Below are 72089 nucleotides of genomic sequence, written 5' to 3' on the forward strand. Positions count from 1 at the left end.
ACTGGAGCCACTATTCTCAGAGAATATCTGACTTGCAATATGTATGACTTAATATAAGACCGTTCAATTTTATTTATACAGCACAAAAAAAAAAAAAAAAAAAAAAAAAAAAAAAAAATCACATCAACAGTCATCTCAAGGCGCTTTATATTGTAAGGTAGACCCTACAATAATACACACAGAGAAAAACCCAACAATCATGACCTCCTATGAGCAAGCACTTTGGTGACAGTGGGAAGGAAAAACTCCCTTTTAACAGGAAGAAACCTCCGGCAGAACCATTAGAGAAAAAATTACCCATAACCATCTCACAGATGTAACATTATCTACAGCTACTTTCAGTACCATTGATATTCATTTAGACTCTTTTTGGTGACAAAAAGAGTCACCAAAAAGAACTGAAGAAGCTTCTCGGATGAGAGGTGAAACGTCTTCAAGCAACTTAACCCTAGAACACTATCGCCGGGTGATTTACACCCGAGCAAATACATTTACATGATTTCTCTCTCCTGCAGCTGTTTGCGTGTCGAGGAGCCTGTGCCTTCACCAGGGAAGTCTCAAATTTCCCAGGAATGGGTGGACCAAAGACCAGCTTTCCAGAGTCATTATTTTGTTTTAGGAGGTTTTTTTTTTCCTTCATTTTGTTAGACATGGCACAGTTGAAAGTAAAAGACGACCACTCTAATTTGTCATATTTTGATATATTTGATTACTTTTTATTGGTTATATTATATCAGGTAAAAATCACCCGGCATTAGTGATTGTGTTACTATTTATAGCGATAGTGTTCTAGGGTTAAAGAATTCCAGACGGACTCCAGACCTTGGAGTCATTTTTGACCAGGACATGTCCTTCAATGCACATATTAAACAAATATGTAAGACTGCTTTCTTCCATTTGTGCAACATCTCTAAAATTAGAAATATCCTGTCTCAGAGTGACGCTGAAAAACTAGTTCATGCATTTATTACTTCCAGGCTGGACTACTGTAATTCATTATTATCAGGAAGTCCTAAAAACTCCCTGAAAAGCCTTCAGTTAATCCAAAATGCTGCAGCAAGAGTCCTGACAGGGACTAGAAAGAGAGAGCAGATTTCTCCTGTTTTGGCTTCCCTTCACTGGCTTCCTGTTAAATCCAGAATTCAAAATCCTGCTCCTCACATACAAGGTCTTAAATAATCAGGCCCCATCTTATCTTAATGACCTTGTAGTACCATATCACCCTATTAGAGCACTTCGCTCTCACACAGGCCTACTTGTTGTTCCTAGTGAACTGGCTACTACTAAGTAGGTATTAAACCCGATTCTTTGATCCCCATGATAGAACAGAGAAAACCCGACTCATAGTGGTCAAAACATTTTATATTTCAATCATCTTCCGGAAGAGAGCCCTGCACAGCCCCAAAAGCAAGTTGCAGAAACTCTAACATTAGAATCATAAACTGTGTCTCATATAGGTATTATTTTGGTACTTTACACGTCACAGTTTCGATACCAACATTCCTTATATGGTACAAGTTCCTCTTTTCTGTCTGGCTTCCTGTATTTATTAATATACTTGTATAGCTCTACACTAACTTCCTGTTTTTCAGTCTGGCCGAGCACTTAGTTTATAAGTCAAAAGTGGCCTTGCTTTACAAACCTTCATTATTAAAGTACATAAAACAATATAAGAATATAAGCACTAACGATATATTAATTACATGACATAGGGTAGCGGTGACACTGGAGACTGAGCTAGTGGCCGCTGAGCAGGGGACTCTGGACACTGGAGAGTGAGCTCGAGGTGAGAAAACAGGTGACACTGGAGACTGAACTGGGGGCAAGTGAGCAGCTGACTGTGCTGCAGGCTGGAGTGATGGTTGTGATAAAAGAGGGCCAGGAACGCTGATAGGCAGGGGGGCAGGCTCAACAACAACAGTTTGTGTGACACTGGTTTCAGGTATTGTACCAGCAAGTGAAAAACAGTTATCAGTCTTTAAACCAACCGTCCCAGTTATTATTACTCCCAGATCAGAAGCAGCAGAAGGAACACAGTCATTGTCGTTATCTGCTACACAAAACACAGCCCCGGAATAAACAGTCCCACAGTCCGAAACAGAAAAATTGCCATTTTCACTCACCACAGCCAGCTGCTCTGAAATCCTGGGGTCCCGACGGGCCAGACAGAACATCCTCCGGCGGGTCGGGCAGCAAAGCAGTAGTGGCTGGGAGAAGGTGTGGTGTGTTCTGGATGAAGTTCTGTACGATCGGGGTAAGCAATCCTAATAGCCACGGAAGATCGGAGAAGAGCCGCTGTGGGCGGCTTTCCACTGCACGACGAAGCTCCTCTGGGGGGTGTTCCAGCCACAGGTTGAGAAGAATCTCAACTGTGTGAACGATGTCATCTTGGAGCTCACTGGATTGATTGAATGCCGCGGGGTCCATGCTGGCTGGTTCGTGCTGTCACGGCTTGCGGGGTGAGCCTTGTAGAATTAAACAAAGGACCCAAGATGCGGATATTGCAGTGAAGTGAGAGGGCTTTATTGAGACTGAGTGATTAACAAACAAAAAGGTGAGAGTGGCGAGAAACAGAACTTAGAAATAATCTATACTGGGAAAACTAAAACCTAAACAACAAACCTGAACACCAGTGGAGACAACGAGCAGGGAGAATTCACAGGATGACGGAGGGAAAGAACACAGACGAACCAGCAACGCACACCAGAAAACACAGGGCGTATATATACACAGAGGCTGTGTCCCAATCCAGCGACCGCATGCTTCAGAGTACGCGCAGTTCGCGTACTAGGAAGTACGAGAAGTGCGGAAGTGAGAGGCTTGTGAAATGGGACGGTCCAGCCTCCGTCGCGCTGATTCAAGTTGCAGTTATTTATATTTTATATTTATATTTATAACTTGAAGGCCCTGAGTACTTTCTCCCACACTGAAAACACTGGGATGATAACATTATTTGAACATTACCTAATAAGACTGATTCAGGACAGACAATTAGTTATGTTAAACTTTCCTAGCAGTCCTTCACAAACAGGGAACAGTCTGTCTATTCTCTCCATCTGTCAGCTGCTGCTGGCTCTTCCTCCTCCTCTTCCTCACACACTGCTGAGTTTGTCCTGGTGGATCATCAGGGGTGCAAAGCCTCACAGATGATGTGCAGCAGTGGGTCCCTCAGTCTGTCCTCACTCTGGACACTTGCAGTTGTCACACATGGAAATCAAATGTGTGATAAGCTGCAGGATTCAAACACAAGTGTAACTTATAAATACATGTTCATACTTTTATTCCACAATCAGAGAGAAAGAAACAGAGAGAGAGTGCAGGACAGACAGACAGGTGACAGTCTCAGGTGTACACACTGCTACAAAACAGCACAAGAGAAGGAGGATTTAGTGTTTGTGTTATTACGAGTGCTAAACAAGAAGAGTTCCCAGATGGTCCAGTGGACACATGTGTGACTCCTGTGATTAAAGCATCTTTCTTTCAGCTTAACGAGTGAACCGTCAGCTCGTTCAAACACACGTTAAAGTCCGTTTGGCTCGACACCACCGAACAGAGGCAGCAATATAACATAGCTAACATTAACAGTGCAGTGAATCCTGCTTGTGCCGTCATATTCAGGACTGCAAACCGAGCAGCATCACTGACTTTCAGCTTGTTGTGTTTGTGGATATATGACTGACTTTAATTATCCATAAAATCATCACATTCTCTGTAGGATTAAGGTCGACTGTTGAACGGCGTATATTTTAAAACAAAGGCTTTAAAACCAAGTTAGTACAAACATCACTAATGTCACATAACTCTGCCGACATGTGTCCAATAGTAATGTTTTGATGTTCTTCATTATTAAATATTCACACATAAATAAGTGACATAATATTCAGTACTTACTTTTGAAAGTTCACTCTTTGGCCGCTCTGCTTCAGCCGTCTGCTCGTATTTTTTGGCAACATTATCCACACCCACCACCGCGCTATGAATTGTGGGACCACGAAGAGTCCACCGGACCACACTTCAAATTTGGGGAAATCGACGGCGCATTTGGAGCACACTTCGGATTGGGACAACTGTCGTCGCATCGCTGTGACTTAATAGGTCTCAAAATGCGTACTCCGGAGCGTGCGGTCACTGGATTGGGACACAGCCAAAGAGGCAATCAGGGAATGAGACACAGAAGGAGGGCACAGCTGGGAGTAATCAGACAAGACGAGACAGAGGAAACGTAAACTGAAGACACTGAGATCAGACACGGACCTTCAAAGTAAAACAGGAAACTCACACACGCAAAGACATAGACTCAGAGACGTGGGCTTTACATAGAGACCCAACTACACTAGAGGGGATACACAGAACCAAAACATAAGAATAAACAAAGAGACATCCAGAAATCAAAGATTAACAAGACAAAACAGAAAACCCTGGGTCACAGACCCAGGACCGTGACACCTAGAGTATTTAAAAGTAGAATGGGCCATGGGGATTCCCATGATGCACTGTTTCTCTTTTTCAGTACTATGTGTTTACACACCACTCTGCACTTAATCATTAGTTTTTAGTAATCTCTGTGTGTCTTCTTTTTGTCTTCATCTTACTCCAACCGGTCACAGCAGATGGCCCCGCCCCTCCCTGAGCCTGGTTCTGCCGGAGGTTTCTTCCTGTTAAAAGGGAGTTTTCTCTTCCCACTGTCGCCAAAGTGCTTGCTCAAAGGCGGTCATTTGATTGTTGGAGTTTTCTCTGTTTCTCTTTGTATTATTCTAGGGTCTTTACCTTACAATATAAAGCACCTTGAAGCAAATGTTGTTGTGATTTGATGCTATATAATTAAGATAAAATGGAATTAAATAGAACCAAAGTGAAAGCCTTTAGGTTCCATACCTCCTGTATTGTACAGTCTAGTTGCACCTCATCACACATACATGTTGTGTATGGAAACTGGAACCAGGTGAAGTAAATATAAGTAAGTTACCAACAACATCTTTTATTAGCAAAAGAATAATAAATTCTTCCCTGTAAGTTTTAGACCAAACAAAGTCCTTCTAGCCTCTACTTTATATAATGTTTTAAACATCAAGACGAAGGTAGACAAGCAAGTCAGAGAGAGAAAGGCCAAAACATCATCTGGTCAAGGTCACTTAATCATAGTTTGTGATTAAGTAAAAACAAACGTACAGAAAAAGCAGAACAAGTACAAGTTAAATATTTACAAACTGCTTGTTATACTAGCTGTGCTGCTAGCTGTATCTATTACATAATGCAGAAAACACAGCACAACACAGAATAAAACTGAACATCCATAGAGTGCACCCTTGTCACTGAATGAAGACTGCCCTGATACCGGATCCCACATGCCTAGTTTTACTTTTTGTGTTCTGCTTCAATTGAATTTGTTAAATTCATGTTTCAGACAGCCTCTGCAGATATTACCACGCTAGTATATGCTAAGTGGCATGACAATCACACTATAGTTTTTATCTTGTGATATTGAGATGATCACCAAATTATTCATGAATGCACAAATATAATCCAGTATATCCATCCAGTGAGACATCTGTGAACCTGATGTGTGCTGATAGATCAACCAGTCAGTCACTTTCATCTACATCAATCTTCTTTGGGAAACCATAAATAATTCTTGAGATAATGCATTCAGGTCAAAGTACTGGACCAGCAAACTGGACCAGCAAAACAGCCATCCTAGTCTAAGACTACTATGGAAAACAATTTGAACAACGTTTATTTGCAATAAATCTGGGAAAAGCTCCTTTTCCCTTAAAAGGTGCCACATTTGTAAGGAAAATGCATTTATGTTTTGAGCAGCAGCAGAGTTGAGTATGTAGGTTACACTCATGCAAAACTTACAAATCTTCCCTGTCAATCCCAAACAACCTATTCTGCTATTGAGCCTTGTTTTGAGCTGCTGGTATCCCAGGTGCTGACAGTCAAGTGGCTGATTGGTGCCTGCAGCATTCGAACATGAACCCTGCTAAAGTGGTCAGCTGGTGTCTGTCCGAGCATCCCATCTTTGACTGGATAGGGCCCTGCCATTGGGCAAGTTCAAGCTGGTGTTCCACAAAACCAAGTTGCAGCATTATTTGGAATGATCCCTAGAACCATCTCCAAAATGAAGGTCAACTTCCATATAATGGGGGATGTCAGAGACAGGCTGTGAAGCAGGTGTCCCAAGAAGACAACAACATAAGAATCCCATTTTCACACCTATCAGCACCATAGGCAGTCTTCAAATTGATAATCAAGGCTTGCGAGATGATGTGGCCGATGGCTCTCTACCCAGACAATCCTGAACAGACTGCACAGAGCCATTCTCCAGTGTCATAGGGCTGCTGGAGGCCTGCCGTGACTGCCCTTCACTGTCAGGGGCATTTGCACTGGAACCTGAACATATGGAGGAACATTATGTTCAATGATGAGTGTAGATTCTGCCGGGCAAGATAACTGGGCTAACACAGAGAAACAGTCACACTCACATGCACACCTATAGGCAAGTTAGATTCACCCATTAACCTAATGCCACTAATTGCATATCTTTGGACTGTGGGAGCCAAAACGCCTGGTCAGCACACATGGCGAGGAAACTCCAAAAAAAAGATCCCAGCCAGATAGTTTTGAACCCAGAACCTTATTGCTCTGAGGCCACAGTAGTTCCCATCAGCTTTGACATTTCACTCACTGGAAAAACAAGACCTGTCATCATTGGACGCAAACTCAATACAAAAAGATCGAGATGACAGTCTGGACCAGTGGCAATCCCATATCTCCATAGTTTGGAACCCAACTCCATTCTCTAAAATGACAGAGTGGGGTTTACCACAGATTACTTCCAGAATTTGAGAGTGGAGAAGATGGAATGGGCTGCCTACCTGACCCCACTGACCACTTTTGGGATCACTTGGGCGTGCTGTTCATGCCACAGTGAGCAACAAAACCACAATGGCTGACTTGCGACAAATGCTGGCTGAAGAATGGGAGGCCACCCCACAGCAGTGTGTGGCAAGTTGGTGACCAGCACGAGTAGGAGGTCCCTGGCTGTTATGGCTGAATGTGGTTCTTCTACATAGTACCGAGCTCCTTGTTTTATTAAATAAATAAAGTGTTAAACTGCCAGTGTGTCTTTTTTTCTTTTCAAACTTCAACCATCCAGTCCAATAAAAAAAGACCAAATAAGAGTCACCAGCAGAATAAGCTGTTTGGTATTGGCAGAGAAAACAGAGGTTTGGTGCTTATAAATGTTTGCTATCATCAATATTCATTTTGCAAAAAGGGCCATGAGGATAATCCACAATACTGGTTATTGTACAAATTACATATAAAGCAATAAATAACCCACTTCCTGACAATATTCTCATTGTTTTCTAAAAGGGAAGAGGGATACAGTTAGAGGGGGGAAATAAATGTAAAACATCCCTATGTTCATACAACACTAAAAGGCATTTGCATCTCTGTGTGTGGACTGAAGCTGTGGAACAGACTAAGTGAAGAACTGAAGCATGACTCAGTTTAAAAAGAGGTTCAAAACTATGGTTTTTGCAAAGTGCAGGGAGGAGGAAAGGCTGTGATTGGGTGTTCTCCGCCATTAGTTTCGCAACAGGGATGTGTATATATATGTGTGTGTGGGTGCACACGGATGTTTACATAAGTATATATATCTGTAAATGTAAAAGGCTTTTGATGTGTTACTGCAGTTATAAAAGCAAATACATGTAACAAATTGTAAGGAAAAATTTACAATGGACAGGGAGAAAAGGTGTAGCCTATTAGTTACTAACGGGGGGGAGAGGGGGAGGGATTAAATAAGCTTACACTTCTTCCTGCTGCTTTTTGAACATGTCAGTTATTTATAATTATTATTGTTTTGTTTTGCTTTGTTTGTTTGTCTCTTTTTTTCTGTTGTTGTTATACTGATTTAACATGTTCAAAATAAAGAGACAACACAAATACAAATGTTGTTTCCTTAAAAATGTGGCATCATACATACTTTTAGAGGTGTTAGATTAATTGCCAAGAGGCATTGTTACTTTAAAGAACTAACTGAACAAACACAATTTTCCTTATTTGATTCCCAAGAAAAACAGGACTTAGTACTTGCTAATGGTTTTATAGGCCATTCCAGCCTTGTGCAGGTCTACAATCATGTCCCTCACATCCTTTATCAGCTATTTGGTCTTACCCTTTGTAGTGGATAGGTCGGAATGAAGGAACTGGTTCTGCAGACAGGGGTGCTTTATACAAATAATGAGTAGAATTAGCAGTCTCTGATTGATTGATTCACTGACTGATTAGGATCTGTGTGGTACATGGGCACACAGCCAGTCTGTGGGAACCAGTATTCTGGCTGCATTGGACGGGTTCACCACGAATTCCACTTAATGAAATCCAAATCAATTTATAACATTTGTTATGTGGTTTTCTGGATTTTATTAGAGACTGTTCAATTCTTTGGAACTGAGAAACATTACAAATTCACCAGGGGATGGATTAGTTATGTCCCCCCACAGTATGTAAAATATAAAGCGCCTTGAGGCGACTTTTGTTGTGATTTGGCGCTATATAAATAAAATTGAATTGAATTGAATTGAATATGTCAGCATGGAGAGTGAAAAGTGAATTTCTCAAAGGGACCAACAGGTGTTGTCACCAGGTGGGCGACTCCACTGCTGTTTCTTCAGTATATGACCTCAGCATACTTTGTGGACACGACGTTTTCACAGCATGACTAAACAGTTACTTCAAAGACAGAGTGAAAATAGCATGTATATAACTAAACACTGATCACATACTTTCATACTAAATTGCAGATACAAAATCTATCCTGCCTTATCTTCTCATAGTAACATAAACAACACCACCTGTGTAATTACATTTAAAACACAAACCACAGTTTATGCATTTAATCGACTCCATCAGATCTGTCCATGCCAGAGTCTCACACTGCTCCACATTGCCACACACCACCCAGTATTCATGATTCATGTTCATGCCATATCTCTGTGTACCAAACAGGATCTGCTGGACAGTCCTGCTGCTTTACACACCTGCTGTAGTAACCACCGCGGTCCCCATCGGTGTCCCACTGGCATGTGTGTGTGGAGTGACTTTTCCCGGTCGGTGGTCCTTGTTGCGGATACAGCTGTGAGTGCATAACTGGCATGAAGCACAGGCTGAGTTGCAGCAGGGTAAGAAGCGACAGGCGCTAATTCTCCACATGAAGCAGCCAGGTGACCAGAAGCACCAGCAGAGCACTATGCCACCTGTCACCATGCCCATGATGATGTAGAGAACCAACAGGGACAAGGAGGCAGGAGAGTCTAAAGTTAAGACAAAGTATAGTTATTTGTATTGGAAATGACAGTCAGAGTTACAGTTTTTCTCGATTGCTTAAACACTATAACCAATCTTTTGAACTAAAATTTCAAAACTACAATGCTATTTTGCAAAAAGCACACCCATGTCCCTGAGCTATAAACACTATTCCCCTGCTTTAACACATGAGTCAGATGTGGTGAACTGTTATTGAAAACTCTACACACAAATCCCTACATTTGACAGAGCTGACACCATGAGGTCATTTAGAAAGCACTAGCATTCAATAATGTTAACTCACATCAGCACAGCTTTAGCTGAGTTAGCACACAATTAACCAAGTGGAAACCCTAGGAGTCAAAATGTATCACACACCAATCAGAAACTTTGATGGATATGTAGCTGGAGGGGCTACTCGCTTTTCCTTTCTCTTTCGCCCCCACTTGCGCTACTGCTTTCTCTCTCTCTCTCCTGTGCTTGCTCCCGCTGCGCGCTTACGTTAACTAGGAGCCCACCTGTATATTGATTACAGGGCGGCGTTTACCTGTATAAAGGGAAGCTGGGTTTTCTCGTTGGATTATTTCCTCCCGAGCTTCTGGTGCGATACAGCGGTAGACGCTGGCTTGTTGGTTAAATTACTGAGGCGATCAGGTCGTGTGATTGCTACAGGTAGGCCTCCCCTTCGATTTCTGATTTCTCCCTAACGTCGGCAATTAGTAGTTATATTTCTGCGGCCCGCTACAGTGCGGCTGTTTTTCTTTCCTTTGCTCCAGCCGTGGTGAGGAGACGCATGAGTGCATCCGCCGTGCAGTACAGCGCCTCCAAGTTCTGGGGTAAGCCGCTTATTTTATAGCTGCTAGTTTTGTAAATTAAAGAAGATTAAGGTTAGTTTTGCCTTTTTCTTATTTGTAGGGTTTGATTGCTGCCGTGCCCTCTCGGGGACCAACCGCCTGCTTTGGTTACGTAGAGAGTCGGGCGCCTGCTCTGCTGCTGTCTTGTTTTGTTGATCTTGTTTGTTTGATTTTGTTTTGCCCTGTTTTGTTTTGTGTTGTTTTGGTTATATTACAGTTAATCTGTCGGCGGCCCGGTTTTTTCCTTGTAGCTTGCCTTGCCACGCCCTCTTGGACTATCGTTCGCTCCTGCTTTCGTGGCTGGCCGGGGCGATTCTCGGCTGTATATTGGGCTGGTTATACAAACTGGTACTGCCTCTCCCCTTTCTCCCAGCTGTGGGAAGTTGCATGAGACCGAGCAGACCAAGGACAATCGGACCCAGCACCAGCTGTGGGCTGGTTCGCCGAGCGAAAGTATTTCTAACCAGTGCTCTGTGGTGTATATCGGGGTGTGTTGTATCACAGACCTTGGTCTTTCTTTAATTGTTTCTTTCTTTTTTTGTAGGTTGAGAGCCTGTTTGTGTCCCATGTTTTTCACCTTTTAATGTGTATGTTCTGTATTTTTATTGTAGTGGATGGAGGATCTATCAGCGGCTGTGGGACCGTAGGTGGTGGGTCGTTTTCCACGCTTCTTTTGTTGTACAGCACCAGGTGAAAAGACTGTAGTAGGTTTCCTTTGTGTGGTTTTGTTTTGGTCCACTGCTGCTGGTAATCCCCGGTTGTATATATATATTCTTCTTTGTACTTTGGGACGCTGTTTTAGACATTCAGTGTGTTGTTGTTTTTTTATGTTATATAATAAATCAAACTGTGTTCATATTTGAACCGGCCTCACCGTGCATCCCTGAACCTGTGCGAACGTAATTGTCCTAATTACATTTTATTTTTTCTTTCAGTTTGTATTTCCTGGGGGCTAGCCTTTCCCCCCCAGGTGGCGTTGTCAATTTCTTTCTCAATTCTTGTAGAACCCCGCCGACCACTTGGTCACAGATAGTTAAAAAGGCCAAAGTCAGCTCATTCAGGGTTGAAACAATGGATCCAAAGAGATGCAAAGGAAGAGGAGGAGGAGGTCTAGGACACCAGGGAGGAGGTGGAGGAGCATAATTGGGCTATTGTAAATGTCCCTGGTCAGAATGCCACTCTGTGAGCAGCCATCAGCCAACGAGGGGTGCTCCACCTCCATGCCATTCTAGGACCCTATAACACTATACTTCTCCTTGCTTTTCTTGATGGACTAAGACAACATATGTTCCAGCTGAACTACAGAGAACCAGCACAGCCAGAGCAGCTTGTTTGGGGTAACGTCAGCTTCCATCGTGCTGCTATGGTTCATGACTGGTTTACCAATAACCCAAGGTTGTCTAACATCTTTCTGCCTGCATACTCTCCCTTTCTTAACCCGATAGAGGAGTTATTTTCAGCATGGCAGTGGAAAGTGTACGACGTGTCTGTGTTCACCTCCTCCAGGCTGTGGAAGAAGCCTGCCTAGACATATCAGTAGATGCATGCCAGGGGTGGATCAGGCATGCCAGAGGATTTTACCACCACTGCCTGGCTAGGGCCAATACAGCCTGTGATGTGGATGAGATTATCTGGCCGGACCAAGACCACAGACAGGATGCTGAGGTGGAATAATGTTTTTGGTGTGTGTGTACTGTATGATCCATGAATAAAAATGTGCCACTATATGTACATTGGGTCTTTTGTGTTCATAATGTGAAAAGGTTTTTGAGGGGAAGAACCACAAGCAACATAACTTGCCGGTTTTGGAAATATTGTTTTTAATTTATTGCACCAATGTGTAAGACTGTTGTCTTACACACGTGTGTTTGAGGCCTTGTGTGTGATGTCTGGGGGCAAACTTTGGTTTTTCAGCAAGAGTGAATGGTTTTGGGTGTAGAGCTTCATTTTGACCTGAAAATAAGATGTTTGGGAAATTGGGTGAGACGTTATGGATGTGTGTTTACTGTTTTGAGAATTCGAGGGATAGTTTCAAGAAATGTGTTTAAGCAATCGAGAAAAACTGTAAATAAAAATACCAACAGTGGAAAAAGTGCATTCATTTATGTGTGTGGTGGGGAAGACCCATCTCACAAAAATACAATAGTCAACAATACAGTAATAAACAACAGGGTCCATGGACTTGGAAATGTCCTGCCCATTGGTCATCCATTCATAAAAAAAAGTGTCATGATTCTCAGGATCCGGAGAATGTGTGGTGTGTTTTTTGCCTTCGCCTCTCCCACCAGGGCGGAGCTGGACCTTGCTCCCCTGCCTCTGAACCCACCTTCAACGCACACCTGTTGCTCATTCATGCTAATCCTACTCTGGCTTCTCATGGTGAGTGATTACCCTGGCAGACCACTTAAGATGGCAGGAAACTCTTCTTCCTCGCTGGATTGTTGTACTAAATAGCGTCAGTGTAGCCCAGCCTCTTGAGCATCTTTTCCTTGAGATTTCTCAGAGTTTCTCCCTGACGTCTTTTCGCCTGTGTACAGGTTTCCCGGATCCCCTGCCTGTCTCCCCTGCCGCTTGGACCTCTGTGGGTGTGTGTGAGTGAGGGTGAGCGTTTTGGATCAGACTGCTTGAGTGAGTCACGGACGGAGTAAAGAAGAACTAATGTGGGTGCCTGCCTCAGACCTTTCTCTCACCCTTGGACTCCCTGGAGCCCAGTGTTTTCTTATCCCACTGTATATATGTATATATGTTCACCTGGTGCAATATCACAAATAAACCCTTCACCTTCTCCCTAAGCTTCTGAGTCCTGTGATTGAGTCCTCTACCAAACAAATGCTGACAAAAAGTCATAAACCACAGATTGCCGGACCATCCATCAGCACTTTAGAGCCTCTCTTTATCTTCCCGTTGCAGAGAGTTCCTTAAAAGTATATCTGAATATGAACAAAGGGACAAAATACATTTTTAAAAAATCCTCCACTATTTCAAAAAATATCCAACTGAATGGTCACTTTGACTATGATTATGTTGCTCTGTAGATATTTGCTATAACTTACTTCTCCACAATAAATTAAGTATATAAATGAAATTCTGACCACTGAAAGCAAGTAGTCTGCTCCTCTAGACAGAGATCCGTAGTGATGGCCAAGGCTTTGTAAAACGCTGTAACATATAAAGCAATTGTGGCAGAATTGTAACAAGGCTTTGAAACAGTCTGACACCTCCACAGTCACCCCTACTGGCCACGTCACATCTGATAATGATCTCGTGTGAAACAATGACTGAAGAAATTTTATCGGACTACTTTTGAGTGCAACTGAATTTTGTTATTTAGCAGCCAACTGACTGCAGGGTGTAAGCGCTGTCTTTGTGCAAGTTTACGTACCTGCTACCGACTCAGGACTGGGAGGACCAATCGGTGCTCCACAGTTCGTACGTGTCAGGAAGGGCACAGTGGGTGGACTCAGAAAGGGATGAGGAGAGGTTGCAATTGCTGGTGAAGGTTCAGGAGGTAAAAGTTGACCTCCTGAAGAAGGACAGATTTGGGTCAGCTATTAAATATTACAAATGGTGTTTCACTGTTAGACTTTACAATACATTTCTTAAATTGTTTACAGTATTCCAAAATCCTCAAATGTCCTAATTAAGTAAGTATCAGCCTAACTGACCTTTGCAGCCTGTGGTGAGGTTTTCCTCCAGGTCACTTCCATCCCCACAGTTATCAATGCCTTTTTCATCACACACCAAACTCAGAGGGATGCACTTTCCATTCCTGCAAGTGAAGTAAGGCTCATTGCTGCAATCTGATTGGTTAAAACCTGAAGGAAGAAGAAGATAATAAAGACAGTGAAAAAGAAGGATTACTTTGGTAGTGGGCAGACAACTGCCACTGAATACTGACACACACATTCAGTGCATGCAATTCTACCTTGTGCAGATAACAGCACATGGTATTGTAGGTATGGTCAGAGGTGGGAAGTACCAAGTACAAATACTTCCTTACTGTACCTAAGAACATTTTTCAGGTATCTGTACTTTACTTAGTAGTTTTTTTCCTGACTTCTTTTTACTTTTACTCCCTGACAGACTTGTTAATTTTGGTTTGATGGATTTGAGTTGAATGCGTCAAACATCAAACCCATTAGAATTTTGCCAAAGTCAGGGGTTAAAAGTGTGACATTTTTAAAATTCTTTGTTTGGTTTATGCCACAGCACTGGAACGACTGCAACTGTCTGTAAGCTGTGGTACTTCAGCATCTAACTAGCCCTACAGAAGAGGAGTGAACGTAAAGGGAGTAACATTTTTTGTGTCAGGTAATTTCAAACACGGCGTTTCTATCAGCTCAACAAACACAAACTGTGTGGGTGCAGTTTGTGTCTCAGTGTGTTGCAGCTAAAGGTCCTGCTGCTGCATTTGACAGGGAGAACAAAAAAGAGAGAGCCAAGTTCACTCAAAGATCAGAATCAGAATCTTTATTGCCGTTGTCACAGGTACAACGAAATTAAAAGTGGTCCCCGATCAGTGCATACAAAATAAAAATATGAAAATATAAATAAAACAAAATTCAATAAAATCAATAAATAAAATACTTAAAGTGCTAATAAGAATAGTATGAGCACATATTCACATACATTCCCACATACATGCTTCAGTCAGTGCATAGTGCATCAATTCAAGAGTGGCATGATGGACATTTTTTAGTAGCAGCATTCAGTCGTGTTATTGTTATTGCTGTGTTTGAGTCTATGGGGCGATCGTGGCTCAAGAGTTGGGAGTTCGCCTTGTAATCGGAAGGTTGCCGGTTCGAGCACCGGCTCGGACAGTCTCGGTCGTTGTGTCCTTGGGTAAGACACTTCACCCGTTGCCTACTGGTGGTGGTCAGAGGGCCCGGTGGCGCCAGTGTCCGGCAGCCTCGCCTCTGTCAGTGCGCCCCAGGGTGGCTGTGGCTACAACGTAGCTTGCCATCACCAGTGTGTGAATGTGTGCGTGAATGGGTGAATGACTGGATATGTAAAGCGCTTTGGGGTCCTTAGGGACTAGAAAGCGCTATATAAATACAGGCCATTTACCATTTATTTGTCCTTGTACTCATTGCTCTGTACCGTCTGCCTGAGAGCAACAGTTCAAACAGGGAGTGGCCAGGGTGTGAGGTGTCTTTTATGATGTTTTGGGCTTTTTTAAGACAGCGGGTGTTGTGTAGATCTTCCAATGTGGGGAGAGGGCAGCCAGTGATCTTTTGGGCGGTGTTAATGATCCCTTGGAGTGCTTTCCTCTGATCCACTGTGCAGCTAGTGTACCAAATGCATATGCAGTAGATTAGTACACTCTCAGTGGTGGCTCTGTAGAAGGACACCAGCAGTCTCTGTGTGATGTTATTCCACCTGAGAATTCTCAGGAAGTCTGTGTTGGGCCTTTTTCAGCAGCTCAGAGGTGTTCGCACTCCAGGAAAGGTTCTCCTCTATGTTGACTCCCAGGAAGTGAAACACAGCCCCTATTAATGAATAGTGGTTGGATCTCTGCCTTTTTCCTTCTGAAGTCTATTATGAGTTCTTTGGTTTTTGAAGTGTTGAGGAGGAGGTTATTGGCCTTACACCATGACGACAGCTGCTCAACCTCTGTAAGCAGACTCGTCACCCCTGGAGATGAGCCCCACCACAGTGGTGTCGTCTGCAAACTTCACAAAGATGTTGCTCTGGTGGCGAGGAGTGCAGTCGTGTGAGAGAGTAGAGCAGTGGACTGAGCACACAGCCCTGGGGTGAGCCAGTGCTGAGACTCAGGGCTGAGGATGTGTGATGCCCAACTGTCACTCTCTGTCTACGGCCCGAGAGGAAGCTGTTGATCCACATGCAGGTGCTGTATGGAAGCCCCAGGTCTTGTAGCTTGACCACCAGTTTGTGTGGAAGGATGGTGTTAAAAGCTGAGCAGTAATCCACAAAAAGCATCCGCACATAGCTCCCATGCCCCTCCAGGTGTGTTACGGCAGCATGAAGTGCTGTGGCTACAGCGTCTTCCGTAGACCGGTTTGCTCTGTAAGCAAACTAGTGTGGATCCAGGCTGCGAGGCAGGGCTGCTGTGATGTGTCTGCGGACCAGCTTCTCAAAGCATTTCATTACCACTGGGGTGAGTGCCACCGGTCTGTAGTCATTCAGGCCGGTGATGTGGGGCTTCTTAGGCAAGGGGACTATGGCGGAGGACTTCAGGCAGAGTGGGACAGTCGCTTGTGCGAGGGATTTGTTGACGATCCTGGTGAAGATCCCAGCCAGCTGTTCTGTACAATCCCTCAATATTCGACCTGGCATACCATCAGGACCCGCCGCCTTCCTTGGGTTGACGGCCTGCAGAGTGCGCCTCACCTCGTGTTCCTCCAGAGTGAGGGTGGTGCTGCCGTGGGCTGCATTGTTGCTGCTGTGGCTTCAATACCTCCAGTACTATGGCCTCAAAGCGGGCGAAGAAGATATTCAGCTCCTCTGCCAGCGCCAGGTCACTTTTCGCAGCTCCGAGGTTGATCTTATAGTTTGTAGATGCTGGATGCCCTGCCGCACCTGCTGGCTGTTGTTACTCTCCAGATGGTCCTTAATCCTCCTACTATAGTCCCCCTTCTCCTCTCTGATGCATCTCTTGGATCGGGCTGCGGTGTAGTGGTCCCTGTTGCCAGACCTGGAAGCGATGTTCCTCTCCTTCAGCAGCTGCTTGACCTCCCGGGTCATCCAGGGCTTTTGGTTGGGATGTACCCGGATACATTTGTCTACTCAAACAGTGTCTATGCAGTGCTTTATGTAGCAGAGAACACTGTCTGTGAACATTTCCAGGTCCTTAAATCTGATCAACCTATCTCTAATAATCGGCTATGTACCACAGGCCTTCAAGGTGGCTGTAGTTAAACCTTTACTTAAAAAGCATCTCTAGACCCAGCTGTCTTAGCTAATTATAGGCCAATCTCCAACCTTCCTTTCATATCAAACATCCTTGAAAGAGTAGTTGTCAAACAGCTAACAGATCCTCTGCAGAGGAATGGCTTATTTGAAGAGTTTCAGTCAGGTTTCAGAGCTCATCACAGCACAGAAACAGCTTTAGTGAAGGTTACAAATGATCTTCTTATGGCCTCTGACAGTGGACTCATCTCTGTGCTTGTCCTGCTAGACCTCAGTGCAGCGTTTGATACTGTTGACCATAATATCCTATTAGAGCGATTAGAACATGCTGTAGGTATTACAGGTACTGCACTGCAGTGGTTTGTATCATATCTATTGTTAAGGGTTCAATGTTGAGAGAGGAATCCATAAATAACCACAGATCCAGGCGTGTGCAATTTAGACGGCATTTTAATGAACACATGTGTGAGTTCAACAACCCAATCAGTATTGAACTCTCTTTACCATATTCAGACAACGGTTTTATGGGGTTAAGATAGTACAGCCCCCTTTTCTGTTGCTAGGCAGATTTAAACAAAGCATACGTCACTCCAAAACCACACTGACTCTTAACATAGTCTAAAACAGAACATCTTCTTCGGGTCGACGCCAAGCGCTTCCTGTCTCCATCCTGCCCAGGCTTATCTTCCTGGAACATCAGGTGCACTTCCTGTACAAAATGTCACTCATGCACAACTTTGCAGTCATAAACTCTTACCTACTAAATGAGTCTATCTGTGTGTGCGTACACGTGCGAGGGCGCGTGCATGCTGTGTACTGCGTACGTGTCATGACCTCTCACTATTTGTGTCTGTATGTGTATGTCTCGCCCTTAAATGCTCTCACATCTCACCCGTTACACTTCTGACCTTTCACCAGAACAGAGGCTCATCCTTACATATAATAACCTAACTGGAACTATATATGTAATCTACTGAATAAATGTTTTAATCAAAAGCCTCTACTAAAAGCTTAAATCAAAGATAAATGCATAATAAACACCCTACTCTTTGGCTTGCACTCACTCTGCTTTCGGTTTCACTTCTGCAAAACCTGCCTTGCAGACGCATTTCCTGTCAGCCTGCAGTCAGCTTCTCACCCACTGAAGACTTCAGTATAAAAATACAAAACATTCAAAAACCTTTAAATTATAGATTCAACTCAACAATTTAAAGTGGTTCTTACTGGACCTATAATAAAGACTTATATAATACCAATATATTTGAACATCTGAATGCATCTGAATGCAACATCACTCTCAATCATGAAATATTAATGATGATTATACTAATAGCAGCAAGTAATAGCAGGAAAATATTTCTATTCTTCACACTCCCTCGCTCGACCTCTGGACCACCAGAGGTCGCCATACATTATGTTGGGTCACTCCTTGGCCCATTCAGCTGCTTCCCTGTCCACCCCTGACGTCATGGACATTAGGATCACTTTTCCCACTCTGACCCTCTCTCGGCATTCTGTGATTTAGCGAACCAGACAAACTCATGTCATCTAGGTGGTCTTAATAATAAAAGGCCCGCTCCCACCTGAGAACACTCATGCTTAAGGTTAATCACACCAAAGTATCAGCGAGCCTAAAGTTGATCGGGGGCATGAGAGAATAAGAGTGCGAGCAGAACTCAATCAGCACTCCTCCCTCACCCCTGAACCCACTCATACCCGGTGAGAGACCCCCTACACTTGTGAATCTCCAGTGGTCTATCCCTTTCCTGGGTCCCTCTCTAGTGGAAATCAGGCCGCCTGCAAAGGATAGAAAACACCTTCTCCTCCTATGGCTCTAACTTACTCTGTTCCTCAGTGGTTCTCTTTATTCAAACCTGATTCAACCTAATATTACTCAAAACATGAACCTAATTGTGTATTTGTATTCGTAACATTACTCAGCCTTTGTAAAACTCTTAAAGCACTGCTTGCACGTCTCTGCAGGCTTCCTGTTGGTTCCTTATCTGATCACCAACATCCTATGCACAAAACTGTCGCTGCTGCTGCAGGCGCCTCTCATCTAAAGTCACCTATCACAAGAAAACTACTTATTCTACTAAAGGATCAAAGAAAAAACAACCACTTTAATCATTACGTGTAAACACATAGTTAATTGCTCCTAGATAAACTTCATCATAGCTAAAAGCTGAACTCTAACAGCATTTCAGAACCCACATTTCCTGTGTTATACCCTGTTTTAATATATCATTTTATTTCATTTTGCTGCTCTTAATGTAATGATACACTCTAATTTATACTTTATCAGACTTAACCAAACTATATAAGCTTTCTCCCTTTGCTTCTGTTTTAAACAACAACTTGGTTACTTCAACAAGCATTTGTTATTCTGTAGCTGCATTTTATGTAATAAGACTAATTTAGAGCTGCATGTGTTATCTCCATATTTTACATGTCACACAGTTTAGTTACAACCAAACTCCTATTCGGTTCCTCTTGTCTGTCACTTGTTACAGGGCCAGCTCAAATTCAGTTAAACGCTACAGGAATTTCAGGCCCTAGGCCTCAAACCAATACTGTCCTGTGTGGATGAACTCTATATGTCTGTAAGCGTGTGCAATCCTTCAATAACTCAGGTCATTCTCACAGTAGATTGGCTAATTATAACGTTAACCAAAAGTTTGTGACCCTCAAGAGACGACTCTCTGAGCCACAACTCCGTTAAAGGCACAAAAATGCAATGTGTATGAAAAAATCATTTCTACATATATAATCTCCAATATTATTCATTTGAGTCAGCGAGACTTTTAACATCCTCATAAAAGCTCTCCTCTACCCTAGAAATAAATCTATTTACTATCTGTTTCTAAAGCCTACATTATAACAACTTTATTCTAAAAATCAAAAAGAGATCCCACATTTTCTTCTCATAAAATGTTCACTATTTTTCCCCAAAGCATATCCTTTATTCCCACAGTTTCCCTCTAAATTTGGTGTACAACTTCTTATTAACACCAGCAATTTATCTTCTAAACCTAATTCAGTTCATTTTAATCCTTTCTTTTAACAAATCCTCAGTTTTACTATATCTAGATTATCAAACAACCCCAATAGTTATAAAATCCTAGTAAAACCCATTTCAAATTAAACAAATTAAATCTTAAACCCCTCTCTGAGTGTGAAGAATAGAAATATTTTCCTGCTATTATTTGCTGCTATTAGTATAATCATCATTAATATTTCATGATTGAGAGTGATGTTGCATTCAGATGCATTCAGATGTTCAAATATATTGGTATTATATAAGTCTTTATTATAGGTCCAGTAAGAACCACTTTAAATTGTTGAGTTGAATCTATAATTTAAAGGTTTTTGAATGTTTTGTATTTTTATACTGAAGTCTTCAGTGGGTGAGAAGCTGACTGCAGGCTGACAGGAAATGCGTCTGCAAGGCAGGTTTTGCAGAAGTGAAACCGAAAGCAGAGTGAGTGCAAGCCAAAGAGTAGGGTGTTTATTATGCATTTATCTTTGATTTAAGCTTTTAGTAGAGGCTTTTGATTAAAACATTTATTCAGTAGATTACATATATAGTTCCAGTTAGGTTATTATATGTAAGGATGAGCCTCTGTTCTGGTGAAAGGTCAGAAGTGTAACGGGTGAGATGTGAGAGCATTTAAGGGCGAGACATACACATACAGACACAAATAGTGAGAGGTCATGACACGTACGCAGTACACAGCATGCACGCGCCCTCGCACGTGTACGCACACACAGATAGACTCATTTAGTAGGTAAGAGTTTATGACTGCAAAGTTGTGCATGAGTGACATTTTGTACAGGAAGTGCACCTGATGTTCCAGGAAGATAAGCCTGGGCAGGATGGAGACAGGAAGCGCTTGGCGTCGACCCGAAGAAGATGTTCTGTTTTAGACTATGTTAAGAGTCAGTGTGGTTTTGGAGTGACGTATGCTTTGTTTAAATCTGCCTAGCAACAGAAAAGGGGGCTGTACTATCTTAACCCCATAAAACCGTTGTCTGAATATGGTAAAGAGAGTTCAATACTGATTGGGTTGTTGAACTCACACATGTGTTCATTAAAATGCCGTCTAAATTGCACACGCCTGGATCTGTGGTTATTTATGGATTCCTCTCTCAACATTGAACCCTTAACACTATCTAATAGACTCCAATTTGTACATGTAAATGGAGAGTCCTCTTCACCCACTAAGGTCAATTATGGTGTTCCACAGGGTTCAGTGCTAGGACTAATTCTGTTTACATTATACATGCTTCCCTTAGGCAGCATCATTAGAAGACATAGCATACATTTTCACTGCTATGCAGATGACACGCAGCTCTATCTATCCATGAAGCCAGGTAACACACACCAATTAGTTAAACTGCAGGAATGTCTTAAAGACATAAAGACCTGGATGGCCGCTAACTTTCTGCTTCTTAATTCAGATCAAACTGAGGTTATTGTACTCAGCCCTGACAATCTTAGAAATATGGTATCTAACGAGATTCTTACTCTGGATGGCATTACCTTGGCCTCCAGTAATGCTGTGAGGAACCTTGGAGTCATTTTTGACCAGGACATGTCCTTCAACGCACATATTAAACAAATATGTAAGACTGCTTTCTTCCATTTGTGCAACATCTCTAAAATTAGAAATATCCTGTCTCAGAGTGACGCTGAAAAACTAGTTCATGCATTTATTACTTCCAGGCTGGACTACTGTAATTCTTTATTATCAGGATGTCCTAAAAACTCCCTGAAAAGCCTTCAGCTGATCCAAAATGCTGCAGCAAGAGTCCTGACAGGGACTAGAAAGAGAGAGCAGATTTCTCCTGTATTGGCTTCCCTTCATTGGCTTCCTGTTAAATCCAGAATTCAAAATCCTGCTCCTCACATACAAGGTCTTAAATAATCAGGCCCCATCTTATCTTAATGACCTTGTAGTACCCCCTCTGTCCCCTTCTGAGCGCCTGTGCCTCAATTTTATTCCACAACCTAGACATCCACATTACTCACACTCTCATAACACATACATATAGGGCCTTGGGGTCGGGGGATGATCTGTGTATTCAACCTCACCTCTGGCGTGGGTGCCCACCTCTCAATTTTAAATACATGTAGACATTGAGGGTTCTCAGGAGGGGCTGTGCTGACGCCTGCTGCTCTCTGGCAGCAGCACCATGCACTCCCGTGTTTGTAAGGCACTTTAGAACAGCACGCAGCAACACTACACATGAGCGGGAGGAGGGAAGTATGGGGTCTTCACACACCCCTTTTCTCTGTTAGGTGGTGGGGCTGGGAGGAGGTGTTGGCCGTCCGATTGTGGTCTGGGATGCGGGGCCTCCCTGCTGCTGCGGAGCCGGGGGCGGTCTGCTTGTCTCCACCTCCAGGGAAAGGCTAACATCTCCTGGGTCTAGGTGCAGTTTCCCCCTCTGGGGGTGAGGGTACCTGGACCTGGGGTATAGAGTATGTTTGGCGAGTGTGATTGTGTGTCCAGTGTCCATTTCTGTCTGTCTCAACGTTGGGTGAGTGCTGAGTATTTTTATATGTGTGCATGAGGGTGGGAATACACGTTTGTGTCTGTGTGCGCCTGTTTGTCTGCATCTATTTGTCAGGTCAAGTCTAAGACTCCACCTCAGACCCTCCAAAGTATGGAGGCCTATCTCCCCTCACCACACTCCCTGCTGGTGGCTGATGCCCTCAGGCATCGGTGCATACCTGAGTGTCCGGGGCTGGGCACTCAGGTGTATAGGAATATCTTTTACTTATGTATTAATCACATTGTTTTATTGTATAACTAATACCCTTCGTGCAAGGCGACGTCATATGGGAAATAATACTTAACCTGACAGTTAAAGTTTCTGCAGTCCCCTTCAGCCTGTTACCCACTACTCTCTACCTCACCTTTGGACTAACTAATAAGTTACTTAAATTCCAGGATCTGGTTAATTACAATACAACCATAATCTTATACAAAGCTTTTAATAAACTTCTACCTGCAAATTTACAAACTATATTTGAAATTCGAGAAAGAGGTTATAATGTGAGAGGCTTCGGAAAATTCAAATTACCCAGAATTCGAACAACCCGTAAAGGTTTTTGTGTGTCTGTATGTGGTGTGAAAATCTGGAACAGTCTGAGTTTACAACTGAAACAATGCAAAAATATTCATAGATTTAAATTCCTCTACAAGCAGTTGGTCTGGTCACAGTATACTCAATAATGGTGTTAGTGTGCTCTGTAATGTCTTTTCTCTTACCATTGCTGGTATATATTCAAAAAAAAAAAAAAAAAAAAGTGTGCGTGTATGTATGTACATATATGTCCATGTGTGTGTAGATATATATGTATGTATGTATATGTATGATGCTTTGCAACGATGGGCGTAGCTGTGGGAAGCTTATTGTTTTTGTTGATGAGTGAGTATAGGGGTGGGATTTAATAAGTTTTCTTCGTCCCACTCCTTTTCAGGTAATTTTTGTTTGTTTTTTTTTGTTTTGTGCACTTTATGTTCAACATATGTATTTTGTTGTGCCTGAAATGAACAAATAAATGAATGAAATGAATGAATAATGCCTTGGTGCCACTGGATTTTAACATGTTCACACTCATACAGTAAGACAAATGGTGGGGGTCTAGTAAGGAAGTTGGGGGGAAGCAGACAGCTCCACAGGAAGAATCCTTTGTCTCTTTGAGGACTCTGGGAGGTAGCAAGGGAGTGTGAACCTTAAGGTGTGAAACAGCTGTGTACTGCCTTTTGTTCCTGGAGAAGGTGTTTAACTGAGAGCCATGTTAGGCTCAGTGAGACCCTGCTGACCGTCTGTCCCGCGGTCATGCAGGGGCTCCATCAAGCTTGGTTGTCTGTTTTTTGTGTGCTTTGATTAAAGAATGTTAGCTACCGCTCACCGATCATCTGCAGGCTTTATTTAATGGAAAACTTCCACAACAAAATGGCGACGAGGATGGGATGGTCCGTGTGGTCGCTGAACAACGGTTCCGTGGACGGGCTGATCACCCCTGAGGAAAAAGGTACCTTTGTCCTACCAGCTGTTGAAGCAAAGGAAATGGAGGAGTCACGGAGCTGTGTGTTTCAGCCACCACCGAGACCATCAACTTTGAGGGGACTCCTGCAGATGGGTGAGTGATAGATAACTTATAACAAGCCACGAGAGTTTTGTGTCTGGCCAAGGAAGTGAGCGTGTTGCGGCCTTCAGGGAGCTCAAGAAGGTGAACGTGTTACGACCTTCCAGGGCAAGAGCTCCGAAGGAGTGACATCGAGTGACATCCCTAGCGTCTTCTAAAAGATCCTAACTTCTTCAAGGGAGACTGGGGGTGGCGGTGTTCGGTCCTTGGTCCGTAGAAGGCAAGGAACCTCACGAAAGACGTCTTGTGCAGTAAAAGAGAATCTAGATTCAAGGAGCAGCTAGCGGAGCCGGATTAGCGGCTCGAGAGGCGGCTGCGGCAAGCGCTCCACCAGGCGGCCAGGGACAAAACTCAATGTGTGACTGTATGGTAAGAACTGAGTAAATGTGTGGTGTGTAAGATTGCAGAGAATGGCTGTGTGAGATGGGGAGAAAGGAAAAGAAATGTTGAACAAGTGAGTTAATAGGTTGATGTGTGTGTGTTAAACAGAGAAAAATGGGGTTCAAAATGTTGAAAATGGGGAACAAAAACCAGGACAAAAAAAAAAAAGAGAGGAGTGTAGAAATGTGTGTAAAAGTTGTTTCCAACTAGCGGGAGAGGGTGGTACTGCAGGCCACCAGCTCCCCTAGGGTGGACACACAAAAAATTTCTTTTTAACAGAATTGTTGATGAAATAAGCAAAATTAGGAAGAGGGTTTGGTGGTTTTTCAACGTAGGGCAACTACAGTCTCACTCTCTGGGTTTTTAAGAAAGGGGAGTTTCAGAAGTAGAGAGAGGAGACGTGTTGTTTTAAGCAGTGAGAACAATGATCAAAATGTCTCAGTGTGTCACTTGCAGGTGAAGAGCAGACCCGGATCAATTTTCCACGTGCAGCAGTCGGAAGAAAATTATAGGTTAACATCATTAAAAACACTCAAGCCAAGTTTTGGCTGAATTATTTTACAGCTTAACTTCCATGTGTTTGTCACCCTGAGAAAACAAGCTCCAAGAATCTCTCCCTGAAGACAAGAAATGCAGTTCCAGAACAACGATGGATATCAAGAGCTCACAGCAGTATCCTGAGCAGTGAAGAAAAGGTCCAGCAGCAGCAGCAACAGCTGTGCAGGACAGCGACAGCAAGGAGAAAAATGGCATCATCATGACTGGATGGATGGATGTGCATTTCCAACGAGCTGCAACTTTACTGTGTGTGAATGGACCTTTGAAAAGACTGCCCGAGTTGGACATTTGCCACTTTTGGAGCAAAATGGCAAGATGAGACAGTGGAAAACACAGGACAAAGCTGAAAGACAACTGACTCTCACTGGACTGCTGCAAGGGGGAGAGATGAGATGAGACCACAGTGGAAGGAGCAGGGGAGAACATGGAGGAAGGCTGATTTAGTGTGGGAATGAAATTTGGGTTTGGAAAACTGGGAAGAAAAATCGACTGCCTTGCGTCGAGAATTGAAAAGTGTCTGGAGCACCACAAAGAGGAGAGGTACACAAAAATTACACAAACAGAAAAATGCATTAATCCTACTAACACATACACACATGCAATGAAGCTCATGAAGATCAAACAGTATTTTTAAGCATGCGTTTCTGTTACCATCATCTTGTCCGGTTCACTTAGTAGGTTAAGAAGTGATACATAGACTAGTGAACTACAGGGTGGGCCATTTATATGGATACACCGTAATAACATGGGAATGGTTGGTGATATTAAAGTCCTGTTTGTGGCACATTAGTATATGTGAGGGGGCAAACTCCTCAAGATGGGTGGTGACCATGGTGGCCATTTAGAAGTCGGCCATCTTGGATACAGCTTTTGTTTTTTTCAATAGGAAGAGGGCCATGTGACACATCAAACTTATTGGTAATGTCACAAGAAAAACAATGGTGTGCTTGGTTTCAATGTAACTTTATTCTTTCATGAGTTATTTACAAGTTTCTGACCACTTATAAAATGTGTTCAATGTGCTGCCCATTGTGTTGGATTGTCAATGCAACCCTCTTCTCCCACTCTTCACACACTGATAGCAACACCGCAGGAGAAATGCCAGCACAGGCATCCAGTATCCGTAGTTTCAGGTGCTGCACATCTCGTATCTTCACACCATAGACAATTGCCTTCAGATGACCCCAAAGATAAAAGTCTAAGGGGGTCAGATCGGGAGACCTTGGGGGCCATTCAACTGGCCCACGACGACCAATCCACTTTCCAGGAAACTGTTCATCTAGGAATGCTCAGACCTGGCACCCATAATGTGGTGGTGCACCATCTTGCTGGAAAAACTCAGGGAACGTGCCAGCTTCAGTGCATAAAGAGGGAAACACATCATCATGTAGCAATTTCAAATATCCAGTGGCCTTGAGGTTTCCATTGATGAAGAATGGACCCACTATCGTTGTTCCCCATATACCACACCAAACCATCACTTTTGTTGTTCCAACAGTCTTGGAGGGATCCATCCAATGTGGGTTAGTGTCAGACCAATAGCGGTGGTTTTGTTTGTTAACTTCACCATTCACATAAAAGTTTGCTTCATCACTGAACAAAATCTTCTGCGTGAACTGAGGGTCCTGTTCCAATTTTTGTTTTGCCCATTCTGCAAATTCTGTGCGCCGATCTGGGTCATCCTCGTTGAGATGCTGCAGTAGCTGGAATTTGTAAGGGTGCCATTTGTGAGTAGCTAATATCCGCCGAAGGGATGTTCGACTAATGCCACTCTCCAGTGACATGCGGCGAGTGCTACGGTGTGGGCTCTTGCTGAATGCAGCTAGGACAGCCACTGATGTTTCTTCATTAGTGACAGTTTTCTTATGTCCACATTTTGACAAATTGTGGTATCGCAAGAAATTAGTTGGTTATATAAATATATGAGTATGCATAATAGTTATTATTCATAGATACCTACATCCTAAGTTCCTGTTATTCATCTGCAAGAAACAGAATGAGTGTGTCGTTACAATAGTAATGCCAGGAGAGGCAGTATGGGTTCTGTGTTACATTTATGTTGTAAGAAAGTGGAAGAAGAGAGTGTCCTGTAGGAGGCAGTAAAAAATGGACACTGATGTTCTGAACATGTACTGACAAGAAGGTTCAGTAAACAAGTTGCAACGATACTCCATTGTAAGTCTCAGTTATTGTATTTTTATTTTTGAAGATGCAACATCTTTTTGGCGACGAGGACGGCTACAGGTTTGGCTAGCTTTTCAAAGAATGCAAAAGTTTTCGGCTGGAAATAGAAGCCAGTAACCTCGAAGCGGAAATGGCTACAATTGGCACGCTAGTAGCGTTCGATCCAAAGAATCAGACTTGGGATGAGTATACGGAAATACTCGAGCAGTTTTTCGCAGGTAACGGGATCGACGATGCAGACAAACAAAGAGCGATATTAATAAGTGTCCTCGGAGCAGCGACGTACAGCTTGATGCGAAACCTTCTCAGCCCGGCCAAGCCCAAAGACAAAACCTTCCAAGAGCTGGTGCTTCTGATGAAAAATCACTTCGATCCGAAGCCCAGTGAAATTGTGCAAAGGTATAAATTCGACTCGCACTACATCAAGCCGAATGAAACCGTCATGGAATATGTAGCGGAGCTGCGTCGCCTGGCACAGGATTGTAACTATGGCAACACGTTACAACAGATGTTGAGAGATAGGATTGTCTGCGGAATTAAGGATGACCGAATTCAGAGACGTCTCTTGTCAGAAATAGATCTCACTTTTGACAAGGCTCTGTCAATTGCAGTAGCCATGGAGACTGCAAATAAAAATGCACAGGATCTGCAGACCTCAGGGACGTCAGCAAAATGTTTCAGTCTCACCAGAGGACAACAGGAGAGTCGTACCTTTAAAGGAGAAAGCAAAGAGTGTTATCGTTGCAAAGGAACCAAGGAACCAAGCACACAGCACCAGACTGTAAGTACAAACAAAATGTCATGCTTGTGGTAAAGTGGGACACATAGCCAGAGCTTGTAGAAGCAAGACTAAACTGAACCAGAAAAAGTATGGATCAACATATGTAAAGAAAGACAAAAAGCAGAGTTCACACTACAGTACTCACAATGTGGGCAAGAAAGCAGATAACAGCAAAACTGATAGCTCTGAAGATGACTCTTTCACTTTGAACTGTGTCAAGTGCAGTTCAGGGCACAAAAGAAAACTGTTCAAGTTAGGGCGTGGCAGTGTGGTACACTTGAGAAAAGTAGACCCCTACACTGTGGATATGCAAATTGATGGGAAAAAGGTGAACTTTGAAATAGACACTGGATGTTGCCTAACAGTCATGAACGAAGCAACATTCAGAGAAACAGGGAAAGACACCAAGCCCCCCAGCCTGCAGCACATCAAAATTAAGCTGGAAACTTATACAGGGGATCCTGTTAAGGTGATTGGTGCAACACGAGTCAGCGTCAAATACAAGCAGCAGAAAAAATATCTGCCCCTGGTGGTGGTCGAAGGCGACGGCCCCAGCTTGCTAGGTCGAGCTTAGCTCGAGGAAATTAAATTGGACTGGGGTGAAGTGAAAAACAGTCGTAACAACAGAAAGCTGCACCAAGTCAAAACAACAGAAAAAACACTTCAGCAAGTGTTAAGTAAACATGAGGATGTATTCAAAGAGGAGTTGGGAACCCTGAAAAGTATGAAAGCTGCTATTCATGTGAAAAGTGATGACACTCCACGCTTCTTCCATCCACGTTCTGTCCCCTTTGCTATGCGAGCAAAAGTCGATGAGGAAATAGACCGACTGTTGAAAGAAGGCATCATCTCGCCAGTGAAATATGCTGAATGGGCAGCGCCAGTAGTGCCACTTCTGAAGCCCACAGGGACAATAAGACTGTGTGGGGATTACAAGCTTACTGTAAATACAGGGGCTTCACTGGAGCAATATCCAATACCCAGAATGGAGGACCTGTTTGCCACACTATCCAGGGGTAAGCGGTTCTCAAAATTAGACATGAGCCACGCTTACCAGCAAATCCTCTTGGATGACCAATCGAAAAAGTATGTGACAGTAAACACATCCAGGGGGCTGTTCACGTATAACAGATTGCCTTTTGGAGTGGCCTCTGCTCCAGCAATATTCCAGAGGACCATGGAAAGTCTTTTGAAGGGGATACCTCAGTTAGCGGTGATATTTGGCATCAAGAAATTTCACAAATACTTGTATGGCCGAGTTCTCACGATTTACACAGATCATAAACCCCTGATCTCACTGTTCAATGAAAAGAAGCCTATACCTCAGATGGGCTCACCAAGAGTACAAAGATGGGCCGTGACACTGAGTGCTTACGAGTACAACATCAGGTACAAGCCAGGAAAACACCATGAAAACGCGGATGCGCTCAGCCGGTTGCCGGTACCAGACTCAGCACCTGAGCAAGAGATGGCTGAGCAGGTTTTGATGATGGATGTACTGGATGACACATTAGTTGACACTACACAGATCAAACGTTGGACAGCTAAGGATGTCTTGTTTCATCATGACAGATCTTGTAAAGAGCGTAGAATCCAGAATAACCATATAAGGAGGGTTGGGACCATTTTGCAGGACCCAGTCCAGGTTTGCTTCTGATTCGAGCACATGGAGCACGCCAACATCACCTGATAAAGATGACTGACAGCCTATTTGATGTGTTGCGTTTAGCAGTCGCACACAAGGGATACTGTAATTAAGATGCACATAAATCTTGTTTTCCACTGAATTACAGCTGATACCTATGAAAAACAAACAAAATATCAAGTTAATGATCCATTTGTTCGACAGCAAATCCATCTTCCTGGTTTGAAAAGCTGAAAACACAACAGGAAGGACTTGTTGTCTCAAGTCCACGAGTACACCTTAAAAGGCTGGCCAGCTCAGACCGATGCCTGTTTAAAGCCGTATCGACAGAGAAAGCTGGAACTGAGTGTGAGAGATGGTTGCGTGCTCTGGGGAGCCCGAGTAATTATTCCCACCAAAGGTCGAGACAAAATATTGAAACTCCTGCACCAGACTCATACAGGCATGTCGAAGATGAAAGGCTTGGCAAGGTCTTATGTATGGTGGCCAGGGATGGATGAGAACATTGAAAGAGAAGTGCAGGCACGTGAGGAGTGTCAGAAACACCATAAGTCACCACCTACTGCACCATTACACCCGTGGGAGTGGCCGGAGTCACCATGGTCCAGAATCCATGTGGACTACGCAGGGCCTTTCCTCGGGGAGATGTTTCTAATCATTGTGGATGCTCATTCCAAGTGGATGGACATTTACCCTGTGAAATCCTCTACATCACAGGTAACTATAGAGAAACTGCGCCAGAGTTTCAGTGTGTTTGGACTACCTAAAATGTTAGTTTCAGACAACAGAACATGTTTCACAAGTGCTGAATTTGAGTCAATCATGAAGCAGAACGGCACTGACCATGTGAGATCAGCACCTTTCCACCCTTCTTCAAATGGGCTGGCTGAGAGGGCGGTCCAGACCTTTAAGGAGGGGATGAAGAAAGTCAGATACTTTGCAAACCAGACTGTCCCGATTTCTGTTCAGTTATCACATCACACCGCATGACACTACCGGTTTATCACCTGCAGAGTTGATGATGTCACGGAGACTCAGATCAGTTTTAGACTTGCTCATGCCTGATGTGAAAACAAAAGTGCAGCACAAACAATTGAAACAGAAAGAAAATCATGACACCAAATTCATGTCCCGCAGTCATTGTGAGAGCATCGGGTCCAGTGTCTTACATTGTTACCATTGGATCAGGTCAAACTGTGAAGCGGCACGTGGATCAGGTGAGAGCAAGAGTGGCTGACACTGTTCCCAGTACATCAGACAGGGAGGTGGAGCAATTGCATGACAAAGAAGCAGTGCCTGAGTGCTGCTTGCCATCAGAGTTGGACACATCGCCACAACCTCCGGAAACGGAGTTGCCTTATGCTCCGGAGACTCCGGCTCCCGGAGACTCCTCAATGACACCAGCATTGCGACGTTCCCAGAGAGAGAGACGTCTACCAGAGACTTTAAAGGACTTTGTTAGATAGAGTGAGATCTTCCAGGAATAGAGCAACAATGCGCTCTGATCTCACAAGAAGGACGTATCTTCCTAGTTAGTTTAAAAAAAAAAAAGATTGTAAAGGAAAAAAAAGAAACAATGAAACATATATACAGTTGTATGGTTACCTTAATTACGTGTTGATTGCTTGTTAAGCATTCTTTACATAAACAGTTATTTTGTAAGTCAAGGTAGTTGTTGACTTAAGGGGGGAGGAGATGTGGTATCGCAAGAAATTAGTTGGTTATATAAATATATGAGTATGCATAATAGTTATTATTCATAGATACCTACATCCTAAGTTCCTGTTATTCATCTGCAAGAAACAGAATGAGTGTGTCGTTACAATAGTAATGCCAGGAGAGGCAGTATGGGTTCTGTGTTACATTTATGTTGTAAGAAAGTGGAAGAAGAGAGTGTCCTGTAGGAGGCAGTAAAAAATGGACACTGATGTTCTGAACATGTACTGACAAGAAGGTTCAGTAAACAAGTTGCAACGATACTCCATTGTAAGTCTCAGTTATTGTATTTTTATTTTTGAAGATGCAACACAAATCCAACACTGAACCAGTTTCACGAAACTTAGCAAGCAGTTTGCTAACTGTAGCATGGGAGATGGGTGGTCTCGTAGGGTGTCTTGCATTGAAATCTGCTGCAATGACCCGGTTACTGCGTTCACCAGATATCAACACAATTTCGATCCACTCCTCACGTGTTAACCTCTTCGACATGTCAATGGCTGTGAACAAAGAGAAACTTGTAAATAACTCATGAAAGAATAAAGTTACGTTGAAACCAAGCACACCATTGTTTTTCTTGTGACATTACCAATAAGTTTGATGTGTCACATGGCCCTCTTCCTATTGAAAAAACAAAAGTTGTATCCAAGATGGCCGACTTCTAAATGGCCACCATGGTCACCACCCATCTTGAGGAGTTTGCCCCCTCACATATACTAATGTACCACAAACAGGACTTTAATATCACCAACCATTCCCATGTTATTACGGTGTATCCATATAAATGGCCCACCCTGTAGTATTATTTTTGGGGAAGGATGATTGAATCATTGCAGGGGTGAACAGAATGCTGCAGGGGGGTCAGATGAGTGGAGACTAATAGATTATTGAGTTTCTTGTTTCTGATGTGTGGGGAAGGTTTTATCATGGCACACATCTGGTTACATGGGGGAAAACAAAAAACTCACCATCTAATAGAATATTGCTGTTGTGTGAGGTGTGACTGGTGGATCAAAGTTTGGGAGATTTACTTGGCTGATGCATTTTCTTTTGGTACCACTTTGAACCTGCCAATTAGTTTTGTTTTGATCTGTCGTTATAAGAGAGTATGCTTAGGCAAGTCCTAGAACTAGGCCTTCATATTTTTTGATTTTTAACAGTGCACTGAGATTTTTTGTTTGGCAATTTTCTCTTTTTCAATCAGGCCTGCAAGATCGGGATCGAAAGCGCTACACAACATGTTGAACAATCGCAAGTGAGCGTCTCCCAAAATTAAAATGGGCTCGGGAGAAAGCCACGTATTTGGGACAATCAGAAAACAAGTCCCTGTCCAAAAGGATTCAGCGAGGTAATCCTGTCTAAATTAATTTTTTTCCTTTTTTGAAATGGCGTCATTCCTGGCAGTAGAAACTTATTGCGTCACGAAAGGTTCTACTGTCAGCAAATAAAAAAATGGGGACTGACTGGACTGACAAAAGCTGGACTGACTTGACACCAGTATGCAAGATTGCACCTCCACCTAGACAGTGACCAAAGGGTGGCTGTATGTATGTTTCTTTTTACAGGAGCAGAAAGGTGGCAGCAACAGGTTGCATGGACTTTTGGGCCGTGCTGACTTAACCTTGTAATTGCCACTTTCTGTGTCTTTGTGAATTTACCAGCGGTGTGTTATTCATGACCTTGTATTTGTTAGGATGCCTGGGTCGTTGACCCAGAGGTTTTGAGTTCATTATATTATTTATCATTTCTAGTCTTTGGTTTCTTTATTGAAGTTCTGTCTGATGGTTTGTCTCTGTGTTATCCTTAGTTGCTGTCTCCCCTGTCGGCTATATCCCCCTGTCCAGTCTGTGTCTGCCCTGTTCCCACCTCTCTGTTCCCTCTGTAGTGCTTGCCTGTGAGTCTGTGTGTGTAAGTTCAGTCTGTGTTATTTCCTGTTTTACTTTGAAGGTCCGGGTCTTATGTGAATGTGTCCTGCTTTGCTTCCTTGTCTCATTAGTTCTGATTTCTCCCAGCTGTGCCCTCCTTCTGTGTCTCATTCCCCTCGTTATTTCCCAGTGTACTTAAACCCTGTGTTTCTTTGAGTCAGTGTCGCGTCGTCCCTAATGCTGTGTGGATCTCCCTGTGTCTCACTGTGAGTTTAGGTTATGAGTTTCCAGTTTAGTTTAGTTTGCTTTTTGTATGACTGTCCCCTGCCAGCAAAGAAAGCTGAGTTCTTTGTGTTTAAACCTCATGCCTGAGTGCCTGCATTTTGGGTCCACCACTCCTCCTTGCCAGCCTGCCACACAGCCAACCTTAACAGTATTGTTCACAGTGCAGAGGTCACTGTGAGAAAGTATTCATACAGATGTGCTGCGCTAACATCTACATCACTTTTTCCACAGCAGAGGGTTAATCATATGATCTAATCACATGATTTATAGCAGGACACACCACTGGCTAATGTTTTTTTCTTATGACAGGGTTACAGGCCTGGAGTGCAGCTACTCCAGGGGAGAAGCCCTGGGAATTTTTAAGAGACAATGCACAACTTTATTGTGCATGTCTAATTGTGCTAAGCTGACATAGGGCAAAAGAGGATTTTCCGGGTGAGCTTTCATTTTTAAATTGCAGAGACCGTGACATGAGGGCTATGGAAGGATTGACTGAGGTGCAGATGCAGACCATTACCAGGAGAGAACGCTTCAAGAGGACCTGGGAGAAGCAGGGACCATCTCCAGGACAGCTGACAAACGACAGTGGGTTGCACCACTGGGCTTCCAAAAGATTGTCACGAGGAGATTTTGAACAGCAAAATCTTAAAATAAAATGAAAGAGTCAAAGGAGTTTGCAAAGAAAAGCGTCTGGACTTCTTTAAGTTGCTTGAAGACGTTTCACCTCTCATCCGAGAAGCTTCTTCAGTTCTAAGGTCAAATGGCCGAGAGTCCCAGATTTAAACCCAGTGGGAGTATCCCCCCAAGGAGGGACAAAGGACCCCCTGGTGATCCTCTAATCACATGCGCCAAGGTGTGAAAGCGGGTGTGGGACCTAATCAGCCAGGGTTTCGGGTGAGCCCATTGTGAAACCTGGCCCCACCTTGTCATGTGAATTCCTGAGGTCAGATGGCCCAGGATGTGAGTGGGCGTTAAAGGCGTCTGGGGAGGGAACTCAAAACTGGATTATAGATGGCAGACAGTTGGTGTCGTAAACCACCGCCTCTGTTCAAAGATGGTCGCTCACAGTGGACATAGATGGCCTCTTTCACTCCTCTTTCAAACCATCTGTCCTCTCTGTCCAAAATGTGAACATTGGCATCCTCGAAAGAGTGACCTTTATCCTTAAGATGCAGATGGACTGCTGAGTCTTGTCCTGTGGAGGTGGCTCTTCTATGTTGTGCCATGCGCTTGTGAAGTGGCTGTTTGGTCTCGCCAATGTAGAGGTCTGGGCATTCCTCGCTGCACTGTACAGCATACACCACGTTGTTGAGTCTGTGTTTTGGAGTTTTGTCTTTCGGGTGAACCAGTTTCTGTCTGAGTGTGTTGCTGGGTCTGAAGTACACTGGGATGTCGTGCTTGGAGAAAACTCTCCTGAGTTTCTCTGATACACCGGCTACATAGGGGATGACAACGTTGTTGCGTCTGTCTTTCTTATCCTCCCTCGCTGGTGTCTGATCTTCTTTTCTGTGCCTCTTTGCTGACTTTATGAACGCCCAGTTCGGATAACCGCATGTTTTCAGTGCTTCCTTTACATGTGTGTGTTCCTTCTTTTTCCCTTCAGGCTTAGAGGGAACATGTTCTGCCCGGTGGTGTAGGGTCCTAATTACTCCAAGTTTGTGTTCCAGAGGGTGATGGGAGTCAAAGAGGAGGTACTGGTCCGTGTGTGTGGGCTTCCGGTAAACTTCAATGTTGAGGTTGCCATTCTCATCAATGTGCACAGCGCAGTCCAGGAAAGGCAAACAGTTATCCTTTGTGTCTTCCCTGGTGAACTTGATGTTTTTATCCACGGCGTTAATGTGCGCAGTGAAGGATTCCACTTCTTGTGTCTTGATTTTGACACAGGTGTTGTCTACATATCTGTACCAGTGGCTGGGTACTCCTCCTTTGAAAGAGCCAAGAGCCTTTCTTTCCACTTCCTCCATGTAAAGGTTGGCTACAATAGGTGACACGGGGGAGCCCATGGCACAGCCATGTTTTTGTCTGTAGAAGCCTTCGTTGTATTTGAAGTATGTTGTGGTAAGGCAGAGGTCTAACAGTGTGCAGATCTGATCGGGTGTGAAGTTGGTCCTGTCTTCCAAGGAGCTGTCTTCTTGTAGTCGTTTTCTGACAGTCTCCACTGCTTCCGTGGTGGGTATGCAAGTGAAGAGAGAGACTACATCAAAGGACACCATGGTTTCATCTGGATCCAGGGTAAGTTTCTGGACCTTGTCGGTGAAGTCGGTGGAGTTCTTGATGTGGTGTGGGGTGTTCCCCACGAGAGGCGCGAGGATGGTAGCAAGGTGTTTCGCAATGTTATAAGTGGCTGGGTTTATGCTACTGACTATGGGTCTGAGTGGGACCCCTTCCTTGTGGATTTTAGGAAGTCCATAAATGCAGGGTATGGCATCCCCTGGATAAAGGCGGTGATATTTGAGGCGGTCAATGATTTTGTCCTTTTCAAGGTCTTGAAGGCAAGCTATAACTTTCTTTTTGTAGCTGCTTGTGGGGTCTCGTTTTAAAGCTTCGTAGGTGTTGTTGTCACTGAGGAGAGTAGTGATCTTTGTGTGGTAGTCTGTTGTGTTTAGGACCACGGTGCACCTTCCCTTATCCGCTGGTAATATGGTGATGTTGTGGTCTTTGCTCAGGGAAGCGACGGCCTTCTTTTCTTGTAGTGTAAGGTTAGACGGAGGGACTTTCGCACTGGAGAGGGTGGCTGAGACTTTCATCCTGATTTGCTCTGCTTCTGTCTGTGATAATTTATTAATCCGTATGGCGGTTTCTGTGGCTGTGATGAGGTCCACTATGGGCAACTGTTGCGGAGAAATGGCGAAATTGAGTCCTTTGGCTAAAACCCTCTTTTCAGGTTCAGTGAGATTCCGGTCTGAAAAGTTCTTTACCCATTTCTCCCGACTGTCTTCAGGTGTGTTTTCTTCTCTGAGTTGTGAGGTTTCAGACTGAGGAGTGTGGGTTTTTGAAAGCAAGGTGTGAAATTTCCTGCGTTGTCTTTCTTTTCCTTGAGAGTGTTGGGCCCGCTGAGCCTTGTCCACAAACTTGTGAACCTCTTCTAAGATTGGAGAGGGTAGAAGGGTTTCCAATTCCTGCAGAGTCTGGCTGATCTTGATCTGGAGGGCATCTATAGTGAAATGGACCTGTCTTATCCTTTCACTTAAAAGGTGATTCTGTGCTCTCTGTAGAATCAAGTCTGCTCTGTGTCCCCTGACAGTGGATCCAAGGCGCAAGCTCTTAGGAACAACTCTGCTTTGTCTGCATCTTAGGTTGAAACAAGGGTAAGTTTCTGGACCTTGGGCTCCCCCGTGTCACCTATTGTAGCCAACCTTTACATGGAGAAAGTGGAAAGAAAGGCTCTTGGCTCTTTCAAAGGAGGAGTACCCAGCCACTGGTACAGATATGTAGATGACACCTGGGTCAAAATCAAGACACAAGAAGTGGAATCCTTCACTGCGCACATTAACGCCGTGGATAAAAACATCAAGTTCACCAGGGAAGACACAAAGGATAACTGTTTGCCTTTCCTGGACTGCGCTGTGCACATTGATGAGAATGGCAACCTCAACATTGAAGTTTACCGGAAGCCCACACACACGGACCAGTACCTCCTCTTTGACTCCCATCACCCTCTGGAACACAAACTTGGAGTAATTAGGACCCTACACCACCGGGCAGAACATGTTCCCTCTAAGCCTGAAGGGAAAAAGAAGGAACACACACATGTAAAGGAAGCACTGAAAACATGCGGTTATCCGAACTGGGCGTTCATAAAGTCAGAAAAGAGGCACAGAAAAGAAGATCAGACACCAGCGAGGGAGGATAAGAAAGACAGACGCAACAACGTTGTCATCCCCTATGTAGCCGGTGTATCAGAGAAACTCAGGAGAGTTTTCTCCAAGCACGACATCCCAGTGTACTTCAGACCCAGCAACACACTCAGACAGAAACTGGTTCACCCGAAAGACAAAACTCCAAAACACAGACTCAACAACGTGGTGTATGCTGTACAGTGCAGCGAGGAATGCCCAGACCTCTACATTGGCGAGACCAAACAGCCACTTCACAAGCGCATGGCACAACATAGAAGAGCCACCTCCACAGGACAAGACTCAGCAGTCCATCTGCATCTTAAGGATAAAGGACACTCTTTCGAGGATGCCAATGTTCACATTTTGGACAGAGAGGACAGATGGTTTGAAAGAGGAGTGAAAGAGGCCATCTATGTCCACTGTGAGCGACCATCTTTGAACAGAGGCGGTGGTTTACGACACCAACTGTCTGCCATCTATAATCCAGTTTTGAGTTCCCTCCCCAGACGCCTTTAACGCCCACTCACATCCTGGGCCATCTGACCTCAGGAATTCACATGACAAGGTGGGGCCAGGTTTCACAATGGGCTCACCCGAAACCCTGGCTGATTAGGTACCACACCCGCTTTCACACCTTGGCGCATGTGATTAGAGGATCACCAGGGGGTCCTTTGTCCCTCTTTGGGGGGATACTCCCACTGGGTTTAAATCTGGGACTCTCGGCCATTTGACCTTAGAACTGAAGAAGCTTCTCGGATGAGAGGTGAAACGTCTTCAAGCAACTTAAAGAAGTCCAGACGCTTTTCTTTGCAAACTCCTTTGACTACGATGACCTGGATGACTGAGAACCTTCACAGACATAAAATGAAAGAGTTTCTACATTGACGTTGAGGAAGACTACAGGAGTGTACGACTTGCTCTGCTCCTAATCTACAGCCACGTTGGAACAGAAATCGAGGGATGAAGAGAGCGTGCCAAGCTCCAAAGCTGACAGCACAAAGGGAGACCAGCGTTGGAATTGTGACTCTGTAAATGGCACAGACACCAGGAGCCATGACCGTGACTGGGAATGACCACCTAATGCTGCTTCACTTTGCCATGCAAAGTACTTTGACACTCTGGAGAAGACCTTTCCTCTCTATCATTGTTGTTGCCATTTGCATGTGAGAGCTTAGACTGTGGGGATGATTAAAGATGAACAAAGGGTGGTGGGAGAACAGTGAAGTGAGGATACACAGTGTGAAACTCCTTTAAGTGTAAAATAATGTTGATGTGATATACAGAATGTCAGGAAAGAAATTCTGGTATTAATGTGATTCTTGAGTTAAGAATCAAAGGGTGGGATTGTATAGGACAGTGGTTCCCGAACTTTTTTTTGCCAGGCCCCCCTTTTTCACAAGAAAAATGTTCGCGCCTCCCCATCACCTAACCCCCCCCCCGCACAAACACATCCTCCAAACACACACACACATATTTTGTTTACAAACTCCATTGCGGTTTATTTCACACCTCAAACATTTAGTAAACAATTAAGCAAATACAAGTAAACGGCAATAAATTACAGGTAGTAATAAAATAAACTACTAACTCTTTTACGCTACGTCCACACCTACACGGGTATTTTTGAAAACTCAGCTGTTTCTATGCGTTTGGGCTTTTTGTCAACACGTAAACGGCGTTGCGATTCACCGAAAACGGAGATTATTTAAAACTCCTTTTTTAAGTTTATGTGTGGACGAGGATTACAGAGTTCGTCACGCAATATCAAAGGTATGTGCCTCTTTTCACGTCACGCTGTGCGCCACGTTATTGTTTACATGAGATGAATTGCAGAATGGCAGATAGAGACAAAATACTGTTACTGTTAATCTGACTATCTTCAGGTTTTACACGCTTACATATACACACGCAGTTACTGTCCCTCCATTTAGAAAGGCAGAGGCGTCACGGTGTGATTATTTTACGTGTAGTTGTTTTTTTCCCTGTGTAATAATATTCAACATTGCTATCAATACATTTTTCAAAAAATGTCTCTCTGTGCAAAATGGATTTAAACACATAAACAGCTGTGGGATACTGTTTGTCCGTGATTTGAACTGGGGGAACAAATTACGGCAGGATCAGCCTGATATTATTTGTATCCCACTGTAACTTTACTGCATAAAGAGCTAACATGTCCAAAATGTCAGGAGTAGTTAGTCATTACAAGAAGTGTTTGTGAACTAAAAATCAAGAATGTGGGATACTGTTTGTCCGTGATTTGGAGAGCCCAGCGCTGCTCCCGACGCAGGGAAACTAATTTTGCAGGGGAGACCTACCTTGGCACTTGTGCAGGTGAAGCCAAAGGGAAGATATGCTTCACCATATTTTCCTGTCTTTGGCTTGGAAGGAAGTTGGTTTGGAAACATATTTGGCGATGCTTCATCTCCTGGTTTGCGTTTATGTGGGAGCCCCGTCAAAAACCTGTCCACAGTGTACAAGCACTCCTTTTTTTTTTCCCTTTTCATACCGCGCCCCCCCTGCAATGGCTCTGCGCCCCCCCTAGGGGGCGGGCCCCACACTTTGGGAACCTCTGGTATAGGAATTTCTTTTACTTATGTATTAATCACATTATTTTATTGTATAATGCCTTGGTGCCACTGGATTTTAACATGTTCACACTCATACAGTAAGACAAATGGTGGGGGTCTAGTAAGGAAGTTGGGGGGAAGCAGACAGCTCCACAGGAAGAGTCTTTTGTCTCTTCGAGGACTCTGGGAGGTAGCAAGGGAGTGTGAACCTTAAGGTGTGAAACAGCTGTGTACTGCCTTTTGTTCCTGGAGAAGGTATTTAACTGAGAGCCATGTTAGGCTCAGTGAGACCCTGCTGACCGTCTGTCCCGCAGTCATGTAGGCTCTCCATCAAGCTTGGTTGTCTGTTCTTTGTGTGCTTTGATTAAAGAATGTTAGCTACCGCTCACAGCTAGTCTGCAGGCTTTATTTAATGGAAAACTTCCACAACACAGGTATGTACTGGCTCACTCCTGGTGGCTGCTTGGTGGGGCCTGGCACCCGTAGCTCGGTCAGGCCTCTTCCAGGGGGTGGGGGGCCCTCGGCCTATGGCCCTGCGACTCGGTTCACTCTGGCACAGCTGGCTGCCGGCAGAGACCGCGGGCACGTCACTGCAGCCCCCTCTGGCTTCTGCTCCGTGGCTGCTCATTGACCCCTCGCCTGAGGCTCTCCTCAGCTCTTCCCAGGAGGGTGCCACGGATGTCCCTCTGGTGGTCCTCCTTGGGCTCTCGCACTCTGGGGCCTCTGGATGTTTGGGGCCTGGATCTCCTCCATGCCTGCTTCATGCCCTGAGGGGTGGGGCCATGGCTCCCCACACCCTCTAGCAGATCATTACATGGAGAAACCTTTTGAATACAAGCGCGCTCAAACTCACAGGTGTACACACAGGTGGTCAAAGACACAAACCACACCCTTTCTTAGCTGCTACCTCAATGCACATTATGCACTGTCGGTCCTGTGTGCTGCACAACAACATTCAATATTTAGTATTTACTGTTTACACTTAGCTAGATTAATGCGATGGTGTGTTTATTATGCTGCTCTCTCTTTTTTGCTTGTTTTCTCTTTTTTTTCTTTTTTCCCTCTCAACAGGTGATCCGGGAGATTTTTTCTTTTTAAGTGTCCTTTCTCACTGTCCCTCTTCCCTTCTGTTTTTCTTTTCCTTCATCTTTCTTTCTCCCGTTCCTATCCCCCAGCTATGTCTGTCCCGTCTGTAACAACTGAAAATAAAATAAAATAAAATAAAATAAAATAATAACAACAAAGGTCGATCAAACAGACCAAAACGGCAAGGCCGTGATGAAGCACTTGGCAGAGTAAATTCATTGGGTATCTTTGTTGATATTCAGACAGCAGTTCTGATGGCTAAAGAACCAAATGGGACAGGCAAAAAAGAAAAAAAAGAAAAAAAAAGAAATCACACCTGCTCACAGAACCGATTTCTTCCATTCCAACCTCAGCACCACTCTGGGCAACATCAAAGAGCTGTCAGCGACAACACTGCAGACCTGCACAAGTTGCAGGAGTGACCTAGCCAGTCTCCAGACCTCAGTCCTATAGAAAATCTGTGGACAGAGCTCACGTTTTGAGTTGCCAAGTTGCAGCAAAGACACCTAAAGGATTTAGAGAGTTTCTGCAAGGAGAAGTAGGCCAACAGCCCCCAGCTCTACTTCTCAAATTAAATTAACACTAACTTTAAATGATGCAGCATCTGTCTATCCTGTTAAATCTCCAGCGACATTTTGTATCTGCAAAATAATAAACGGACGATATGGGATACGGGATATGAGATTTTGGTCATATCGCACAGCCCTACATTAAAATACAAGATGTGTTATTCCAGTTTCTTACAAGCTTCTTCTGTCATCACTGTGGGTTTTTGCTTTTAACTTCAGCTGACCTTTAAGTAGGAGAACCTTCCTAAAATATATGTTTGATTAAAGGTCTCCTGTTTCTTAGCTAAAGACTGACATTCAAACACGCTTTTATAACCTTTACCGTGTTTTTCTTACCCAGTCTGAAGGAGGTGAAGTCCCCCACAAAGTCAACTCGAGGCTGAGTCCCCCTGGTCACCAGCCTCAGGGTCAGGTAGTTTCCTGTGGACAGCACTGGTCGGGGTGGGCTCTTCCCACAGAGAGGAGGCCCCAAGGGAGGCGAGCTTCTGTCCCGACCATCATAGAACTGAACGTAAGAGCCGGCATGACACGGATCTTCTGAGTTTTCGCCAGAGGTAGACTGCAATCTGGGGCTGAGAGGGGCAGAACCGTGGGGGGACGGAGACTCTGGCAAGACAGGTGCAGGACTCAGGGGGGCCACTCTAAGCAAGCTGTAAACCAGGAAGAAGCGGAAATAGAACTGGACCTTGTCTTTGGGAGAGCTGGCCTGCATTGTCAGGTGGCAATCAGTCCCCATGATCACAAAGTAGTATTTCTTGGATTCCTGGTGTGAGTTGATGATCATACCGTCACCTTGGATTGTCTGGCCACAGAAATCTACCACATTCACTGACAGGGAAGAAAAAAACAAGAGACTAAATTCCCACATATTACACAGTCAAAACAAGGTTGTTACAGATTTTTTAAAAGGCTACTACATTTTTGATCAATTTCTCTTTATTAAAAATCAGCAAACCTGAACACACTCTGTGTTTTTGGGTTGTGTTGTTTGTTGTTTTTTGCAGTATTTGAAAGTATTTCGAACCTTTATGGTTGTTTGAGTTTATGCTGCTTTCCTTTCATCTTAAAGCCATTGTTGAGTAACGTCAGCCAACACATTTCAGCTTGCTGAATATTTTCTCTTTCTCATTCTCTGTAAACTGTGCACATTTGACTTCACTGTCTAATTTTTAATGTTCTTACAAACCAAAAGAGTTCAGTTGTGTTTTTTTAATTAAACTAATGTTTGCACATCAGCACAGATATGGATTTGCAAACGAGATGAAGGCTTCCACCTTTCTTCACAATTACCAACCCAACCAGCTTTTTGGTTTATGTAGCCCAGCTAGAAACAAAGAGCCGTGGAAAGTAGTTTTTTTTTTTTTGGTGTATGATGTAAACAATTTAGTAATTTCTTTCTTTTTTGTTTAAAGGAAGATGTGGACAAATAAGATTATCTGTTGTCGTTTAACTTGGCCAATCAGCAATGAGCTCCCAGCGACCCTTGCTGTTGACCTTGATCACATGACTTTCTGTAGTTGCCATTTCGTTCCTGTTCATACAATGCCATGTGCCAGAGAAATTAATGTTCCCGAAGTCGAATTGCTAGGAGTTAAAAGCAAGTCTGCTGCAGTTGTTTTTGGTCGTTCAGAGTTTCACCCTGTCATCGGTGAGTAAGAAAAGTGGGGAAAACCTAATTTGTTAAGAAGAAAAGGGCAGACTTAACGAGACGGAAAGTCCGCTAGCCGCTAAGCTAACAGCTAGCGCTCACGCTAGCAGAATTGAATGTGTTTCTGTGTGTGAAATGGCTAGCGACTGCGACCGTATTACGTTTAAGGAAAAAAAAAAGAAAAGAAACAAAAACAAAAGAAATGGCCATAATCAGTTTTATGTGTAACAATTTAATTCAATTGTAAGCCGATTCTCAGATCTTCAGTTGTGTTCTTTGAGTTGTTTATAATGTACAAGTCTGGTGAGCTACTGTGAGTTGCTGACTGCAGCTACAGTGTTAACTCTAGAAGCTGTGTTTTTGTGAACATTGTCAACCCTTCAGGTTGATAAAATTATCGCTCACCTAAGAGGATATGATGCTGCAGTGATATATTTTGTTGTACAACAGAGCTAGCTGAATTAAGATATAGAGTTACACTGATACTTATTGTTCATTCTGAATGTTCTAAGTAAGTGTGGCTGTTTCACAACGGTGTATGTGACTATATGAACCTGTGATCTGTTTATAGGTCAGGTTTTTTTGTTATCTCTTAAAAGGATGACTCGACAGACGGACCCAGTCTGAAGCAAGCCCCATCGAGAAGCAGTGATTCCACAGTTCCAGTTAACTGGATGGCGAGCCAACCCAAAAGTGAATAAGATTTGCTGAGGTTTTATTGAAGCCAAAGTTTCGTTCCCATTGAAGCTTCAGATACCTGCAGGACTACGAACTTTCTTCCTTCATCGGAGTGTGGTAGGACAAACATTAAACAAACTGAACGGGCCCCAACGATCCATCAGTTACCAGACATTATTCACTCATACAATTGACTCAGAGGAAGCTGTATGTGCGCACTTTTATTTAGTTTGTTATTTTGGGTGAAATATCCATCCATCCATCCATCCATTCGCTTCCGCTTATCCTTTTCAGGGTCGCGGGGGGCGCTGGAGCCTATCCCAGCTGTCATAGGGCGAGAGGCGGGGTACACCCTGGACAGGTCGCCAGTCTGTCGCAGGGCTAACACACAGGGACAGACAACCATTCGCACTCACATTCACTCGCACATTTACACCTAGTGGCAATTTGGATTATCCAATTAACCTATCCCCACAAGAAATATTTTGTATTTTATTTTATTGCTTTCATTACATTTGTTTGCAGCTGCTGTGTGTCAAATATAACAAATTTGTGAACAGTCTACTGTGGTGTGGCCCCTCCTTATTGATGTTTATACCTTGGGCTCCTGCCGATCCTAGATTTTCTGATACTGGCTAGTGGGAGTTCAGTCATTCTTAATAATAATTCATAAGTTGGGTTACATTTACACTTTACTAAAATTTGAACTTCTTCTTTTCTGTTTTTTTTCCTGTTGTTGGGTCTATGCAGAGTAACGCTGGTGCTACCATTTTTTTCAGTCATCTCTGGCTAGCTCTGGGATGTTTTTATCAGCCTTCAACTCAAAATGTGCGCACGAAATGTGTTGCTAACCAGTCTGGTGTTACATTAACCCTTTCACACACAGTGCTCACTACAGTGGACAGCTATTCAAAGGCGGTTTTCTTGTATTTGTGTCAGTGTTGATGGTATACTTGCACATAAATCACTACACACTGATGTGTCACGCCATACCCTGCCACCCACTGGTACATGTAAAAAACTCTTTGAAAAGTACATTTTAAAAAAATTAAGCTCAAAAATCTTTTTTCAAGCCTAAAGATGAACAAAAATACATAAGAAAAAAATCCTGATTGAGGCTGTCACAATTCATGCAGGACAGGTTTAAATGGTGGTTCTAGGTAAGAAGATAAAGATAAGATAAAACTTTATTAATCCCTCTGGTGGGTTCCTCTGGGAAAAGGTAGATGTTGTCGTAACTTTTTTCTTTTGATCCCATACACCCCAAAATTCAATATTTGCTAAATAAGCCCATTTAACCAAAAGTCATGAAAAATAACATAATGTGGTTTTAATTTAACAGAGTTACAGAATTATTAAAATGCCAAGGAGGTCAAAATGACACCCTTGGCAGAAAAATAATAAGGAACAGGACCATTTTAGCCTGATAGGTCTGAGTCAGTTAAACCACATCTGAAGAGCAGATACTCGGAGGACACACATATTGTAAACACACATAACAGTGTAAACCTGGTCTGCTAAATCTACCGTGGGATCAGCGTCTAAGAAGCAACTCATCTAAAGGCAGGAGTGTAACAGATGGGCTCCGGCCTCCACACTGTCACCCATGGCCCCTTCCCTCTGGGCCACAGGCCAAATAATGAGGAAATTTATGACCGCCCCTGAAGTTTATTAGCTTTGTTTCCATGGCAACTTGATCATTCTGCACTGACTCCTGGGAATGTCCTGAGGCACATGAGCCCCTGTTGGTGGGAAACAGCTCATCCCCTCCACATGACCTAAGTAAATACAAGACCTGGAGAGGATACCATCCAAAACATGGGCGACCAGAGGGCACAGGGCCTCACTAAAGATTTCTGCAGGTTGAATATTCAACTCATCTTTCAAAAATGTATTGTAAATTAAGTCTATGTTGTTGAGCTGACAGATGAGGGGTTATTCACAATGCTCACGGGTTATATTTAGATTTGATTTGATAACTTTTGTATTTTAGTAATGGTTTCTTTTCTTGGGCTGCTTTCAAGAGTTCCTTGAGGTTAAAAATGGTGATTTGATCAATTCGTATATAGTCCTTTTCTACTCTCCCAGAGCACTCAGTGTTTTAGACAACATGCACTTTTTCTCTCTACATAATATTCACACACACTCATACTCTGATGGATGCATTGGGGAGCAACTTGGAGTTAGTAACTTGCTCGAGGATATTTGGCCTGCAGACTGGAGCAGCCAGCAACCAACAACCAGTCAACAGTGCCTGTCCAGTGCCTCAGCTGTACAAGCACTCAAGAACACATACAAACAACAGAAATACACTCACTGGCCACTATGTTAGCGACACCATTGAATTGAATTGAAAGCCTTTATTGTCATTATACACAGTATAACGAGATTAGAAACAGCTCTATAAAAGTGCACACGTGCTTATAGCACATTATAAAAACTATACAATAATTTAACTATACACGTAATATAAGTATAAATACACAGTACAGTACTGGATGACAGAGACAGACAGGCAGAGAATTAATGGTATTTCAGTTCAGATTACTTTTTGTGCAAGTTTGAGTTGAGTATGGTGATAGCTTTGGGGAAGAAGCTATCCCTGAGTCTGTTTGTTCTGGCCCATATGGATCTGAAGCGCCTGCCAGAGGGCAGTAGGTTGAAAAGATGGTAGCCGGGGTGAGTAGTGTCCTTTAAGATGTTTCTGGCCCTGCTGAGACAACAGGAGTTGTAGACGGCAGACAAGGAGGGCAGGGGGCAGCCAGTGATTCTTTGTGCTGTGTTCACCACCCTCTGCAGTCTCTTCTTGTCTGGCTCCGTGCAGCTGGCGTGCCACACTGTCACTGCATAGATCAGCAGGCTCTCGATGGTGGATCTATAGAAGGTCACCAGCAGCGGGGGTTTTAGTTGCTCCTTCCTGAGCACCCTTAGGAAGTTTAGCCGCTGCTGGGCCTTCTTGACTAGCGCCGTGGTGTTAGCTGCCCAGGAGAGGTCTGCAGAGATGTGGACGCCAAGGACTTTGAAGGACTCCAGTCGCTCTACACATTCACCGTTGATGTGCAGGGCGGCAGGGACAGTTCTGTTCTGCCTGAAGTCCAGGATGAGTTCCTTGGTCTTGGTGATGTTAAGTGCCAGGTTGTTTGATGCACACCATTCTCCCAGTCGCAGGACCTCATCTCTGTAAGCCGCCTCATTTCCCCCTGTGATCAGCCCCATCACTGTTGTGTCATCAGCAAATTTACAATGATGTTCTTTGGGTGGGCGGGACTGCAGTCACATGTGTAGAGGGAGTAGAGTAATGGGCTTAGTACACAGCCCTGGGGAGACCCGGCACTGAGGTCTGTTGACAAAGAAGTCCTTTATCCAAGAGCAGGTGGGTGGCGGGAGCCCCAGGTTGGCTATCTTGGTGATCAAAATGTCTGGTATTATTGTATTAAAGGCTGAGCTGAAGTCAATGAAGAGCATTCTGATGTAGCTCCGCTGTTGTTCCAGGTGGCTCAGTGCTGTGTGGAGAGCAATGGCTATGGCGTCTTCGGTGGATCTGTTAGTCCGGTATGCGAATTGGTGTGGGTTCAGAGTGGGGGGGTTCACTGCACAGAGTACACGCCTCACATGCTGTGCCTCAAGAGTGAGTGGGGGGTTGCTAGAGGCTGGTGTGGGTTGTGGTGGTCGTTGGGGTGGTGTGTCTGAGTGGTGTGTTTGAGACTCAAAACGGGCAAAAAAGCTGTTCAGCTCCTCTGCTAGCCCCGCGTCTGAGTCCCTAGGTGTCACAGAGCATCCTTTGTAGTTGGTAATAGTCTGTATGCCCCGCCACACCTGTCTGGGGTCGTCGAAATGTTCCTTTATTCTCCTCTTGTATTTTGCTTTGGCGGTCCTGATGCCCCTCCTTTGGTTGGCTCGAGTGGTGCTGTACAGTGCTCTGTCACCCGACCTGAAGGCTGTATCGCGGGCCTGGAGGAGCGTACGGACCTGGCTCGTCATCCAGGGTTTCTGGTTTGGTAACAACCGGATGTAGAAGGCATCCCACTGTGTGTGTTCAAAGCAGTCCTGCAATCAGGGGCGGGTGACCTCGGGCCAGGTGGTGATGGCCCTCTTTATGGGCTTTGTTTGCCGGCTAAGGGGGGTGTATGCTATATGCTAGTACAACATGCTGGAAACATGTCTCAGAAATTCTGCTCCATGACATGACATTGTGGATTTGCTGCACATCCATGATGAAAATCTCCCGTTCCACCAAATCTGAATGTTTTCTATTGGACTGAGTTCTGGTGAGTGTGGAGGCACTCTGAGTTCAGGAAACCTTCAACCAGGACCTTCGCCTGTGTTGGAACCAGCTCCCAGTGTCAGTTCAGGAAGCAGGCACCCTCTTCACTTTCAGCATCAAACTTTTGTTTTTCATCCTGCAAGCTTGGGTCTTTGACCATGTAGTTGATGTTGTTCCTGGGATCTGCTGGAGCCACTCGCCTAGCTTGGGAGTCACTGCACCAAGCGCTCCGATTACCACCACTGTTACCTTCACCCTCCACATCTTCTCGAGCCCTTGGTATTTCTCCAGCTTCTCGTGTTCCTTCTTCGTGATGTTGCCGTCATTCAGTATCGCTACATCTATCACTATGGCCGTCTTCTTCAGTTGGTCCACCACCACTATGTCTGGTTGGTTAGCCACCACCGTTTCGTCCGGGGTGGCTGTAGCTCAGGTGGTAGAGCAGGGCAGCTACTAACTGGAAGGTTGGTGGTTTGATTCCAGTCTGCATGCAGGGCAAGATACTAACCCCATGTTGTGTGAGTGTGAATCTCAGATAGGGAGCACTTAACAGCTTAGCTTGGGTGATTGGGTGAATGAACGAGTTGTATAGAGTGCTCAGATAGAGTAGAAAAGTGCTATATAAGAACCAGTCCATCTGTATCTGGAAGTCCCACAGGATCTTAGCTCGGTCATTCTCCACCATGCTACTGGGCATGTCCCATTTTTCTCCCACAATTAAATTATTTGGTCTCATATGGTGGGAGCATAAGTAAGACAAACCCTTTGGTATAACAACATCAGCCACCACATCACCATCATTACTTTAGAGGTCTGGTCTAGGTTTGCTCTTGAATTTGGCTCCCATCTGTATATTTCATGTATAATAATTAATTTATTAAGACACAAAAGACATTTACATGCAAATACATTTTAGCAGCCTAGCTTAATCGTTTCTAGTGATGAAGGACCCTGGAGTGTACATCATACGTGTTTGTCTCACTACCGACTTATATATATTATAAATATATTATCTCCCCCTTCTAGTAGTGCAACTTCTGCATGCGTGACGTTTCAGGCTTTGGAGAGGCAAAGTGTGAAATGGACACGGTGGACTGTGACACTTGTTTGAGATTACAAGCAGAATTTTGTTGGGCATTGTCTTCATGGACCTTTAGTTCAAAAGAAGTTATGTAGAAAGCAAAACGTGTGTGATATACTGGGTCAGTGTTCCTGAGCCTAGTCAGTGATTTCTACTTTAGGGACAGCAGTGCAGCCTGAGCGCACACTGAAGCACCAGAACGTCTCAGCCTCTCATGTTTTTGAAGTAATTAGTAGAAATACTAACAAATAAACTTGTCCTGGTTTATTTGAAACGTTTTGCTGGTGTTTTTGGAAAAACCCCGTTAACGCAATTAAACAGAGAGATTTAAAAATGATTGCATGTCATAAAATGCTTTTGTTTTGTTACCTTGACTCTCACACACTTAATGCAATCAGAGCGTTGTGCACAGAGAAATACAGCGGGCACTCGTGCACCAAACCTCTTCTAGCTGAGTTTGTGGAGTATTTCACACAGTCATATCTGGGTGTTAAAAACTTACCGGTGTCGATGGCTGAGGTGGAGAGGCTCATGAAGCAGCGCAGCAGGAGCAGCAGCGTGAACACCCGCTGATTGCAGCTCTCCATTATCCAAACTGGGATACGAATGCGAAAAGCAGAGTAGGGTTCAGTCAGTTCACAGGTTAACAGAGTCACTTTAACGTAAATTTGTCACATTTGTCCAAAATAGAAAGTGCAGCATGCGAAAGTGTGATTGTCTGTTTAGCGGTGTGCTCCTCTCTTCTGTCACTTTGTTATTCGAGTTGGACCTTCTCCTCTCGTGTCCAGTCATCTCCTTGACAACACCCAACAATCTCACACACACACACACACACACACACACACACACACACACACAGTCTTTGTTCAAAATAAAGGTCCACTCACTTGATGTAAACTTCATTTAGTTAACTGAACTCTCCTTCTTCCTTGGGCACTTTTAGCTGCTTCTCTAGTTTAAGGCTATATCAGTAAAGTTATGTGCTTAATCAAATCTTACATCATTACAGGGGTTCCCAAAGTGTGGGGCCCGCCCCCAAGGGGGGCGCAGAGCCATTGCAGGGGGGGCGCAGTATGAAAAGGGGGCGGGGGGGAAACAATGCTTGGACACTGCTAGCATCATGGACAGGTTTTTGACGGGGCTCCCACACAAATGCAAACCAGGAGATGAAGCATCGCTGAATATGTTTCCAAACCAACTTCCTTCCAAGCCAAAGACTAGAAAATATGGTGAAACATATCTTCCCTTTGGCTTCACCTGCACAAGTGCCAAGGTAGGTCTCCCCTGCAAAATTGGTTTTCCCTGCGTCGGGAGCAGCGCTGGGCTCTCCAAATCACGGACAAACAGGATCCCACATTCTTGATTTTTAGTTCACAAACACTTCTTGTAATGACTAACTACTCCTGACATTTTGGACATGTTAGCTCTTTATGCAGTAAAGTTACAGTGGGATACAAATAATATCAGGCTGATCCTGCCGTAATTTGTTCCCCCGGTTCAAATCCCGGACAAACAGTATCCCACAGCTGTTTATGTGTTTAAACCCATTTTGCACAGAGGCGCGTTTTTTTTGAAAAATGTATTGATAGCAATGTTGAATATTATTACACAGGAAAAAAAACAACTACACGTAAAATAATCACACCGTGACGCCTCTGCCTTTTTAAATGCAGGGACAGTAACTGCGTGTGTATATGTAAGCGTGTAAAACCTGAAGATAGTCAGATTAACAGTATTTTGTCTCTGGCTACGTCCACACGTACCCGGGTATTTTTGAAAACGCAGATTTTTCTATGCGTTTGCACCTTTCGTCCACACGTAAACGGCGTTTTCGGTCACTGAAAACGGAGATTTCTAAAAACGCCTGCCAGGGTGGATATTTTCGAAAACTCCGTTTTTGCATTTACGTGTGGACGAGGAAAACGGAGAAAACGCAGCGTCATAGGTGTGCGCCTTTTTTGACGTCACACTGTGCGCCACGTTATTGTTTCGGTGAAATTAATTTCTACAATACTGTTACCGTTAATTGTACTCTCTGCAGTGTTTAAATGCTTACATATACACACACAGTTACTGTCCCTCCACACATACGACTCGGTTCTGCTTCTATGCCCCATCTTTGTTTACTATTTCCCACCGAGGCTCCTAGACTTCTGATTGGCCAACATTTCTACACGGTTAGGAATATAGCGCCACCTGCTGCTTTGGCATGTTCCTAGCAGCGTTTTCCTTCATTTCTGCGTTTACGTGTGGACGGGATTATTTTTAAAAACGAAAACGGAAAATCTCCGTTTTCAAAAATACCCGTGTACGTGTGGACGTAGCCTCTATCTGCCATTCTGCAATTCATCTCATGTAAACAATAACGTGGCGCACAGCGTGACGTGAAAAGAGGCACATACCTTTGACGTTGCGTGACGAACTCTGTAATCCTCGTCCACACATAAACGCAAAAAAGGAGTTTTAAATAATCTCCGTTTTCGGTGAATCGCAACGCCGTTTACGTGTGGACGAAAGGCCCAAACGCATAGAAACAGCTGCGTTTTCAAAAATACCGGTGTAGGTGTGGACGTAGCGTAAAAGAGTTAGTAGTGTATTTTATTACTACCTGTAATTTATTGCCGTTTACTTGTATTGGCTTAATCATTTACTAAATGTTTGAGGTGTGAAATAAACCGCAATGGAGCAAAATATGGGTGTGTGTGTGTTTGGAGGATGTGCTTGTGGGGGGCGGGGCCTGAACATTTTTCTTGTAAAACAAAGGGGCAGCTGTGGCTACAATGTAGCTTGCCATCACCAGTGTGTGAATGTGTGTGTGAATGACTGAATGTAGTATAAAGCGCTTTGGGGTCCTTAGGGACTAAGTAAAGCGCTATACAAATACAGGCCATTTAGTTGATTTGTGTTCCATTTGTTCTCTTTCTTCTCTCATGTATTTCCTGTGTCGTCATGTTATTTCCATGTTAATACAGTTTTTGTCACAGTTTTAATGTGTTTCTTCTTGTTTAGTTGATTTGTTTCCTTTTTATGGGCAGAAATCTGTGCCATCAGAAACTGAATTTGAATAAGTTAAATTTGAATTTGAATTGCTCAGATTGAATCTGAATTGTAACTTGAATAAATGCTTTTGAAAACTGAATTTGAATTAGTCTAATTTGAAATTGAATTTATGGTTTGAAAATGATCATCACTAAATTGAAATTGAATTTCATATATTGAAAATGAATTCATTTGCTTTGAAACTGCATTTTATCCTTTAAAAATTCAGCTCTCGAATAATTTCAGTTTCACTCTCACCATTCAGTTTCAGTTCTACAATTCAGTTCTTTGGGACTTACATCCGGTTCTGGTTCAAGAGTAAACGAGCGCAGATTAATAGAACTACGTTTTACTAGCGGACCGAAAGTGTTACTGACGGGAATCTATAGCGTCTTGAGCTGAATTAAGACTTCAGAAGTCATTCGCCATGTCGAATGACCAGCGGATAAACTCTCAGGTTGGTAATAAATGTATTACATGTATAAGAACAAGCGTCATGTTAACAATTGATAGCCGTACAGTAACTTTTATGCTTATTGTAGCTGTTAGCTAAAAACGCTAATTTAGCCTAGTTTGCCCTGGATTCAGCTTTGACAAACAAATATGATCGACTGTTTCCAGTAGAATTCCAAAGTTGTCATCTTGTACCCTGTCAGAGCCCTGTATGCTTGCAGAGACCCCTACAGTAGGGAAACATGCAAAACAGTGTCCAAACCTTTGTATTTGAGCTTTATTTATGTCTTACACAGCATCCCAACTCTTTAGCTAACTTAATAACTTTAGCTAAAGTGAATAGTTAGTCTTATTCATTAGTGCAGCATTACTGGATCACCTCTGTTTGAAGTGATATGATATGTGACTATCACTGTGTTTAACTACCATAATAATTCTTAGGGTACTGAGTGCATGCTTAATTAGTTGTTTTTTTTAAACATACTGCTCCATTGCTATGTTTGACAGGCTGAAGGTGTCGGGTCACCTGCTAAATCGACCATCTTTTACAGGTGTTTTGTGCCAGAAATGGAGTGTCCACTGAAGACTGAAGATACTGAATCTCTACGCCTTCATCTAGACAAGAGACATCAACTTAACCACTCTCACATGCTCTGTACCTACATCACCTTCCCTGACAGTCGTAGCTTGGCTCATCTGAGGGTGAAATTATAAGAATGTGTTATTTTGCAAAGTGCTCTCTAGGGTTCCTAAATAAAATGTGGCATTGAGGTCATTTCTTTTGAATTAATCCCTTCTTCTGAAATATAAGATCCTCTCCTGGTTTTAATGGCACTTTGGATTTCCTTACTTTCTGTTCCACTCCCAACCCCAAATAGATGCTGACACAGTAACATGGAAGAGGGAAAGAAGTTGGAAAGAACTACTATAAATAAACCTAATGCCTAACAATGAAAAATGTAAAATAAGAACAATAATAATAATAAAGATAAAAGATGAAGTAACAAGTTTTTAGTTTTTAGTTTATTCCAAATGATCATCCAGGTGTCTGTGACATGTGATGACAAACACCATAATGGAAGGCCTTTGTCATCACATGCTTAAACTCATATATTTTTGCATATGCTGAACAGGCAGTCAGACATGCTGTAACTGTGGGGTAGAAAACTGCATGAACACCATACGGCAGGGGTCTCAAACTCCAGTCCTCGAGGGCCGCTGTCCTGCAACTTTTCCATGTGTCCCTGTTGCAACACACCTAGTAGGTCATTAGCAAGAGTATAGAACTTGAATGCATGCTGAGTTGGCAATTCAGCCATTTGATTCATGTTACAGCAGCTCATGAGTGAATGAACATGGTGCAATAAAAGTATTTTTAGAAGTAAATGTTTCCAAATACATATATTTACTTAAATTTAGGTGAGTAGGTAGGGTTAGGGGTTGCCACCTCCGCATGCAGTCAAGTTCTATACTCTTGATAATGACCTACTAATTGTATTCAGGTGTGTTGCACCAGGGACACATGGAAAAGTTGCATGACACCGGCCCTCGAGGACTGGAGTTTGAGACCCCTGTCATACGGAATATGACAGGTGTGGTTGAACTGCATGAAGACTCTGAAGTTTCTCTTCTGGCAGGACAGGAATGTAGCCTTGTCCTGTGAGCCACCGTAAGGATGTACTTGGACTAGAACTGGACTGTCACCGGCCTCAGGCTCTTCACCTTTTCAAAGACAAAGCAGTCATTTAGATAAAATATTAGACATTGTTTACCTGTAAATGCACAAAGAGAATTTAGAAATGTAATTATTGTCAAGAGTGAAAAAGCACTGACAGTGTAATTTACAGCTGTGGCCAAACGTTTAGAGAATGAGAAGTGTTGTTTATTTACAAAGTTTGCTGTTTCAGTGATAGTTGTATATCATATCATATCACTTCAAACGGAGGTGATCCAGTAATGCTGCACTAATGAATTAGACTAACTATTCACTTCAGCTAAAGTTATTAAGTTAGCTAAAGAGTTGGGATGCTGTGTAAGACATAAATAAAGCTCAAATACAAAGGTTTGGACACTGTTTTGCATGTTTCCCTACTGTAGGGGTGTCTGCAAGCATACAGGGCTCTGACAGGGTACAAGATGACAACTTTGGAATCCTACTAGAAACAGTCGATCATATTTGTTTGTCAAAGCTGAATCCAGGGCAAACTAGGCTAAATTAGCGTTTTTAGCTAACAGCTACAATAAGCATAAAAGTTACTGTACGGCTATCAATTGTTAACATGACGCTTGTTCTTATACATGTAATACATTTATTACCAACCTGAGAGTTTATCCGCTGGTCATTCGACATGACGAATGACTTCTGAAGTCTTAAATCAGCTCAAGACGCTGTAGATTCCCGTCAGTAACACTTTCGGTCCGCTAGTAAAACGTAGTTCTATTAATCTGCGCTTGAACCGGAACCGGATGTAAGTTCCAAAAAACTGAATTTTGGAACTGAAACTGAATGGTGAGAGTGAAACTGAAATTATTCGAGAGCTGAATTTTTAAAGGATAAAATGCAGTTTCAAAGCAAATTAATTCATTTTCAAAATATAAAATTCAATTTCAATTTAGTGATGATCATTTTCAAACCATAAATTCAATTTCAAATTTAACTTATTCAAATTCAGTTTCTGATGGCACAGATTTCTGCCCATACCTTTTCATCTCTTTTTTCTCTCCTGTATTTCCTGTTTTGTCATGTTATTTCCACGTTGATACATTTTTTGTGCCAGTTTTAATGTGTTTCTTGTTGTTTAGTTGATTTGTGTTGTATTTTGTTCCTGTTTACTCCCCTCTGTAGTCTAAGTTTCCTAATGTTTCTTTCTTTTTATGTCTTTTCTTGTGTTGTCTGGTCTTTTGCCTGGTTTTTACCTCATCTAATCCCTGTTTCTGTTAGGATGCCTGGGTCGTTGACCCAGGGCTTTTGAGTTTATTATATTATTTATCATTTCTAGTCTTTGGTTTCTTTGTTAGAGTTATGTCTTATGGTTTATGTCTCTGTGTCTGCCCTGGTCCCACGTCTCTGTTCCCTCTGTTGTAGTGCCTGCCTGTGAGTCTGTGTCTGTAAGTTCAGTCTGTGTTATGTTTCCTGTTTTACTTTGAAAGTCCTTGTCTCATGTAAATGCGTCTGGTTGTGCTTCTTTTGTCTCGTTTGGCCTGATTTGCCCCAGCTGTGTTTCCCTCCTGTTACCCATTCCCTGATTGCTCCCTCTGTGTATTTAAGCCCTGTGTTTCAGTTTGTCCGTGTTGCGATCTACCGTTCATTTTGCTGTGTGTTCCGTCTGCCTGTTTCATGTAAGTTTGTATTTTCGGGGTTTTTGTTACTTTTTGCCATCCAGCATTAAAGCTGAGTTTTTGAAATACACTTTTGCCTCTGAGCGTCTGCACTTTGGGTCCTCCTTACCACCACTCCTGCCCGCACACAGCCTACACCTAACAGTTTCTTCCTGTTTCTTTCCCCAGGTCCCCTTTATAGTTACTCAGCATTAATTTTCATCTTGGAACTCTGCTTTGCAGGCCATTTTTGCCCAGTCTATTTCTTATTGTGGATTCATGTACTCTGACCTTAACTAAGGTAAGTGAGGCCTGTTGTTGTTGTTTTCATGTTTTCCTGGGGTCCGTTCTTCGTACCTCGCTAAGTAAGTTAGCTGGATTTGATTGTTCACGATTTTGCGTGATCTTGGATCATTCGGTTCTCCGAAGCTCATCCGGGACTTGCTGTCATAGCAACAGATCCATAAGCGTAAACCTGCTTGGGAGCAGGCTTACTTTATGTAAACAGGATTAGATCGCGGCCACTCAGGTATGTCTGCTTCATTCATACGAAAGCAACAGCGATATTTCTCCACTGTGTTTCCATAAATAAATATTATCAATGTAACTAAAGATAATGCAGTATTTGATTCTTTTATTGATTTCATACAGATACATACAGGTCATTTCCTAAAAAAAGGGAAATGTACTATTAATCATTCTATTTCATGTATTTGATTATTTCAGATGTAATTCATATTTTAGAGTAGTAATAGTAAAACACTTCGTGTAATCAAGATGAGAGACCACGGCTATAAAAGCGAAGGTGGATTTGGGAAGTCGATTTTCCCGTGAGGGTATTATTTACTTAACTCTCTCTCTCGCTCTCTCTCTCTCTCCCGCTCTCTCTCCCTATAGATATATATATATCTCCCAACTTACTGTGCATGCTTCAGTCACCCCTTGCATGGGAACAGGTAAAAGTGATGGAGTGTTATGTAAAACTACACACAAAGAAACCCACAATGTCAATAAATGTCACAGTACAAAAAGCCGGGGTGTGACGAGGGGGTGCAGGACCACCACCTGTCTTTATTTGCTCTGCCCTTTTCTTGGTTGCTGTTATAAACAAACAAACAGATTATTTCAGGGTCTCTTTTCAAGAGACTAAAAGCAATATAAGTGATAAATATTACCATTCTGTGGAATATTCTTATATTTCACTTTTACTTGTTCCCATGTTCTAGTGGGTCCTGTTGTGGCTCTAATGTGAAAGAGGATATAATGTAATATAATATAATAAATTACTCATGAGTTTAATTTGTCAGCAACTTTCTGCCAGCCCTCTCTCCTTGCTTTTGCAGCCTTTGCAGTGTTCCCTTGCGTTTTAATTAAACTCTGAAACTCCTGAAATCCCTCAATCAAGAGTTCTTGCTCTGCTGCCGAAAAATACTGAGCGCGCTCCTTCGACATCTTCGCCGACCAATCAAAGGGTTGCCGATCAATGTTTCTACTATCGATGCGTAGCCCCTTTTAAGCCACCCAGTGATCTCAGATTACTTCATCCAGCTATACTAATCGTCAACAACAGGTGTGTTCGGAGAACCGGATTAGCGAGCTCAAAGTTAGCGCGATGATTTGATCTTGGATGTAGTAAGCGAGGTACGAAGAACAGACCCCTGGTCTCTTGTGACCTCCTGGATGATTAATATCTGGACTCTTGGAGTAAGTTTGGTAGGCTGGTCACTCCTGGGATGGATCACCACTATTCCAGGCTTTCTCCATGTGTGAATAAAGGCTCTCACCATGGTTCAACGTTGTCCCAAAGCCTTAGTATTGGCTTTGTAGCTCTTCCCAGACTTCTAGATATGAGTGATTGCCTTTTGAGATCTATTAACCATAGCCGGACAATAAGTCAGACTCGTTCCTGGTGGGTGATGGGCTCTGCCAGACATCGGCGTAACTTTGTGCTGAACATTTGGGGGGTCAAGATCTCTGTATAAATAAATAAATAAATTTGGGTAAATTCCCAGATGATTAAACATGCAACTATTTTGCTGGTAATATGTGAAATGAGTAAAGAAAATCAACAGCCTATTTATACAAGATAATTCATAAAGGGGGGTTGGGGGATATATTAGCTGCCAGGGCTGCCTTTTTTTGCAAATTTGGTTCATAATTTTTATGGACAGGATTTCTAGGTGTAGCCAAGTGGCGGAAGGCTTTCACTTGGGTGGTCTCAGAACCTCATCTCTGCTTTTCGCAGATGACGTGGTTCTGTTAGCTTCAGTAGGTGATGGCCTCCAACTTACACGGGAACGGTTTGCAGCCGAGTGTGGAGCGGTGGGAATGAGTGTCCCACTCCGGGTCAGGGACGAGTTCCTACCCCAAGTGGAGGAGTTCAAGTATCTGAAACTGCAACGCTCCCCTTTTTGATCTTAGTCAAAAATCTATCCATAAGCTTCAATGTGTCCATAACTCTGCTGCCTGTATTTTTACCAGGACCCCTTCTATGCACCACATCACCCATGTTCTGCAGCAGCTTCATTTGGTTCTGGTTAAATACCGCATCAATTTCAAGATACTATTGTATACATTCAAGACTATCATCATCTCTCCCCTTCATACCTCTCTGACCTGGTTCAGATCACCATTGCTGCTCAGTGTCTCAGATCCTTTTCCTGTCTTTCTTTTTCCGTCCCTTCCCGAGAGAGACGGTTTTTTAGCTTTTGACTAGTCGATTAGTCTATTTTTTTTTTTTTCCCCTTGTTTAGTCACCAGAACATCCATAGTTTACACTCATTGCTAGTGAGAGGGAGACAAAGAGTGTGTGTGTGTGTGTGTGTGTGTGTGTGTGTGTGAGAGAGAGCCCTGGGGTGAAAATGAGACAGACCACGATATACCATTAGAGTGTATATCTGTGGTGGCTAAGAGGACTGAATAAGCTGACTGTTGCAATTCTCAGCCAGAAAGCAGCAAGTGCGTGTGCATCTGTGTGTGTGTGAGAGAGAGAGTCAGATACAGAAAAAGGGGAGGGGGGGTAAGGAGAAGAGAAATGGTAAGACAGGTTAGGAAACAGGCAGAGGCATGCAGGCTGTGGGAGACAGGAAAGCCTTGTTCATCTCCTCCCTCTATCTATCTGCAGTCCTCCTCTCTGTTTAACTTCGTTTATCTCATCCATCGGTCCATTTGTCCAACTTCTTCCAGTACATGATCTATCCAGGGGATAATGCTGAAGTTTCGTGTGGACAGAAGAGTCAGGTAGGTGAAAGAAGAGAGAAGGAAGTGGCATACAGAGCTGGGGTTTGGCTGAGATAACAAACAAGTGAGGAGAGAAGGAGTAGCCAGCCAGAAGCATAGAGGGTCAAAAATGACTGCAATGCAGTGCCAGCAGGCTGTGGTTGTGTACAGTGTTGTATAATGTTCAGTGAATGTGTGTTTGTGTGCATGCTGAGTGGAAATCTGTTACCATGATAACATTGTTTGTAAAGATAAGTGAAGCAGTAGTTATTAGGCGTAATTTGAGTAGTCACTTTATTGCACTTTGATGTAGTGAGGGGTGTTTTTCTGTGTGTGTGAGAGAGATAAATGTACGATCAATACTGAAAGGTATTGATGGGTACTAGAGGCACTATAGTACAGTTTTCCACTTTGCCTCAGTCTATTTTAAATGAGCTCTGGCCTAGGGAAGATGTCAGTGTTTGTGGACCGTGATCACATATGGCTTCCTCTCTGCATGATATAACTTTAATCTGAATTTGTGCACGGAATGGCAAAACTGTACAAATGAGTTCTGGGAGTGTTCATCAGCCCATGGATTGATTTTCATGATAGAATCAGACCTGTTTTAATATACACAGTAAAAAAAAAAAAAAAAAAAAAAAAAAAAAAGGCAGTAAAAAACCCCTGCAATATTCCCACAGTTGGCATGTCACATAAATACAATAACAGAAACTTACCATCATGTAAAAAAAAATAGAAATCTTCTATAATGAAAATACAGAAAATGTCAGTTTTTTATAGGACAGTCAATTAAGATACACTTGTTTTAGCTTTAAATTGACATGCAATCATGTGTATTTCTATATATTTTTTTTAAATAAAATATTAAAATATATTAACATCTTTGATAACAGTGAAATTTGAAATTGGGGCTGCATGGTGGTTTGCACTGTTGCTTTGCAGCAAGAAGGATTTGAGTTCAACTCCACCGTCTGGCTGAGGCGAAGCTTTCATATTCTCAGTGTTTGCATGGGTTCACTTGGTGGGGTTGGTGGGATTGTGAGTGTGAATTGTTGCCTGTCTTCACATGTTAGATTGGCGACTTGTCTAGGGTGTCTTGCCCTCTGGTAGCTGGGATAGGCTCCAGCCCTCCCCCGACCCTGATAAGGATAAGAGAATGGATGGATGGATAACAGTGAAATGATCTAATAATATGATCAAACACTGTTCCAATACAATAAGTCAGCTATAAAATCACACCAATATCCTGTTATTAGTTGTGTTATTATTATTATTATTAGTAGTAGTACTTTTATTTTATAATTTAGGGTGACCATATTTTGATTTCCAAAAAAGAGGACACTTGGCTCAGTCATGAAGAACTTGCTTAAAGAAACATATTTAACATATTTGAACGATGCCTTCTCTGTGCGGTTAATGAATTATGAAATAAAATATGTCATAAGCTTTTACAAGTCAACAAGTGCAAAAACCCCCCAAAACTGTTGTGACAGTGATGTACACTGTCTTGTTGGTATATGTATGATTTCTATACATTTTACGTCAGATGAAAACTTTGTTGTAAGATTCAGGAAACAATTTATTAAAAGTGAGACATTTTAAATGAGAATAAGAAAGAAAAGTATTTCCTTGTGCCCCCCTTTCCCTGTTAATGCCCTACCTGGCCCCCTGGCAAAACTTTGCTAGACCCGCCCCTGCACAGTTACCAGCTGTCAGCTATGTAGAAAAGGATCCTGGTGTTATTTGTCTCTCAGAAACAGTTCATAACTTCAACTCATTCATGTCACCTTAAAGGTAAACCTGTTTCTCCATCACCTGTTCAGCTCTGATGATTCAGTAAGGACATCTCCTGGTTTCATCTGCATGTTTCCCTCTCACCAGATATCCAAACCGATATCATATCACTATCAGTAACATCATAGCACCCGCCCAGCTGTATAGAAACTCTGTCATACTAGCTAGTACACAGTACGAGTTATTGTAACTGACAGTAAAAAGTCAGCACAACGAAAATAAACTCCACCTAAACTTGGTTTATATCTGACCCAGATAGACTGCAGGTCATAACTTCTTATCTGAAGTTCAGTTCACCTGACACTCGGACCAGCAGCCGCCTCGGGTCTCTCCTCCTCCTGCCTCCCCTTTCCCTCATCCACCTGCTGGCCTCTGTGGAAGCTCTGCCATAGACACTACCAAATAAGTTATTTTTACACATCGGCCAGCATCTGGTCAATCCACCACCTTTCATTGTTTATACCGTTACAAAAACAACAACAACACCATCGGCCCGTAGAAACGAAAAATCACCATCGGCCCGCTGGGCAAATGCCCGGTATGCCCGATGGCCAGTCCCGCTATGGTCGGTACGAGGGAAATTTCTTTTGCAGTTCGTCTGAAAAGATGCACTTGCGCTTTGGGATCTTTTAAACATCATTAGGCGCGTTGCTGCGTGCTGTCTATCCCGTCTGTGAGCGCAGAACAAGCGCTCACAAAACAGCAGTTCGGGAATGACGTCTCACACATGGGTCCTCTGTCGGAATATAGGAAAACCCGGACATTTTTATCAATCTCGAAAATCCCCCCGGATGCCCCGGACAAAACGTGAAAAGTGGACATGTCCGGGGAAAAGAGGACGGTTGGTCACCCTATATAATTAATAATACACCACCCATTTTTTTTTTTTTTTTTTTTTTTAAAGTGAAAATACTCTTATTAGACTAGTACCTGGGTTTAAAATTACAGCAATGTACTGTTTTTGATATATCAGCTGTAAAATGGGTTTTTACGTGTATCCCAAAGGTGGATTTGCCTTTTTTACAAAATACCCTGAAAATGTTATTGTAATTATAATTTACTGGTAATTACAAATCTTATCAAGTACATACTTATGGATATGATTATAGAAAGTGTTGTGTTTATTAAATTCCTGGCTTCATTTTGTATATTAAGGCAATAATACTGCTGTAGTACAGCATTGCTACAGTTCAGTTGGCTTTATTTGTCCTTACAAACATTTTAAAACAACAAAAATAAAAATGTCTCCTTGTGTTGTAAGACCACTTTATAAAACTCTTCACTTCCTTAAAACTACACTGTGGTTGAATGAAATAATTTTTTTACAGTAACTCCTAAAAAAAAAATCGGGACACACTTACTTTCGGTGCCTCAGCATTTAATTCTGTTAACAAGTAGACCACGACTTGTAACAATTTTGCATTAACAAAAAAATCACTGCTTAAGTTGCTTTTACTGAACCAGAAAAATAAACAGTAACTAAACCAAGGGTACCTTAAATTTATAGTCACACTGAGCATTGCAGGTTTCCCTGGTGCTGCACCCAAATATTTTTGGACACATGTAGGCAGCAATTAATTCAGTCTGATACATGTTTAATTATACAGCTTGCTGAAGGCAGTCGTCCTATTTTACATGGAAGCGAGCAGGGTGAGTCTAAAGAGGAGCATGGGGTATACTACATCATACTTATTTCAAGGCTTTTGTAACATTTTTTAGATTGTGTTACGGAATAAATATATTCTTAGTGCTTATTTTCTGTTTATATTGTTTTATATAGGCCAGTGTAGTAAAAACGCCACTTTGAGTTAGAATGTGTGCTAAAGGTCACAAAGTACTGTGTAAGACAGGAAACTGCAGAAGGAGACGCTTTGTGCAGAGAACAGGAAGCGGTGCAGACAGAAAAGCGAAACTAGGCAGAGTGCAGCGCAGGAGTTGTTTTTATCGAAACTGTGTGTGACGTATAACAGAACTATATCATACGCATTCGGCTTGTAATGCTTTAGACCTGTTGATGCTTGCTAGCGTTTACAGCTCTCCTTTTCAGGAAATGTAGAATAAAGATAATTTTTGAGCTCTGACCACTTTTGAGTCTGTTTTTCTCTGCCCAGTTAAAAGAATAAAAGAATTGGATTTGATATTTGGTGCCGTGAACCCGGATTCTTTTTTGGCTGTGAGGACAAATTTGGCCCAAGGTGGGCTCGTGAAATGAGGCGAACAGAGGACTGGTCCTATAGAATTTAAAGGTAAGCACCACCTGTTAAAGCAAAGTGTGCATATTGGATGAATTCTAAATTATCTGTTTGCCGAGTTGACGATCTTCACCGTTAAATTGACTCAGTAGTGATAAAACTAAACTAAAAGTCTGTTTAGTAGATTTTGGGTGAATGTCCGGATTAATTCTATTTGATTAATGACAATAAAAGTAAAATTCGGGGCAATGATTAATGAACAATGATTGAGGTTATTATTGAGATAAAGTTTAAAGGTAATATTTTATTTCATGATAAAATTGATGTGCTGTCTGTGTGTTAAGTCAAGAGGAAAAGAGGTTAGAGTAGGATATTGGGCGCTTGGTTGAGGGATTGGAGTCCTTATTGGTTATAAAGGTTGGACCTGAACATCGATTAAAACTTTCTGTTGGAGTTTTGATTGTTGTTTTTAAATTTATTTAAATTAATTTAGGACTGAAGTTGGACTTCTAAGAAGTGCAAGTGTTCAGAGGGTGACGCCTCCACTTCTACACGGATGCGTGTTGGAGACCTGCGGCGATGGGACAGTTCAGTTGGATACCGAACCACATGGCCGCCACCGACCGTCGGACTTGGGCACCATGTGTAGCGGAGAGGCCCAGGCACTATTCGAGCGCTGCACAATGCCGAGGCGCTCCATAGCGGCAAACTCTTCCCGAGCGACGGAGAGTTTGGCGGGGTCGAGGCGGCGAGCGCGTGCGAACACTGGGGGACCGACCGTCGGAATATAATGTTCAACCCTGTGCTTCGTTGCCGTGTTTGAGAAATTAGGAGCAGTCAGTGAAGGGAACTCAGAGAGCAAACGCTGAAAAACATTCCCAGAAGTCACCAAATTAGCCCGATTCAGGGGCTCGATAGCGCGAGTGAAACAGGGTACTGAAGAAAAAGACTGGGCGTCGATTAAGCGTCTGTTAGCGACATCGACCAGCAGTCCGTGGGCACAAAGAAAATCAGCGCCCAAAATATAGGTACAGAGCTAGCGGCAACAACAAAGGTCCATTGGAAATCCCGACCATGAAAACAAACAGTCATGAACCTTTCCCCGAACGTTGCGATGGGAGAGCCATTAGCCGCAATGAGCTGCGGTCCGCAGCCCGCTGCTAAACTGTCGGCGCCGGACGGGGGAAGGAGACTCTTCTGGGAGCCGGAGTCGACCAGGAAATGTCTCCCGGAGCGCGAGTCTTCTATGAAGAGCAGTTTTTCTTTGTCGCCAGCGGTCGCGGCCGCTACAGCGTGCTGTCGGGGCCCGTGTCCCAGGGTCGGAAAAGCACAAGGCAGCAAGCAGCGGCGCGCTCTGGGGCCAAAACACTGATGGTAGAAACAGAGGTCCCGTCCGCGGTGTCGCTGTGCCGCGACCTTTGCCGCCAGCGAAGGAGCGGACACGTCGGGGCAGGTCAGCGGGGAAGTAGAAGGCGCCGCCGGCGAGGCTGGAACTAGGTCGTGATCGTGGAAAGCGCGGGTAGCCAAGAGAATACGATCCGCGTCCTCAGCCAGGGAGCGATAATCCTTCGTGCCCAGAAGCGGAGAGTTGGCGAGGCCGGCTCTCACGGCCGCAGGCAGCTGTCGGAGGAAGATGTGGGCGAACAGGAATCCCCCGTCGTCCGGACCGAGAAAGGACAGCATGCGCTCCATCAGTTCGAGAGCCGTACCGCCACCCAGGCCTGAGAGGGAGAGGAGCTTCTCGGCTCGCTCTGCATCGGAGAGGGCATAGCGCCAAAGAAGCAGCTCCTTAAGGGCGGCGTACTTCCCTCGGGCGGGTGGGTCCCGGAGGAGAGTCAACGCACGATGGGTGGCTAGCGGGTCGAGAGAGGCCACCACCTGGTGATATTTTGTGTCGTCAGCCGAGATGCCACGAAGGGCGAACTGAGCCTCCACGTGCACGAACCACGACGGGGGATCGTGAAGCCAAAAGTCCGGCAGCTCGAGCGGCACAGCAAACGCAGCTGCAGCCGGAGGCAGAGGGCTGGCGGCTGCTGAGGCATCCAGAGCGGAGTCGGTGCCACCATCGGACTGCAGCATGTTCGAGTCAGGGGTCACCAATGTGGAGGTAAACACAGACGACACGAGAGCTCTCGATTAACACTCCTCATTTATTACTCGTCATCACAGAACTGAACACTTTTCCCTCCAAAACATAACAACAACACTTCCTGAGAACTGGGTGTGAGTGGAGCCCTCCAGTGGTCCACCACAATCTTATCTTAATTAATTAAACTGATTTCATTTTAACACAGGTTTGCAGGCCCGGAGCAAATATACTCGAGAGGAGAATTGCTGAGGTTTTCTGAGAAATAATATGACTAACCTTTTTCTTTTAATTTCGTAGATGTGGTGAAGCATTTTCATTCTTTGAATGAGAATGTGTCAAAAGGGGGAATTTTAGGTTTAATTTGAATCAATGGATTATATGATCAGGGTATGACTTTTTTGTGTGCTTGATAACTTAGCTACAGTAAAACTTAGGCATAAATAATTGTTTTCATGTTCAAGCTTAACTGATTAAAATAAGCTGAATCCCATTTAGAAGATAAAATGCCGGTGTTCATGAGAAGCTGAGTACCACACTGAAGGGGAAACTGTGGGACAGCTGGCTGAATCAAACATATGCTTTTCTGAAAGAAGGGAAGATGTTAAGATTAAAAATGTTTGATTTCTTCTTGATTTCTTTTACTAGAATAAGAGGTTATAATCATTTTTCATACACACATTGCAATTGTGCTCATAGGAGTGTCCACTCAGTCTTGTGAAGGTCATAAGCTTCGTTCAGCGTGACTGTCTGAGCTGATATATTGTAGGAAAATGGCTTAGAGTGCAGAGGGGTAACTGCAAACACGCTTACACACATAGATAATATTTAGACTAATCCTCTAGATCAGACAGTCCCGAACATGATAGTCTGAACTAACTTTGAATAACTAAAAGAACAATCGATGAACATATTCGATTATTGAGGCGTCGCAGAGAGAAGTGTTTTCCTTTTCTGTCCTTTATACAAGAAGGAGCAGATTCCAGAACCACAGCAAAACCACAAAGGGGTTGGGGAGAATCCAGAAAGCGCTAGACCAAACGGATCTGGCCGACAAATTGGGGACAGATGTGACCCAAAAAGAAGCATAGATCCCAGAGAATCGCCCGTCCCAGAAGATTAGTTGTTTAAATTGTAGAGAAGGTCAAAAGCTCGTTAGACAGAGGTTATAGTGTGAGCACAAAGTAATGAAGAGTAATGGGAGGAGTAGCTTTAGTAATAGTTTGTATGATTTTATGTTATGTCAATTGCCCAAACACAGTGGTCATGCTGGATATGGTCTACCCGTTAAAGGGGGACAAAGGGACAAATAAGTGAACTCTAAGTTGTGTGCTGAGAAACCAGGAGTGTTTTTTAAAGAGGAAACAGGTTAACTCTACAGAGACTGTTTCCACAGATTGACAAAGTAATCTAGGACCTTTTACCAGAAAAGCTAATTATATCTGTTTGGATTTCACAGTGAGCAGTGAGGGAAGTCAGAAGCGGGTTTAAACTATCATGCTGGGTGAAAAAGGGGGTGTAGGAAGTAAAGGTAGGACAGCTCACAACCCGGCGTAGACGCGAGGTGCTGTCTTAGAGCTCGACTTATTTGATTTATTTGTTGTGGGTAGAAGTAATTATGTCACAATAATAGGGGAACATGGAAAATACACAACCCGCTGAGAGGACGGATCTATGGTTGGGCAATGGAAAGGTTTCATTTTGTTTAGCATGATTTTTTTTGTTCTAGCTATCATTCTCACCTGCAAGTAAACTTAATGGGATAAATCAGGAATTATGTCGTCTCTGTTAGGAGAGACGAAAAGGGGGGGAAGCTGTTACGGAATAAATATATATTCTTAATGCTTATATTCTGTTTATATTGTTTTATAGAGGCCAGTGTAGTAAAAACGCCACTTTGAGTTAGAATGTGTGCTAAAGGTCACAAAGTACTGTGTAAGACAGGAAACTCTGCAGAAGGAGACGCTTTGTGCAGAGAACAGGAAGCAGTGCAGACAGAAAAGCGAAACTAGGCAGAGTGCAGCGCAGGAGTTGTTTTTATCGAAACTGTGCATGACGTATAACAGAACTATATTATACGCATTTGGCTTCAGATCTGCAGAGGCTTAGCCCTGCAGATCTCCTTTTCAGGAAATGTAGAATAAAGATGATTTTTGAGCTCTGACCACTCCTGAGTCGGGTTTTCTCTGTGCATTAAAAGTAATAAAAGAATCGGGTTTTAATAATTGAAAGTAAAATAATATCAAGTATTGCGTTAATTAAACTGCATTAATATTTAAAAATAAAAGCTTTTTTCATAAGCCAGTAAAATGTAGACGGACCAATAAAACTACAAAACTGAGGGTTGTGTCACAGCACAAGCCATCAGACACAAAGGTGGACTCACATAACAGACTCAACAAGGACACTGGGAAGCGTGTGAAAATTAGTTTTAATAATGAAAGTGATGTTTGAATACAATGCTTGTGCATGTGAGGCAGTGTCTATATACAATACTGGGTGACACGACTACACACTTTAACACTAAGGAGTGGGGCAGGGCTATATACAGGGGAAAGACAGTACGAACATGAAATGTGAGCTAAACATTGAATATTTACACTACGAAGTACAATTCAACTGTGAGCAAGAAGCACTGAGTGTATTAACACATTAACATTAATGACAATTTGTACTTCTATGAGCAATGATACGTGAGAAGCCACTATGAAATGGATGCTATAACTAAATGGTAGGAGGTCAGGAAAATGGAGTCAGAGTGGAGAGTAAACACAGGCAGGAGTGTCTGAGCTGGCCAGGAGCAGCTCTCAGACAGACTGCAACAAAAGAGGAATATCAGCTTGGAGTTTTAAAGTGACATAGATCTTTATGGCTTACTTGCTTGAAGATAGAGGCACATGGGAGGATGAGGTAAGTTCAGAGAAGGTCTGTGTGAATACTGGCAGTTTGGTCCAAGAGGTCTTACTTTGTGAGCAGGGAGGCAGGCAGGTGGAGTGAGTGAATGTATCTGAATCGGAGAGAAGGTGGTGAAGGCTGCAGTGAAGTCCTGCGACCGGGTGGAAAGTAAGTTCAGCAGCAGCAAAAGCATACAAGTAGACATGCGACTTGGCCAACACTCACACTGGTAAGCAGACGTTCTGGCAAAGAGTTGTTGTCACGGCTGGACTTGAATGCTGCAGCGTTAATTAGCTCCAGGTGCAGCTTCTGAAGAGATGAGTCTGGCTCCGCCCCAGGGAGGAGGAGTAACAGATTGGAAAAACACTGGCACTCACCCAGACCATGACAGGTTGTTAGGTTGGACACTGAATTATTATTAAGTAACATCGACACCGTCATAATGTCTTCTTTTCAACAGCACAAAAACTGCATGAAAACACATGGCGAACCTCAAAGTTCGAATATGCTCGCTTTTCTTTATTTACAAGGAAGTGGAGTCCGTAAATCCAAATGAATGAAGCTTTAGGTTAACGCTTCGGACTTCTCCGCTCAAATGGTTTTCATACAAACAGATGCACGAGTCTTTGACAAACTTCACCGAGGATCTTTACTTCAACACCAAGTTATTTGCAAACATCACAGCAGTGATATGTTTCACACTGACCTCTTACAAAATAAACTGTAGCTTCACTCTGACATAATTGCCTTTTCTTTCCTTTCTTGCCGCATGTCCAAATCATGCCTCTTACAGAAGTGCCATCCAATAATTAACACATGACATAAAAAACAAAACAAACAGTTACCAAATTTCCCCTTGTGGGACAATTAAAGGATTATTTTATTCTATTCTATTCTAAATCAACATACTAAATAATTATCCCTCCTTTTAGCACAAAAATGTAACATATAGTCACAGCTGCGGCGAGAAGGGTGGAAGTGCAAGGCTTGTAAAATGGGACGGTTGCCTAGCAACCATGACACTAACCGCTAGGAACATTTCATACAGAATTGTTTGACACAAATGAAGGAAAAAAAGTTTGTTTTTTTGTTTGTTTTTTAATGAGATGTTTTGATTTGATAAGTATCTGAGACTGAGACCACGGGACTGTAAAAACATGATTGTTGGGCTTCTTTTTTGTACTGAACAGTAATTTTAAGATGAGCTAGTAAATAACTAATGTCACTCATGAGACTAGTGCCATTACACTTTGGTAATGTAAATATGTGGCCAATATTATATTTATTATTATATTAATTATGATTTATTACAGCAGTGAACTTGAACACTGTTTCAAATACTGAGCTTCAGTAAGCTTATATCCTTATAGAATATGATGTAACACTATAGATCAACTTACCTCAGAATATATAAAGCATATAAACAATTACAGCAATATGATGCAACAAACACAGCAGTGCTACTAATCCAAAATACTCAAAGCTTCATAGAACTGAAACAAACATTTATTTTTAGCTCCATTCTGCTGCTGATACATACTTTAGGTTTCTGAATATTAAACTTGTTGCTGCCTTTCATAGTGTGTAACTTGAAGGCCCTGAGTACTTTCTCCCACACTGAAAACACTGGAATGATAACATTATTTGAACATTACCTAATAAGGTAGTCAAAGGAATTTGCAAAGAAAAGCGTCTGGACTTCTTTGAGTTGCTTGAAGACGTTTCACCTCTCATCCGAGAAGCTTCTTCAGTTCTAAGGTCAAATGGCCGAGAGTCCCAGATTTAAACCCAGTGGGAGTATCCCCCCAAAGAGGGACAAAGGACCCCCTGGTGATCCTCTAATCACATGAGCCAAAGTGTGAAAGCGGGTGTGGGACCTAATCAGCCAGGGTTTCGGGTGAGCCCATTGTGAAACCTGGCCCCACCTTGTCATGTGAATTCCTGAGGTCAGATGGCCCAGGATGTGAGTGGACGTTAAGGCGTCTGGGGAGGGAACTCCAAACTGGATTATAGATGGCAGACAGTTGGTGTCGTAAACCACCGCCTCTGTTCAAAGATGGTCGCTCACAGTGGACATAGATGGCCTCTTTCACTCCTCTTTCAAACCATCTGTCCTCTCTGTCCAAAATGTGAACATTGGCATCCTCGAAAGAGTGACCTTTGTCCTTTAGATGCAGATGGACTGCTGAGTCTTGTCCTGTTGAGGTGGCTCTTCTATGTTGTGCCATGCGCTTGTGAAGTGGCTGTTTGGTCTCTCCAATGTAGAGGTCTGGGCATTCCTCGCTGCACTGTACAGCATACACCACGTTGTTGAGTCTGTGTTTTGGAGTTTTGTCTTTCGGGTGAACCAGTTTCTGTCTGAGTGTGTTGCTGGGTCTGGAGTACACTGGGATGTCGTGCTTGGAGAAAACTCTCCTGAGTTTCTCTGATACACCGGCTACATAGGGGATGACAACGTTGTTGCGTCTGTCTTTCTTATCCTCCCTCGCTGGTGTCTGATCTTCTTTTCTGTGCCTCTTTGCTGACTTTATGAACGCCCAGTTAGGATAACCACATGTTTTCAGTGCTTCCTTTACATGTGTGTGTTCCTTCTTTTTTCCCTCAGGCTTAGAGGGAACATGTTCTGCCCGGTGGTGTAGGGTCCTAATTACTCCAAGTTTGTGTTCCAGAGGGTGATGGGAGTCAAAGAGGAGGTACTGGTCCGTGTGTGTGGGCTTCCGGTAAACTTCGATGTTGAGGTTTCCATTCTCTTCAATGTGCACGGCGCAGTCCAGGAAAGGCAAACAGTTATCCTTTGTGCCTTCCCTGGTGAACTTGATGTTTTTATCCACGGCGCTAATGTGCGCAGTGAAGGATTCCACTTCTTGTGTCTTGATTTTGACCCAGGTGTCGTCTACATATCTGTGCCAGTGGCTGGGTACTCCTCCTTTGAAAGAGCCAAGAGCCTTTCTTTCCACTTCCTCCATGTAAAGGTTGGCTACAATAGGTGACACGGGGGAGCCCATGGCACAGCCATGTTTTTGTCTGTAGAAGCCTTCGTTGTATTTGAAGTATGTTGTGGTAAGGCAGAGGTCTAACAGTGTGCAGATCTGATCGGGTGTGAAGTTGGTCCTGTCTTCCAAGGAGCTGTCTTCTTGTAGTCGTTTTCTGACAGTCTCCACTGCCTCCGTGGTGGGTATTATTGGGATTAGAGAAATTATTTCCCTGCTATTGTTCACATTACCATGGCATTAATCACATAATCTCCAAGTAGGGATATTGCATTTAGATGTTTAAACATATTGGCACCCAATTAAGCTTTTATTACAGGTCCAGTAAGAACCACTTTAAACTGTTGAGTTGAATCTATAATTCCAAATGCTTTTCAAAGCTCCTATAATTTTAAATGTTTCTGTGCAGACTGCAGGGACAGGAAATATACTCTGTGTAAAAGGAGACAGGAAACGCCATGCTTTGCAAAAGTGAAACCGAAAGCAGAGTCTGAGTGCAAGTACTTTGAGTAGGTTATGAATCTGTAGTATCTTTTATGTATCTATATCTTTGGATTAAGCTTTTAGTAGAGGTTTTTGATTAAAACATTTATTCAGTAGATTACATATATAGTTCCAGTTAGGTTATTACATGTAAGGATGAGCCTCTGTTCTGGTGAAAGGTCAGAAGTGCAGCGGGTGAGATGAGAGAGCATTTAAGGACGAGACACACATACACATACATATAAGTAGACTCATTTAGTAGGTAAGAA

The 72089-nt window shown here is 43.2% G+C and overlaps 2 protein-coding genes across 9 annotated transcripts in view; one reads left to right on the forward strand and one right to left on the reverse strand.

Annotated features, from left to right (window-relative positions):
• Window positions 1-4970: 4970 nt before the first annotated feature.
• Window positions 4971-50404, reverse strand: ldlrad2 (low density lipoprotein receptor class A domain containing 2). The gene is made up of 5 exons (XM_013266971.3): window positions 49851-50404; window positions 42014-42505; window positions 13835-13984; window positions 13552-13692; window positions 4971-9323 (listed from the first exon to the last, which is right to left on the reverse strand). The coding sequence occupies exons 1-5, from the start codon at window positions 49933-49935 to the stop codon at window positions 9043-9045; spliced, it is 1149 nt and encodes a 382-aa protein (XP_013122425.1). The 5' UTR covers window positions 49936-50404; the 3' UTR covers window positions 4971-9042.
• An 8630-nt stretch (window positions 50405-59034) lies between these two features.
• The window catches only part of plekha6 (pleckstrin homology domain containing, family A member 6), a 191807-nt gene continuing 178752 nt past the window's right edge, over window positions 59035-72089 (forward strand). For 2 of the 8 annotated variants that reach the window (XM_025907513.1, XM_025907514.1), the window contains exon 1: window positions 59051-59398. In XM_025907513.1, coding sequence (XP_025763298.1) covers window positions 59367-59398 — 32 coding nt within the window. In that variant the 5' untranslated portion in view covers window positions 59051-59366. Of the gene's footprint in view, window positions 59399-72089 lie in introns of all 8 variants that reach the window. The other 6 variants (XR_003220236.1, XM_025907512.1, XM_025907519.1 and 3 more) reach the window with 5 other exon arrangements.

The sequence above is a fragment of the Oreochromis niloticus genome, linkage group LG5 (genome assembly GCF_001858045.2).
Source record: "Oreochromis niloticus isolate F11D_XX linkage group LG5, O_niloticus_UMD_NMBU, whole genome shotgun sequence".
In the NCBI taxonomy this organism is placed as follows: Eukaryota; Metazoa; Chordata; class Actinopteri; order Cichliformes; family Cichlidae; genus Oreochromis; species Oreochromis niloticus.

What these genes read in the sequence shown, in the direction of transcription:
- ldlrad2 (XM_013266971.3), bottom strand. Translation starts at nt 49,935, where the DNA reads ATGGAGAGCTGCAATCAGCGGGTGTTCACGCTGCTGCTCCTGCTGCGC. An exon ending in CCTCACCACAGGCTGCAAAG is followed by an intron (nt 13,693 to 13,834) that starts GTCAGTTAGGCT and finishes GTCCTTCTTCAG; the next exon opens with GAGGTCAACTTTTACCTCCT. An exon ending in CAGTCCTGAGTCGGTAGCAG is followed by an intron (nt 9,324 to 13,551) that starts GTACGTAAACTT and finishes TCTTAACTTTAG; the next exon opens with ACTCTCCTGCCTCCTTGTCC.